Source organism: Ambystoma mexicanum, chromosome 14 (assembly GCF_040938575.1).
Source record: "Ambystoma mexicanum isolate Mex_15411 chromosome 14, UKY_AmexF1_1, whole genome shotgun sequence".
NCBI classification, from domain to species: Eukaryota; Metazoa; Chordata; class Amphibia; order Caudata; family Ambystomatidae; genus Ambystoma; species Ambystoma mexicanum.
Window position 1 is genome coordinate 238,784,996 of NC_090940.1, and position 72,089 is coordinate 238,857,084.

The window sequence follows — 72,089 nt, forward strand, 5'->3', positions numbered from 1 at the left end:
AGGAGTCTCAACAATGATGTGCGCCCCCTGGATGAATGGGAAGTAGTCCCTCAATGTCCACACCATTGCCAGGAATACCTTCTCGCAGTCATTTAATTTTTCCTCCACAGAGGTCAAAGTATTGCTTGCGCACAAGATGACTTTGTTGACTTTGTCATGATTTTGATACAACACCGTTGTTAGGCAAGTATCTGAGAACAACACCTTGTTCTTTATGAGGTAATCCAAACAAAGAGCCTGGGAAAGGCTTCTTTTCAGTTGTTTAACTGCCTTGGCTTCACTCCGGCCTTTAATAAATGGGCAAAGGGTTGAGGGACCTCTGCGTAGTCTTCAATTAACCTCTGACTATTATTAGTGAGTCCACAAAGGCTTCTTAATTCTCACAGATTGGCAGGCTCTTTTAATTTTATTAAGGCTTCCACCCTCTTTGCCTGGGGATTAAGACCCTCACAGGTGATCTTGTGCCCTAAGTAGTTCAATCAGGTCTCACACCACTGTGCCTTCTGAAAGGACAGTTATGCTCCAGCTTTCCGCAGCTGGGTTAGAACATAGCAGATCTCTGCTATATGTTCCCCCACAGTTGAGCTCTTCATAACAACATCATCTACATAGGCCAGGTTTCCCCTTTCACCAAAATCAGGCATGGCCTTATGTAGAATGGTGTTGAAATCAATGCTGGGGTTTATGTGTACAGAGGGGGTTTGGGTCTACATGTATTGTTGCCCCCTGAAGGTAAAATCAAGCTTGTACTGGTCTTCCCTACTCACAGTTACTGTCCATTAGCCATTGGTCAGGTCAATGGTGGTGTACACCTTTGACCCATGGATCTGTTCCAGCCCTTGATTGAAGTAGGCAAGTGGCTATCTTGACATGTGAACCCGTTTCTTCACCCCCCTCAGGTCAGCACGTAGTCTCCATTGGCCATTGGGTTCTGTTTCTACCCAGTACTGGGTTGCTGAAGGTACTGATTCAGCTTTTGGTCATTGCTCATCGGTCTCACAGGAATCAGCAAGATTGAGCCTTTCCTCAACCATCTGATTGAAACCTGGAAATACCTTGGGTTTAGCAATTTCAGATCTATCCTCCAGTTGAGTGGGGAGATCTCTTTTGATGGTGTTAACCTGGCCGGTTTATAGTCATTTGGTCGAAAACAAAAATGTAGAAAGTCAAAATGTCGAAAAAAAAATGTCGAATTTCTGTTTCAATACGTTTTTTTTTCGAAATGGGGGGGTTCCCCTCCCAACCCCCGTTTTTTCTATTTATTTTTATTTTACCCCTTTTTTTAGTTACCAAACCCAAAACATACATATAAATAAAAAAATAATACATTCGACTTTTTTTTCGATATTTTTTTTGACATTTTTTCATTCGACTTTTTTTTCCGACATTTTGACTGACCACCAACCTGGCCAGTAGGGTCCCCGGATTTGTAGTAGTGGCCCTTGACTCTGCACACTACCTCCGCCCTCCTGATGTTACATGTCACTTGTTCACCCTATAGGGGCAGGACGTGTACACCATGAAATTCTCCCCATGCCTAGTAAATATCTTTTCTGGAGGAATACCATCGTTAATGTCGAAACAGTCGTTTGAGATTGGTCCCATGATTTCATTACCTAAATTAATAGAATCATTTTGGGCATCAACTGCCATTCCAATAAAGGTGTGTTCGAAACCGGACTGTGTTCTCACGCCAATTCCCTCAGGATCTTCCATTCATGTGGGCAGGGAAGGGCCATCGCTTTTGGACCCCGACTCAGGGGCTGTACTGGACCAGAGAAGCCACAAAGCTGGGAGATGGAGAAAGAAGGATCCGTAGGTGTGCCACAATGCTGGCCCGGTGCTGGAGAATGTCTGCAGCATGGGTGTCTGAGGGTTAGGTTGTGAGACCCTGACATCAACCCAAAGCATCTCGGAGAGACCTCTCACCAGCACTATGCTACCCAGTGAGTTCTGCATGAGAGAGAGAGAAACTTGTGAGTGTGAAGGTGACTGGCACGGGCAAGGACGAAAAAGCAAGATTTATAAAGCTGCGATGAGAGGAAAGCAAGAAGGACAGTTTTACGAAACAGAAAGTACGAAAGAAGGAGAAAGCACGTTAGTGCCACAGAAGAAAGCAAAAAAAGGTACCTTAGTACCGGGCAGAAGTAAAAGTAAAGTACAAGTAAAAGGAAAGGGTACGAGTGACCCGGAAAGGAGGAAACACATGCAAGTGTGCACAGAAGAGTGAAATAAGTGTGCAAGAGGCAAAAAAGGAATAAAAGACAGTGCAAGTGTGCACGACAAAAAGAGGGAAACGTTCAAGAGGCAAAACAACGTGACATGAATAAAAGACAGTGCAAGTGTGCACGACAAAGAGAAAGGAATATAGGAAAGGCGTGCATGAAGCACCTGAGGATAAAAGGTATAAAGAAAAGTAAGAGTATGAAACAAAGAGAGGAGCACGAGATCAGAGTGGTCACGCTTAGGAATAGCAAAGAGCCTGGCACTCTAAAAAGCTTCTGATTTTACCCCATGACAAGATGGTATGTAAGAAAATCTGTATATATGGAAAAGGTACATCCTGACCAGATGAACTTGTGCTTGGAACTAGATGTGCCTAACCCTGGGTAGGGCATTCTGATAAATCTAAATGGAGTTGTGTTATATTTTGTTTTGTGTTTGAAAGCTGGAAGAGGCCTGAGCTTGGGGAAGGGAACCCTGAGAGGCCTTCCAAGGAATTTAAAGTGCATCCTAATAACATTGACATTGTGTTTGAAAGTTGGAAGGGGCCTGAGCTTGGGAAGGGAAACTTATTAGTTTTATTTATAGTGGGGAAGGGAACCCCAAGTAGCTTAAAAAGGAACTGTGTTACATTTTCTTTTGTGGTGATTGGAATTTGAATACGTCAAAACTTGGGCAAGGGAACCTCAAGGAACTCCAAGAAACTGAAGGTATCTGAAAGCAGTGCAAGGGCTCTGTGGAGAAGGTCTTAGGAACAACCCTGTTGATTGATTGAACTCATTTTTGGAACATTGACCAAACTGTACCTGGTGAGAAGACCCGCTGAAACCAACTTTTGTTTCCCACTTTTTGTTGAACCACAATTTTTCTTTTCAAAGAATTCCTAGCATTTTTTTGCAAAGAGTGAGGGCAAGCATAGGTTTAGAAACAGACAGACTTTTATTTTGGACTATTAGACAACGACAGCCATCAGAAACATTAGTTAAATTAATTAACCCTTTAGAGTTAGGGCCAGTCAGGCATTACACCAACACAGGACCCTTAGTAAATAAAGGTTTTAAAACAAACACTTTTGAGTCTGTGTCTCTCTTGATACCATACCTATCTCACGTATGTTTTTATAGTGGGATGCAACGCAACTGAAACAAGTTGGGGGACCCTGAGGTATGAGAAGTTATGTGATAGAGCTTCCAACCCCACAGTGGGGTCTTTGTAGTAGCTGAACAGAAATCATCCTGCCAAAAGAAAGATGTCTTATCCTACTGTTCTTGTTCTTATTTCACTTCCCAGAACATACATCATGTTGGCGCACAACTCAGGACTTGCTTTGGTGTTTGGCATTGATGTCCTGCCCAGGGTGATAGATCCTGATTTTAGGAGAGATATAAATGAACTACTCCATAACCATAGGGAGGAGGCCTTACAGATCCAGGCAGGAGACCAAATAGCCCAGGGAACACTTGAAAGAATGATGTCGCCTATCCCTAGAGAAAGGACCGAAAAAGATTTTCCTGAAAGAGGGGCTTTAGGCTTTGAGGAAACTGATGCTCGGGCTAGTTCTACCCAAACCCAGCCATCCATGGCGAAAGCTGTGACATGCTCCCCATCTTGGCCTTTGTTCAGCTGGATTATCCTTTCTTAACTGAAGCCTTCCTAGGGGTTGTACCTGAGTTTGAGGGTCGGACTATTGGAGGGCCATTTTACTTTTTAAAGAAAGCTCTCCTGTATAGAGGGGATATTACTTCTGAAGGGATGCCAAGAGTACAACTAGCGGTTCCCCGAAGTCACAAAAAGATAGTGCTTGAGATTGCACACTCACATCCCACAGGAGGACATTTAGGTCAAGCCAAGACTCAGGCTTTTTTGGCCAACAAGATCTATTGGCCAGGGATACATGTTGACAGAAAACATTTCATTCAAACTTGTGAATTATGTCAGCGTACCAGTACTCACTTACCACCACCAGCCCCCTTAAATCCATTATCTGTTATCGAAGTACCATTTTCAAGGACTGGAATGGACATCAGTGGCCCCCTCAAAAAATCTAAGCTAGGGAACAAGTATGTGTTGGTGATACTTGCCACCTGATACCCAGAAGCATTTCCCCAGCATAATTAAACCACCCAGCACATACTCCTGCATTTGCTTCCCTTCTTCTCTCGAATGGGCTTCTCTAAGGAAATTTTAATCGGCCAGGATACCACCTTTGTGAGTAAGCTCATGAGGGAAGTAAAAGTGCTACTTAATATAACCATCTTGAGAATGTCCATTTACCAGCCCCAAACAGACAGATACGTTGAAAGGTTTAATAAGACCCTTAAAACCATTCTTAAAAAGATTATTGACAAGGATGGAACCAATTGGGATCAGATGATTCTGTGGGCTCTGTTTGCCATAAGAAAAACAACTCAAGCCTCCACTGGTTTCTCACCCTTCGAACTATTGTATGTGCGAGAAGCCAGAGAAGTTTTAGATATGCTTCGAGAAACATGGGAGGAAAGGGAAGAAGCTTAAATACCATTGTCCCAGACAGCCTCTTGGTTAAAAGAACATATGGTAACCGTTCGATCTCTTGTTTAAGATCACCTTGGTAAAGACCAAAGTCAACAGAAAGTGTTCCATGATAAGAAGGTGTCACATAGGACTTTTTTTCATCAGGCAAAAAGTCCTTGTGTTTCTCCTTAACTCAGAAAACAAGCTTATTTCTAAATTGCATGTGCCATATGAGGTATTAGATAAGACAGGACCCTGTAATTATAAGATCGCTCAGCCAGATCATCACCAGAAGAAGCAGATTTACCATATAAAATGTTTAAAAGAGTGGAAGGAGAACACCTCTGAGTCTAATGACACATTGCTATCTTGTCTAATACCAGTAGAGGTAAACAACAATACTCTAATTGCCTCTGATATCACTGAGGCACAACAAAAAGATCTTCTTGAATTATTTGAGAAATTTGTCAATGTGTTCTGTGAAGAGCCTGACAGGGTGAAAGGAATATACCATCACATCCACACCCCTGCAGGCAAGGTAGTACATCTCAAACCATATCGATACCTGAGGCATGTAGAAATATTGTCATCAAAGAAGTAGAGCAAATGCTCCAGGTCAACATAATTGAGGCATCTACCAGTCCTTGGTCCTCCCCCATTGTGTTAGTGGAAACACCAGACAAAGGTTGGAGGTTCTGTATAGACCTACGAAAGGTGAATAACATCTCAGCCTTCAACGCCTACCCAAAACCTTGTATTGACAATCTTATTGACAAATCGGGTAGTGTCCTCTATTTGTCCATCCTAGACTTGAGCAAAGGGTACTGGCAAGTTCCCCTAGATGCACCAGATAAAGAAAAGACCACTTCTGCAACCCTGCTAGGCATATATCAGTGTAAGGTCTTAACCTCTGGGTTGTATGGTGCCCAAGCAACTTTCCAAAGGTTGATGGATAAGATTCTCCAACCTTATTTGGAATTTTGCAGGGCATACATCAATGACATTGTAATCCACAGTTCAACCTGGGAAGACCATTTATACCATCTATACACTATAATAAGAGCCTCACAAAAGCCGGGTTAACAGCCAACCCGAGAAAATGCAAGTTAGCTCAACCTGCTGTAAAATACTTAGGGTTCTTTGTCGGAAATGGCAGTATTCAACCTTAAGACGGAAAAGTTAGAGCCCTATTAGATTATTTTACGCCCAAGACTAAAAAGGATTGCAGATCTTTCCTAGGGTTTATTGGGTACTACGAAGGTTCATACTTAATTTTTACAATAAAACAGCCAGATTGACCGACAATCTATGAAACGCAGAACCCCAGAAAGATAGATGGCATAAGAACAAAATATGTTATTGTTTCCTCAAGCAAACATTACGTCAAAGCCCTATTCTCAAGACAGCAGACTTTTCTAAGGACTTCATATTGCAAACTGATGCTTCTTTGTCTGGTTTAGGTGCAGTATTATCCCAGATACATGATGGGCTAGAACATTCCATTCTATAAACTAGCTGAAAACGGTTCCCCAGGGAAAATAACTATTCAGTGATCAAACTAGAAGCCTTAGCAATCAGGTGGGCCATCACCCCTCTTAAATATTGCTTATTGGCCAGAAAGTCTAGGTTGGTCACTGATCACTCGTCTCTAATATGGATCAGTCAAAGGAAAGAGTCCAACCCAAGAGTTGTACAGTGGTTCTTGTTGCTTCTCAGTGTAACATCAATAGGGCAAAGAACAAGCAAATGTTGATTTCCTTTCGAGGTTCCCCTGTGAAGCAAATAGGGGAAGGGTTTGGGAGAACCCACTCACTCGGGATCTTCCATTCAGATGGCCAGGGAAGGGCCATTGATTTTGGATCCTGCCCCTGGGGGTGGACAAGCAAGAGAGGATCACCTGAGTGGAGGGTCACAGGGGATTGGAAGGAGGATGCCCAAAGGCAAAACATAGTATTCCCCCAGTCCCAATCATACACTAACCTACTCTCCCTCAGCTTTTGGGGTGTATCTCCAATCTCCCCCATCTCCCACTCCCCATTTCCAACACATACTGAGACAAGGAGGAGGCAAGTAAGATCAATAAAATGGACACTTACTAGTTTTCTTTATAGTGTTGAAAGGATTGATGTGTGGGGTAGGGAACCCCTGAAAAGCCTTAAAAGGAACTGTGTTACATTTTCTTTTGTAGTATTTGGAACTTGAATAAGTTGAAGCTTTGGGAATGGAATCCCAAGGAACTCAAAGACACTCTAGGTATTTAAAATCACTGCAAGGGCTCTGTGGAGAAGGTCTTAGGAACAGTCCTTTTGATTGAACTCATTTGTGTGTCATTGACCAAAGTGCACCTGGTGAGAAGACCATCTGAAACAAACTTTGGTTTCCCACTTTTTGTTGAACCACTATTTTTCTTTTCAACAACTTCCTATCACATGTTTTAAAAGAGTGAGGGCAAGAATTGGTTTAGACACAGACGAATATTTATTTTGGACTATTAAACAATGACGGCCATCAGAAATATCAGTTAAGGGAATTATCCCTTTAGAGTTAGGGCCAGTCAGGCCTTACACCAACCCAGGATCCTTAGTAAATAAAGGTTTTAAAAAGAGCACTTTCGTGTCGTTTCTCTCTTGATACCATGCACGTCTCACATGTGTCTGCACCAAAGTGATACTTCGAGGGTCAGTGTTATGCACCAATATTCAAACAGTGTTGTGTTCTAGGTCTACTAGAGGTGTTGCATTTAAATACAATTGTTTAACACAAACATAGGGCAAAAACCAGTGTATGGAAAAATGGGTTATAACTCATCAGGAAATCCAGAGGCCTATGTGGACCAGGACCAATGGACTAGCACCCAAAGAGAGGGTACATCTAATAAAAGGCTGTGATGGAAGGACAGAAAAGGATAGAATGAATATCTGACTATCCCTGCCTAAGTGCAAAGCGTCCTCTAGGTAACGGTGCTGTGCCGCTTACAAACAGTGGATAGAAAAAGAAATAAACTAACCACTTCTAGATATGTAAAACTTTCAGCCTTGTTGGACCTATGCCACTCTCTTCCACTATGTGTGAGTGGAAATAGGAAGAGAAGTGCTCAATGATCACTTACAAAATGTGCACCTATGGTCAATTGGAGAGGCATCTAGTGGGGTATCTGTCAGTTTATTAGCCACTAGATTGTCTTCCTGGCCATGGTGTACTCAGGTCTAAAACTGACACAGATACATTGATATACAATGTTCGACATAACACACAACAAAGAAGACACCAAGTCCCATAATCCGTCGTGAGATGATGTAGATATGACGGGTCATGGGTGGTTGGTAAAAAGAAATGCTCAAACTACAAGGTAGGCGTGATTTGTGCCTCTTGTAAGTAACATCCACTGTTGACCGGTTTCTGTGGCATGTATGCGAGTAAAGCCACTATCATCAGGACAGTCTTCTGCTCACAGCAATTGGTACAGTCTGGTATGGGTAATTAAAAGACTGACCATATTGAGGGAGGAATGGTTCAACATATAGGGATTGTCAATACTTTTCCCCCAAGTTGTAAGTGCCGTAAGGCTGGATCACATGGAGAGGGAACCTATGGGAAACAAAAGGAAGTGTATGTAGCCATATTCACCTCAGAGCTAATAACATCAATTCAATTGAATATGGATAACACATAATTGGTTGTCATCCACATAAGCAACACTGCTAGTACTAATATTACTATCCATTTAGAAAGAAGGGACACATAGTTTATCACCATCCTATTACAGGTTGTGGTTGGATCCCATATCTGTGTACTCCATACTTAAGTCAAAGGTATGAGGGAACATAGGTGGATCATATATGGCCTACTATCAGGTACTCCCAATGTCGAATACCTAATTGACATACGTCAAAAATTGAACAGTAGTGAAAAGGAAGTCAAAGGGAGCCCCAGCAAGTGATTGACAGAAGGGGGCTTGATAAGCAAAGTATAACAATACAACAAACATATAGTTTGGTGTTCAGCCATACCTTATATAGGTCCCTGCTCAGATAGTCATAGCTGGAAAAATGGGTGTACCCAAATGTTAGCGGCACACATGGATCCGAGTCCTCCGCTCTCTGTGGGGAAAATGAAACATGTGTGCTTAAACTGGGGCCACCCGCAGTTGAGATAGCAAAGGGTTAACAAAGCAGACACTAGTGTCTGCTGGTGTCACGGTATAGTGTCCGTCCAGAGGGCGTCAGCGGTTAATGAAGGAAAAAGCACACAGTGAGCTGCAGGGTCCAGCATGGTCCATTGGCACTTACTTGCACTCATTTTGAATTTTATAGGCCATTTAGTCTCGTTAGTCTCGGTCCAGAGAACCTTTTTTGCACAGTTGATAGGAGGTGAGAACCTCCTCAGGAGATTGTTCCCAGTAAACAAGATTTGCCCTGTGGAGTCACGACTATCACCCAATGTTTTAATCAGTGACTCACAATTTTAATTTCCAGATCCACAGTCCCTTCGACAGAAATGTCATTACCGTCAACATTTTTAAGTTGTCCAGGAAGTGGTGTGAGGGAAATTTGGTGGAGTTTAGTTGGTTTTTGGACAGGAGGGTGGCTTGGGATCCAGTATCCACCAGAGCTGGCTGATAATTCAGACTGACCCTGCACTCTTACCAGTGTGTAAAATCTGCCTTCTTTCTCCTCCAAGGTGCAGAGAAAGTGTGAGTTATTTGTCAGCCTGGTGGTCATTTTCTTAATATTGAACTCCGAAACTGTGATCTTGGGCAATTTTCTGTGTCAGAGATCAGGACTCGGTAAAGATAATTCTACTACTGGCAATGGGCAGATTTGTGAAATCCTCTTTCCCCCCTGATTCTGTGCTGTTCCCCTTTACCTGGAGGCAGCTCTCAGAACCTGTTTGGGGAAGGGACCCCTCCATTTCTAACTTGTCTAGCTCACATTTTGGGGGTTGAATCGTTTCTTGTTTTGGGTCATCTCCATACTTACACTGTCCCAGTCAGGGTCTGTTGGGACACTTTTATCTTTGGAAGGGATCCCTGCATTTCTGAAAGAGAAGGTATTTTTACCTGAGTCCTCCAGCGACTCACCTATTTAAACGTGGATGATCTTAAGCTCTTCCACAAAGTGGGTTCTTCTTTGGCATCTCCTACCTATCCTTTGCTCTTCGGGTTCTAATAGTTTCAAGGTAGAAGAGTCACTTTCAGGCCGAGAGGTTTTTAGGGGTTCTGTCTGGGTAAGAAAGAAAGCTTCTTCTAGTGCTTGCCATCACCCCTCCCGCCGGGCCCCCTCCACAGGAACCTGTGTTTTTTGGGATGTTTCCTCCCATCATTTCCTCCCGGGGGCATCAGCACTGGGTGTTGGGGCATTTGGGGAATCTGGGTTAGGTTGAGGGTTGGATTGAGCCCTCAGCATGTGCCCCAGGTCATCGGTCGGTTGCTAGACCTATCACTCCAGCTGTGAGACCTTTTCTGGGTCGTAGGGAGGACTCGAGTCATGCTACCGAATGAAGGTAACTGTCCCTTCTCCCAGAGTAGCTTGGGTACTGGAAATTTCCCCCATGTTTTACCATCCTAAATCTCCCTTCTCCCGGTTTTAGGGATCTATTGTCCTGAAACTGGGGAGAGAGAATATTATTTTGAAAGTTCTTGTTCAGGAGATATCTGTGGAAAATAATTCAGTTTGGGAAGTGGAGGGATACTTCTCTCCTGAGGGAAGTTTGTAGGGAAGTTTCCCGGGGCAGTGCTTACCTGATTGGTTCCTCCCATTGGGCCGGGGAGTGTATACATTCTCCTGGATTCGTTTGGTACCCTTGTACCTAGGGTTTATATAGGTGGCAGGGTCTGATGGATCATTACCTGTCTACGATTCGATTGGGCTGGGGTGGGGGGATCCATTCTGCCTTCCATTGTGCATGTTTTCAGGAGGGTTACTTTTGGGCCCCCCGGTCTACAGGTCCAAGGGATAGGTAGCTCTCATCTCTGCCACATTTGCGGCAGCAGGTGTGTTAGACAGCTTAGGGGTTTTGGTGATATTTTTATTCCTAGTGGGCTTTTGGACCACATAGATCTTGGTGGCTTGTTCATTTACCCAATCCAGGGTCCTGTGCTCATGAAAGTCACGCACCAGTTGAGTAAGTATGTATTTGGGGAGCATACGGAAATAGGTGGTCACAAACTCCCTACAATGTGTTTTCAATCACCAGGAAGTCTGAGCAAATGCCTGCTTTAACTCCTGCACAAACTCCTTAGGCACCTGATCCTCCCCACATTGCAAATGATATGTAGCTTTAGGGGCTTCCTGTGGGTTTCTGTGTGAGGAGAAATATTTTAAAATGGCTGTTTTATAGGTGGACTAGTCATAATGATCCTGGTCCTCCAGTCCTGCAAATAAACTGGAGTACTTAGGTGAGAAAATCCATTTAGCAAATGCTATGCAATTCACATCATTTCTGATCTGGAATGATGCCATCATCTGCTCATAATGTCTTGTGGTATGGAGTAAGGAAGCTCTTTATAGCCTTGATTTGTCTTGTTGGGTCTCTCATAAAAACCCTTGCTTTGTTTCCCTGTCTTTGTCTTCCTCTGCTCGTGAGTCCATTCATTTTCTGACTCAGAGCTACTCTGTGTACCCCTTCCCCTGTCCTCTAGGTGCTCTCTATCTCTATAAGACCGGGAATATCTCCCAGAGTCATAGCATTTGGACTCTTCTCGCCTGAACCGCTGTGTGCTCTCAGGGTCACTTTCCTGGTAGTTACTTTTAAGCCCAGGGTTACACTCAGTCGCTTCTTCCCTCCTTTCAGGTAGTCTAGGGAAATCCCCTCAGCCCCCTGAATGGATGGAGGTTTTTAATATGCTCTTCCTGGGTTGGATCTCTGACTTTTCTCTTCCAGCTAAACGGGCCAGGTGGTTTCTTTGTATGCCCATCTTCTGCAAGTCTTACTGCCTGATCTTGTCATCATAGGAGTTTTCTGGGTCAGAATTACTCATGAGATTCCTTTCGGCCTCCCAGGACACACTGGTACGGCCACCTTCCCTTCTGTGTGCTACAGATGAATACTCATCAATATCCTACAGGGAGTGGCCTTCTGGATCAGTTGGAATCTCCTCATGCATGTCACCCTGTTGTTGATAGATGGCATGAATGAGGTCAGTTCCCATTTGTACATGAGAGGTTGTAAATAACTGACATGAGGCCCCTTCTTGGAGGGGCACCTTACCTTTATCAGTGGACCTTGTCCCATAACCTGATTGGTCATGGTGCCTCAGGGCCTGTTTATAATTATTTTCAATTTCCTTGGTGAGACTCTCACACCTGTGTCTCTCTTTCCTTATTTCCTGTTGGTAGTCACAGAGCTGGCTTTTTTTTCTGACACTAAGGCCTAATCAGTGTCAAGCACCCTGCTCTGAGCTACCAACCAATCTTTTGTTTGCTGCACCTCATGCTGAAGTGATTCATTCTCCCTCTTTGAGCCTTGTATGCATGTTGTGTGCATATTCAATGTGCTTTTACTTGGGGAGAATAATCTCTTTCTCTTGCTCCGCTGCCTCTAACTAATAATTCAGCTTCTATTTGTCTCACACACTCTATAAGCTCATTCCTTTCTTCTTCTCTAATTCTGGTCAGTTCCTGAGGACCTAACTGTTCCTTCTCTGCATCCACTTTTAACCTGAATGCATCTTGGTCTTTGACCAGTTGTAAATTCCGTTGTTTCAGAATATTTACAATTGGCTTCATTTTATCAAACTCCTTTTTTTGGGTAACACTCTTTAATGATGGACTGACTATTGCCCCTTTCCAATTCACTAATTTGTTGTTTGAGGGCCACAATGTCATCTAGCAACCCTCTGTTATGAACAGTCTGATCATTCAATTGGGACTGCAGGTGACTTGCAGTGTCTGCAATCTCAGTGCATGCAGTATGCAGTGCAGCAAATTCTATCCCTCTCTCTGCACTGGCTTGCTGTTGTGTTTTCAGTTTGTCCTGTAGTTGAATGCAGGTGACATGCGTTGTCTGCACCCTCAGTGCATGCATTATGCAGTGCCGCAAATTCTGTCCCTCTCTCTGCCCTGTCTTGCGGTTGTGTTTTCCGTTTATCCTGTAGTTGCTCAATGAGCCTTTCATGTAACTCAAAATGTTGGCTGCTTTGCTGCACTTTATCTTCAAGCTCTGCAAGTTTCTTCTGTCCAGTGTGCTTCATCACATCAGCCTCACTCTTTTGCACTTTCTCTTCCACTAATTGGAAGTGGAAGTATAAATAAGCTGTCAGATGAACCATTTGACTAGTCACAAGTGGGTCATATAAAATGCCTCTAATGCTTTGTGCAATATCCCACCTTCACACCAAATGTTAGTGCTCACTGAGGTGACCTGTTTTACTATTCTAGTTTGCCAGCCAATGGCTTCACCCTCACGCCATTCTCCTTGAATGAATAGCCTATCCAGGAGCTGCTTCCTGGCATCACACACTTCTATAATAGTCATTCTAAAATGGTTTTTGTAACTTTTGTAAAACTTTCTTTACACAAGGGCAAAAATCACCCTGTTCTTGCTTGATTTCTACACACAATGCCAAATCAAAAATCAATTTTTACTCAATCTCCTTTTTGCCTTATCACTGTACACAGTCTTATTTCTCTACACCCATACAACTCCCTGGAACGCAGGGTTCAAGCGTTACAGTGGCCTTTTAACAATGCACGGCAACCTTCTATCTACCTCAATTCAATTACACCTAAATGAATATCCTATCACCAATGCACTAGTCTTGAGTCAACAACAATAGACAAGATCCTGTTGCACGAGCCCCCAAGTTGTTGCGTTATATTGAGACCACACTTAACCTGGGGAGTTCCTTCCCACCCCCAATCATAGAGCCCTGCAATACTTCCATACGTTTTTTAGCACTGGCCTTATTGAAGACTCATATAGAGTCTCACAAATCCCTCACCCCGTGTGCCCACAGCGAGCCAAGAACCAGGCCATGGTGTAGGAAATATATTTATATTTATTTGAATTAGAAGTAATCAAGATCACACAAAAACATCAAACGCCACATTCTTCGTGGCTCACAATTAATCTTCTGGTTACACAAATAAATCACACAAGTTAGTTGGGAAAAACACAAATCACAATATTTTACTTTATCCAGATTTCACTTCAAGAAATAATGAAACTGGTCAGTGAACATAAGCAATTTACATATGTCACTTTTGCAAGCACTTCTCCTCCCAGCCCCCAAACCAAAACATCAATTACTTGCAGACCCTACTATTCAAAGGCCATGTCTGGGGAGAGTGGACATTTTCTGAAGTTTGTTTTCAGACCCCCCTCACTTAAAGGTCTGTGTTGGGGAAGTCAGACAGAAAAACTGGGATGATTTAGGACTTTTGGATTTTCAGAACATGCTATACTGAGCATCCCACTTGCTCTGTGTACCTGTTCGCCAAGAATCTTGCCTGGATCTTGAAGCCAGACTGCCAATGAAGGTTTTGAGGAGTTGATGCGGAGCAGGGAACCAACCCAACAACCCCCGTAGCTCTGGGACAGGGTCAGTGCTGAGTCAGCTTACAACGCCACTGGACGGCACCTCCCTGATTTAGGTAGCATCGGAATAGTGCAAGCACTGACAGGGAAGGCCTTTGTGAATCCAGATGGTTCAAGGAGGGGCACAGGAACATGGTCCCCTGATAAGTGCAGGATGAAGTCGATGGAACCCTACCAGAGGGACTCCATAGAACACACAGGCTGGCAGACAAGGCAGGCTGGAGAAAAGGGCCCAAGACAGACAGGCAGACTGACAAGGAAGGCAGGATGGGGCCCCCCAAGGCAGACAGGTAGACTGACAAGGAAGGCTAGGGGGGCACGCCCCAAGGCAGACAGGCTGACAAGGCAGGAGAAGGAGAGCCCAAAAGAAGGCAGGCAAGTCGGAGGAGAGACAGGGGAGGGAGCAGGTCGGTAGAGTTCAGAAGGGGCAAGGAAGGTTCAAGCAGCGGGAGGAGCTGGCCGGCAGGATGCAAGAAACGAGGCAAGGCAAGAAACAAAGAGAACAAGTTGCATTACCAACAGGGAACGGACTAGCCTGAAACTACATCGAAATGTGCTGAATCGTCCGGCTCGGCTGCTGATATAGTGCAAAGGGGTGAAAGGGAGGCTTGAAGGACAAGCAGAAACATCCGTGCATCTCTCAGGACTGCGCATCCTCGTAATGACAAACACGACCATCCATGCATGCGCAGTGCCGAAACTATGCCAATACCCTGATTAATAGAATCCTGCATATAAATGTTGCATGGATACCACCATCTACAATAGATGCACTAGGATGCGACCCTGCAAGCCCCTGGCCTCCAAACAGAACTGCTGGGAAGTGACATGATAGACCACCTCCAGTTAAAGGCCTATGAGCTTAAGGCCCTTTTTGGGTAGCGTATCATGCAGTAGATGGGATGCAGAGTAACTCTTTACACCAAATAATCAAACCAATTCAGGAATATGCAACGTTTGTTTACTGTATTAATATCAATTGTCTAAAACAGGGAGCTACAACGGACATCAAAGGATGTCGCACATCATTTTCTCTTTAAGCATTTCATAAAAAACAATACCTTCATAGTAAAAATTAACCATATGTGACTCATACTACATGGCAAATAAGCAAAAACATACGGGGGTTGTGGTTGGCTCAAGGGGAACATCTAAGTATACTTTCTATAATGGATTGGGTTATGATTGGGTTTTTACAGTCAGGTGGATAACTCTTGCCCACCCCTAGTGCAAGTCATCATCAACAGTTATTAGCTACACGGCACATCATTGGCTATCAAACTATAAGACACTTCATTGTATGGCCCTCTAAAATTGCCTGGCATGCTCATGCCCTTCTGTAACATTCGGCTCACTAGCAGCACATAAGTTTATACCCCAGGTGTCACGAGGTGGACAGGACCACGTCTCCCCACCCAATTAGCCCATCATCTCTCATCACCCATGCCTTCTGCTATGAAGATTGTCTTTGAATTTGGCCTTGAAAAGTCTTCTTGCTCCTGAGAATATACGGGATTGTGAGCATGCGCTTATCATAGTTCTGGACTGCATGCCCAACTTCTATTTCATCCTTGGCTCATGTGACAGGAGACCACAATTCAGACCATTTTGCATCATTTAATTGTATTAAATGAATTAACTTGGCACTCGTGGTGTTCTTTCTTTGCACCTTAACAAGGGATGATTCAGCGTATCACTCTCATTGTTCTTCAAGGATAGATAACCACTTCTTGGCAGCTCCCAGCCTTGACACCAGGCCAGACATCCCTTTTTGATTCTTCCACAATCCCAGTTAATTATCTGCTGTGACACAGCTTCAGCCTTCTTATTCATGGGCTTGAATTTACTAAAATTGTGGCACCGATGTCCAGCTTCTATATAATGGCGGGACAGCCACCAGTCTATTCACTAAGTATAGCTAGCTTCTATGATTACTTAGTCTACTTGCTTTGCTGCATCTGTGCAGTTATTAAACGACTTGTATTTTCTGCAGTGCTCTTCACACGTGCAATCGTTGTCTCGCATATGAAAGTTTACTCCATTCTTTACTTCGTCATCAATTTCTATAAGGTCCATACATTCGCTTCTTCAGCCAGTCTTCTCAGTGCATCACGCTGGTTTCGTGTGATGTCACCCATTTCTCTTTCTCTCATTTTCATATTCCTTCGGGGATCTCCTCCAAGATATTGTCATCTCTTCGGGAATCCATCTGATAGGGTTTTCTTAGTGGATACCTTTTCTCAAAGATTCGACGTAGAATAGTTACAGTCACTGGTGTCAAACACGGCACGATTTCTGGCTTCCAGTATATAGGTGGGTGAGGGATGAGACTTCCTGCAGAGGCACTTGGCTGCTCCTCTAATGCCCTCCTCTGGTTGATTCATCGACCACACCTCAACTAATCTCCACGTTTTGATTTCTTCTCTTGAAAAAGTGCTTCTTCGGAGTCCAGATCTTCATTACTCCCTTCAGATATCTTGCTGATTTTACATGTTCATCCACGCTCCAAGTCATTGTAGCTACAATGTCCATTCGTATTACAATAGACCCTTCATCCCACGTATTTTTTATGATTCTTCGGATACAGGAAATTTGTTCCCTCAATTCTGGCCTCTATATATTTTCTGATATCTACATTTGTCAACTCCTTGGGTCCAAACCCTGATTTGACATTGATCATGATCTTTATTCCTCCTGCCTTCATCGCTGTCTTCTTGCACTGTGTAATTATTATCCTGATCACACAGAATCCAAACATCAACATCACCAACACTGCTCCAAGAAATTTGAAAATATTTGCCATCCACTGTGGGACCCATGAAAAGATAAACGCAAACCATCCATCATCTGCAATATCTTCTGTCTCGTCTTCCATCTTGTTGTGCAGGTTTGTTAGCAACGTTATGGCCTCTGTCAAGGTCCCATTCTTGTCATCGTGAGAAGGTTGAATGTGCAACACGATGGCCCAATATGGCGCACACTCTTCCTTTCATCGCTGTGCTCATATCAAGGACATATCTGTTCTGTAGGATCAGCCTTATGGCTCTCAGTTTTTCCCTGATAGCATTGAATCCCTTTATGGTGGGTTGATAGTCTGCAGAAGTTCCCATCTGGTAATCTGTAACCATTTGACATTGGCCATCGTCTGGATCCCCAGCATAGAGATAGTCGTGAATATTGCTGCAGTCTGGCTAAACAACCTGTGCTCATATGGAATAGTATCAAAAGCTTCTATTGATTTTGCTGAGAAATAATTCTCCCTCTTTGTGCGATTGAGAAATTTGAGTTATCATCTCCTTCTTAAAGTGACATCTGCTTTTGGAAATTCACCAATGTTCAGGTCACTCTGAGGAATCCCTAACGCTGGAACATGGATGAGCACCAAGGAACACATCTCTACTCAGTCATTGGTTATCTTCATGTAGACTCTGGACCCACAAGCCCAGTAATGATCCATCAGGACTGCTGTTCCTTCCTTCATGCCTGGTACATCAAAAATTCGGCCACACTGGTGATTCACTTCAACTTTCCTCATACCCTTATTTCGAAATATAAGGACGCATTCTTCAGGGGTAGTATCTTCAATGGTCCTCACTTATCGTCAACCTATGTCAACAATCTTGTAACCTTTGGCCATTGATCTTTGCATTCTTTTTCTGCATTTGCCACAACTTCTTCCCACTGTCCGGTTAATCCTGCTGCTTTGCACACAACCACTCCATCAACCCATCCTTCATGAGTAAGCACTGTTCCGTTGATTTTTAGTGAACTCTTTCCCAGCTTTCTCGTATTTCCTTCCCATTCGTATGTTTGCATTGCAGGATATTGTTTTCTTCAATCTTGATTCCTGTTCTATTTACTCCAGGCTGTTCAAATTGTATTTGATGCTTTCTTCCTATCTTCTATCTTGTCTTTAAATCTTGCACATAATTGTCTTCTCTTTGAAATGTCACTTTTTTTCATCCACACTATGGATGCTGTTCTGCTTTGGAACTGTCCGCTTATAAGGCAAAGTGTGAGATGTGTCAGGCAATGTGCTTTTTTCACTCATACTTCTGTGGCTATGAATATTTTAGAGGTTTCCAAAGCATAAGGTATTATAGAACACACGTAGCAACTCTACTTAGATGTTCTCTTCCCACCTTTCTCATGTGCTAGTACCACATGTTATTACCCAAGTGTGCTGTATTATCTAGATAAGTGTTTATTCTTTCATTATCTTCCTCTGCACTTCTCTTGTGCCTCCCAAATGTAAAGGTTGTTTAACACTCATGAAGCAAGTCAAAAGCAGTTCTCCTAGTGGGGGGAATCGTAGCGGCCTCTTTCTCATAAAAATAAGCAAATCAGAAGTAGTTCCCGTAGTAGGGAGAACCAAAGGGACCTCTGCCTCATTAGAACCAATTTAATAGAGAGTTTGAAACAGGAGAAACAGAAAGACAAAAAGAGTAATTGTACAAGCGTATAGTATGCACAATACCATTGACATTCACTTCTCTCTCCATCCTGGGATTGGTCCGGCTTTCTCATTCCGAAAATTATACTACTTTCAACATTCCTCATTTTTACTATGATCATTTCGGATGAAACACTGTTATTCCTGCAACTGCAGTATCTCTTTCATAATTGCTATGAGCAGTCTCCTAATTACATGGCCATTCTTAGGATCCTGTAAAAAAGTGCGAACATCAATGTCTCTTCTGACCAGAGCAGGATAAGCTTGAAGGATAAATGCAAAAACAGCAAATATATGCCTGTGTACATCCCCATCGGTTCGGACCATGTAGCTAACCAAATAGATACTCATTGAGAAATGAATCTGGATATTGCTCTTGTTTCCAATCTTCGAATTTGAAATCATGTTCAGGCATGTCTGTGATACATCAATATTTTTCTAAAGTTAATTTCCAAGAGATTCCTATGGCTCACAGCAAGGGTTTGCACTCCTACTATAATATCGATAAGGAGTGTCCGACTGAACCTTAGTCCATATGCAAAATCTGTATTAACAGCTGGTTGGTTTGTCGTCCGTCTTCATCATCGATCCAGTCTGCACCCGCTGAAATTCTTCTTTTCCTGCTTCTGAATCAGCAACAGTAGGAGGGGTGGTCTCGCCGTTATACAATTTCATGTCATTCAAGTGAAGACAAGCTCGTCTGTCTTGGACTTTTACTGCTGAGGGGGTTATATTTTCAACGCAAAAGGGGCCATTGAATCGTGGCTCGTGCCACTTTTGGGTGACATTTTTAATAAGTACTAGATCACCAACATACAACTTGGGTGCCGATAAAAGTTCAAATGATCCGGTTGCTTAGTGGTCTTCATATGTGTTCTGAGACTGACCCCCCCAGACGCCAGAGTTGATCTGAAATGAGAGAGATGCTAGAGGTCAAACATGTCAAATAATTATGCAGCTCGTCACTTAGCAGTTTAGCTGTACTCTGGGCATCACTTCTGCTCCTCGATGGAGGTGTAAGAGGCATTCTCATTTGCCTCCCTGTACTAGTTCATGGGGGGTGAGGTGGTGGTCCGACCCAGGCTGATTCCGCAGGGTACATAAAGTTACGGGCAGGCAATATAGCCATCCCTTTTTCAAAGTTAGATTGATCTTGGCAATCTTTCCTTAAGGAGGTCATTGAGTCTCTCACCTATCCCGTTCCCTTGCAGGTGATCAGTAGAAGAAACTTATGTTTAATACTCAATGATAGTCCTATCTGTTCAAATATTTCATTGACAAAATGTGGCCCATTGTCGGATCGCAGCACTTCACACACACCCCATCTTGGAAAGGCTTAACATACTAAAAACCTTGCTGCGCAAGTGGCATCTCGGTGTGTACACAGACCTGCCCTGATCCACCTAGAAAATGGACACACCATCACTATCAGATACCTATATCCATTACACACCTGCAGCATAACAACATAATCAATATGTAAATGCTGATAAGGACCATTTGGTCAAGGTATTACTGCACTAATTGTTCTCAGTGTATGCCCAGCAGTAAACATTTGACACACTATGCAATTCACTACAAAGAGTGCAACATGTTCTAACAGATTTGGAATAAACCACGATCGTTGCAGCAATGCTCTCCATAGTTACATGCGCTGGGTAATGCTGATGTTCAAACACTATTTTTAACAATGCTACTGCTATCACTGGCTTTCCAGTGCTATCCTGTTGCCATAATGCTTCTTGGGGGATAAAGAACACCCCCTTCATTTCCATAATTACTGCTCTTCCTGCGGTGCACTGCCTTGAATCTTCATTAATTGTGTCTTCGGCAAATGATTAAACCCTTCTTGCATTACCATAATCGAGACTACATTCTCTTTGACATTTGATTTGATTTGATTTGATTTTGAGGATTTCTAACTCACACCAGGCAGACTGAACTGCATTCGGGCCCAGATGATTACTAAGTTTGTATCGATCAGGGTGACCAGAATATTCACAGTGTAGCGGCTGGTGTATAGACCTCTTAGGTTTACTTAAAGAGGAAGGCTTTTAATGCTTTTCTAAAGCTTTCCAGTGATGAGCATGAACGGATGGTAAGTGGTAGATGATTCCATACCTTTGGGCCAAAGGCCGAGAACCTCCTATCCCCCTTTGGGACCTGCTTAGTATGGTATGGACATTAGCATTTTATCTCCCGATCTAAGATCTCTGGATGGCTCAAGATGGTAAATCTTAGCACTGAGATATTTTGGTGCATTATCATAATAGCACTTGTGCATCAGACAGGCTATCTTAAACTTTACCTGATCCTCCACCATCAGCCAATGAAGAGATCTCCGTGAGGCCAACCCATTATCTCTTTTTCCCAAATGGGCTATCAGCCTAACTGCTGCATTCTGTGCCCTTTGAAGTCTCATCATCTGTTTGGTGAGAATCCCTGTCAATAAGCTATTACAGTAGTCGAGATGGGAGTTAGTCAACGCCCCAATGACCACTGCACAGTCTTCTGCTGCTACAAACGGAAGCACATTCCTAAGCATACGTAGTGAATAATATACAGCCTTCACTTTGGCACCTACCTGGGCTTCGCTGCCCAGGTTTTCCTGCAATATACATCCCAGATCCTTTACTTTCTTTGAGAACTGGATATCTTCTCCTAGGATCCGTGGGGTTGTCTCTTGTTTTTCGGCCCTCAGCTTACTTCCTGCACTGAATAGGATTACCTCTGTTTTGGCCGTATTAAGCTGTAGCTGATTGCATGCCATCCATTTTTTTTTATTTCCTACATGCACTGATCCATTTTTTCAAAGGCCTCCTCTATATTCTCTGTTTCCACATAAATCTGGGTGTCATCAGCATAAGAATGGAATCTCAATCCATACTTCCGTAAGATGTCAAATAGTGGCCGGGTGTATAGATTGAAGATCAATGGTGACAGTGCTGACCCCTGTGGGACTCCGCATTCTAACCATAACACTTCTGATAGAAACCCTCCCAGTGTTACCCGCTGGGTCCTATCCCTCAGAAATCAGCAGGACCATTTTACCACTACTTCGGAAGCTCTTCCCACCATCCCAATCTGCTGGAGAATGATTTTATGATTGATCGTATCGAATGCCGAGATTGGAGTGTCAAAACTTGAGATATCTGGGGAATGTGCAAACCTTTTGGCTTCTGCATCTGAAGCATCATTCCCGCAAGAAATCAAATCTGTTTGCTTAGTGTGAGCGGTGCATTTAAATATCGCTATGGTTACTGGGAGTTGTTGTGCTTTAATAAGCTTGTCCAATAAAGATACGTGCTGCACTGGTGTGCCGTCTGCTCGGAGGAAGCCCCTCCTTTTCCAACATACTAGCCCCACGTGTACAGTTGATGTCACATAGGTGGAGTCACTGTACACAGTCACTCCCTGTCTTTCATGTTTCTCGAGTGCGACAATGCGCGCTACTAATTCAGCTGCTTGCACTGAAAAATGAGTCGATAGCCTGGCACTTGCTACAACTTCAAATTCCCAATTTGATCTATCCCTCATTAGAGCTGTGCTAGAATGCCTTTCCCCACTTGTTTGATTAATTTTCAAAGAACCATCAATAAAGAGAATTGCCCCTCATGACAAAGCATTTTCTTTCACACAAGGTATATCATCATAGAATTCAACATAATTAGCACAGTCATTCACATGATCGCCTTCTGTTACTGGCTCAGCTACAAATGTGGCAGGATTCACTATTTTACATCTGACAATTTTGATCATTGGGTTCATAATCATTACCTCGTAGGCAGAAGCTCTCTGAGATGTCAATGTACCTTTGGGTTTCTCTAAAATGGCAAACAAGGCATGCTCCACAAAGAGAGTCATAGAGCAGCCCATGACAATACTTGTAGACTTCTCAATTGCAAACACGGCGGCTGCCAATGCCTGTTCACAAGGAAAGTCTTCTTTCATAACTGCGTCTAAAATCCCACTGTAATATGCTAGAGGCTTATCCCCCAATGTAGTCCTCTGTGTAAACTCTGCTGTCATGACTGTCCCATTGGTCTGTGAAAACAAATACAATTTCTCAGCATAATTGGGGATTCCCAAACAGGATCTGTACAAATCACTTTTTACAACTCCTCAAACCCTCCCTCCGTCTCCTCAGTCCATTCTATTTTAACCTCATTCACCAGTGCTTTCTTTAAAGCCTACAAAAGGGGTCTTGCATATGAACTGTAATCAAATACCCAGGCTCTAACATAATTGCATAGTCCCAAAAATGATTGCATCTGTTTCACTGTGTGCTGTTTAGCAGTTTTCATAATCGCCTCAGCTCTTTAAGGTGTCACCTTTTTTTCCCTCATGTGAAATCAACTGTCCTATGTATAACACCTCTTCTTGGCAGTACTGTAGTTTTTCCTTGTGTACCTTGTATGTTTTATCTGCTAAGATAGTCATCAACTGAATCAAGTCTTGCCTGCATTCATTCTCTGTAGTGTTACAAATTAAAATGTCATCTATGTACTGTACCACCATGCTTTTCAAATCAATATTGCCTAAGTCCATCTGGAGGACCGTGTTAAAGATTGATGGAGACTCGCAATACCCTTGAGGCAGCCTAGTATGTTTCAGACGAGCCTGGTGAAACGTAAATTAAGTCAAGTCTTTTGAGTCTTTATGCAGTGGGATTGAGAAAAACACATTTTTCAAATCAATCACTGTGAAATATCAGGCTTCCACTGGAATACTGCATTGTATCTTTGCCGGGTTAGAAACTAAAGGAAACTCAGCCTCTACAATCTGGTTAATCAGTCTCATGTCTTATATGAATCTCCACAACACTCCTTTAGATTTTTGATAGGATACACTGTGGTGTTGCATGATGATTCTGATGGCACCAGAATACCTTGTTTCATCAGTGCTGAAATGGTCTTGAACATGCTCTCATTGGCCTCTCGAGGCATGGGATACGGTCTTGCTCGAGGTAAAATCGCCCCTGGCTTCAGCTTTATTTTGACTTCCCCTATTCCCTTCAACAGTCCTACATCATAAGGGTCTGTTGTCCGTAGAACCCTTGGCACCTTTTCCAAGTCTTCCTCATAAAATGCTGGACGCTGCAGCATTATTGCCATTCGCTGTGGGATTTCCTTTTTCTCTATTCTCATCCAATATTTAATGCTCATAAAGACCACTACTTTGTTGGGTCTTCTCTAAACATATCATCAGTAATGTCAGTCAACCTGTACCCTTCTTCGAGAGCTATTACTGTCCTCCATGGTCTACCCTCATCATACGTTCCTTCGAGCATTGCCATTTTTCTTTGTACTATGGCTAATTTTAATTCTAGAGGGATAGTCTTTCCCCCCTCTTTGTCCATAGGCATCTGTGGTCTGAACAAGAATTTGTCAATTACCCTCACAGTCTTTCCCACTAAGCCAGGTAGCCACATCAGTAGAATGCTCACCCATAAAGAAAAACCTCTGGCTCTACTGGAACGCCTCGCAAAGCCATTTGCCCTGTGAAAGCAAGTATACATTTGCCCACATTCAAGTAGTGTATTCCGGGAGTGGAACACACTATTCCTTTGTCAGCAAATTAAATCTTCATGTTAAGCTTTGTCATCAAATTTCTTCCCAAAATGTTAACTGATGTCTGTCGTGAATACAACAATGGAACACACATGTCACACTCCCCTATAGAGACTGGTAATCCATCAGTAAAAGGAACTTACCTCCTAGCTCCAGAGACCCTTGATCATTCATGCCAATTCCCGAAATTAGATATTTTCCCTCTCGCATACACAAACGAGTAGCCCCAGTGTCTACTAGAAAAGAAAAAGATGTGCCTCCTATCGTCACATCAACCCTTGGTTCCTCTTGGGGGTCTTGTGCCACTGATAGTACTGTACACATCAAGTTGCCCTCTGAGATGTCCTATTGTGGCTACATGCATACCCCTGTACCTGTGAAAGGAGTTCCTCCTACCACGTGCGCCTCCTATTCTGGGTGTCAATAATTGTCTCATGTTTGCATACTGTTGTGTCTGCATGGGGGCGTGTTGCGATTGCTCTTGTGGTGGGTTCATTTGCACTTGCTCTGGTTGCTGTGTCTGTTGCATTAGCAGCGCTTGTGTCTGATACACTGTCTGATCTTGGGCAAACCCATCCCTAGTTTGTGTGCTATATGGTGGAGGATAAGCTATTCCCCCTCTTGTACATTCCTTTGGCTCCCACATACATGTGCAATGTGCCCTGTCATCCCACAAGACCAACACACAGGGGCAGACTGCCTGACTAGTCCCTCTTAGTTGAATCCTTCTTGTGCATTCTGATTCTCATTCTGCGCATTTTGAAACCCACATTGATTGTTCTGGAATCCACCCCTTCCCCTATACGCTGGCTAAGCATCCACTCCTTAGGTGGCGGATCTTCCCTTTCTTCCTGGTACATCTTCCAAATCTCTAGGATCGCTAATCTTTTCTCCAATGTCTTCCTCATACATGCGGCATGCAAGTATGTGGTCATGTGTTGCAATACTACTTTTGACAGTGATACCCCTTGTGGCCATGGTATGAACTTCCTATCTGCCATGCCTTTCACCCCTTCCATACGATACTGTTTGTGTTTGGGCATGTGCTTTGGCAATGTCTTACATAAATGCATCAGAGGAGTGTCTCCCATTGTGCCGAGTCTCAATTGAATGCCAATACTTACCAGAGTTCATAAAATACTTTCACCACTTTTTAATACTTTTAAAACAATATATATACTTCCCTAGATAGTCCCTTTTGCTCCTTAACTTCATTTCAATTTCTTCACAACATGTATCAATTTTCAGCACCTTAACTCAACACATGACACAAAAAGGCTAGTCGACTTTACACATTTTACTAAAAATACTCTGTGATCACCCTTTTTTCCTCCTTGCCCCTATTCAAATATCCTGTCACAGGATCTAAATTGTCTCCTTATGTGAACCTGTTCACATGTAGCCTAGTGACTCCTGCTGGAGTGTGAGATGACTTATTCTGAACCTTCTTGGGTCAGGCTTCTGGACGCTTCTATATCTATCTCTATCTCCACAAAATATTTCCTGTTACTTTTAAATGACCACATCCCCGTTCCCTCAATTTGCCATTCCCCTCAGTCTTTTCACCATTCAGTCGTTTTGACTCGTCTCCTCCTCCAACCGACCACTTGCGCCTTCTGTCCACAGAGCGCCTGTGGAAACCAGGCAGGGATTTCGTCAAAGAGGGACCCTCCCCAGCATCTTGGTTCGCCTTGCAAGTTTTCCATTCGGCCGCTCTCCACAGGAAACCCTGCGATCTTCCGACTAGATGGCGGAGGATGTTCGATTGTCCGAAACTCTGGAGATTAACTTAATCGATTGGTCAGAACCATCCTACCACTGCTACCATGTGAGCTTAAGGCCCTTTTTTGGTTAGCATATCGTGCAGTAGATGGGATACAGAGTAAGTCTTTAAACCAAATAATCTAACCAACTCAGGAAGATGGCAAAGTTCATTGAATGTTTTAATATCAATTTTCTAAAACATGGAGTTACAACAGACATCAACGGACGTCACACAGCATTTTCTCTTGAAGCATTTAATAAAAAAAACAATACTTTTGTACATTCATCAAACGTGATGTCATACTACGTGGCATACTACGCGGGGGTTGTGGTTGGCTCAAGGGGAACATCTAAGTATACTTTCTATAAGGGATTAGGTTGTGATTGTGTCTCTAGAGTCAGGTGGACAACTCATGCCCACCCCTAGTGCAAGTCATCTTCAACAGTTATTAGCTACACAGCACATCATTGGCTATGAAACTACAAGGCTCTTCGTTATATGGCCCTCTACAATTGGTTGGCCGCTCGTGCCCTTCTGGAGCATTTGGCTCACTAGAAGCACGTAAGCTCATACCCCAGGTGTCAGGAGGTGGACTTGACTGTGTCTCCCCACCCAATTAGCCCATAGTCTCTCATCACCCATGCCTTCTGCCATTAAGATTGTCTTTGAACTCTTGGCCTTGCAAAGTATCCTTGCTCCTGAGAACATATGGGAGTGTGATCATACACTTATCATAGTTTTGGACTGCATGCCCAACTTCTATTTCCATCCTTGGCTCACATGACAGGAGACTGCAATCCGGCCCATTTTGCAGCAATTAATTATATTAAATTAATAAACTTGGCACTCATGGTGTTCTTCCTTTGCACCTTAATAAGGGATGATTCTGCATCTCATGCTCACTGTTCTTCAAGGATAGATAACCCGTTCTTGGCAGCTCCCAGCCTTAACACCAGGTCAGACATCCCTTCTTGATTCTTCCATGCTCCCAGCTAATTCTCTGCTGCGACACAGCTTCATCCTTCTTCTTCATGGGCTTGAACTTACTAAAATTGTGACACTGATGTCCAGCTTCTATATAATGATGGCACCGCCTGCAGTGTATTCACTACGTGTAGCTAGCTTCTCTGATTATTTAGACTACTTGCGTTGCTGCTTCTGTACAGTTATTACGCTGCTTGCATTTCCTGCAGTGCTCTTCACACGTGCACTATTTGTCTGAATATGGAAGTTTACTCAATTCTTTACTTTATCATCAGTTTCTACAAGGTCCTTACATTCTCTTCTTCAGCCAGTCTTCTCAACGTTTCACACTCGTTTCTTGTGATGACACCAATTTCTCTTTCTATCATTTTCATATTCCTTCGGGGATCTCCTCCAAGAGATTGTCATCTCTTGGGGAATACATCTGATATGGTTTTCTTAGTGGATATCTTGTCTTGAAGATTCAATGCGGAATAGTCACAGTCACTGGTGTCAAACAAGGCACCATTTCTGGCTTCCAGCATATAGGTACGAGGGAGGTGGGACTTCCTGCAGGGGCACTTAGCTGCTCCTCTACACCTTTGTTAGGGGAAATTGGACTGTCAAGTTTTGGGATGCTTTAAGAATTTTTGATTTTCAAACCCACCTCACTTAAAGGCCTATGTAAGGGGAATATGGACAGTACAAATTGGGATGATTTGTGAATTTTGGATTTGCAGACCCCCTCCACTTGAAGGCCTGTGTTTGGGAAACTGGAACCATAAGACTACCCAATTAAATTCCAGTCTATAGTTTTCAGCGCACATTGGGAATGAGCTTTGTTAATTTCGCTTATAAAAAATAAAATAAATCACCCATTGTGTTCTGATAAAGGGAATTCATTAAATGAATCTTTTTAGTTAAATAGGCTAAGGATATACACAGTCTTGACACTCCACCCACTATGAGGGGAAAAGATTTAAGGCAAGCAGATTCCCCCACATTTGTTTTCAGTTGGCCCATTTCTACTCACATTGATAGCCTCTTTTTAAAGTTAAGGAAAGCCAGCTGCATTTCTGGACCCTCTTGGAAAACAGGGCAAGGGTCTGGTCACTCCACTCTCAAGGATGGTCCCCAGCTCTTCACCATACAACCCAGTCAGCTTTTAGGACTCCCCAGCAATAGACAGCTCCACACAGATAGAATCTCAGCAATCTCTTCTGGTGTTTCCTTGTGGCTGTCAAATGGTAATTGTCAGCAGCTCTCCCCTTTCCTCATAGTGCATCCACATTATATACCAGTAATGACACCATCAAGATTGCAGTACTGGGCGATGCACTGCAAGAATACTCACAATCAGGATTGGACTATTACCATTTGCTCTACCCCCAAATCCAGCCTCTCTCTAGGGATTACTTTAGGAGTCTGGAGCAGACATGTGGCCATTTCCATGTGCAATCCCCTTTGGTTTTCATGTCAACTTTTGGCAAAAATCGAGTTATGGGTCAATAACATTGTATTATATATATATTCATTAAACAAACATTTTGTTAAGGACGTTATGGTTAAGTTGCACTACTAAAAACCTGTGCAATTCTCTAAAAACCCTTTACAAACGTGCCATTATAGTTCAAAGTAAAACCGAAAAACCCCTGAAATTTGCCAGTTATAGTAGGCTAAGCATCCATACCTGCCCGCATCACTGTGCACTGCTAGCACTAACACCCAGGACATGAAAGATGGCATCACAAATGTCATTGATGACATCACTGACAATATCCCTTTGTTTTTGATCACTGCCAAATATATATATGTATATTCAGTAAAAAAAACTTTGTTAAAAGGGGCTTTATGGTTACAAGTAAAATCGAAAAACCAATGACATTTGCCAGTTATGGTAAGCTAAGGAATCATAACTTGTGAGACCACCGTGCACTGCTAAGACTAACACCCAGGACATCAAAGATAACATCACAAAAATCATTGATGACATCACTGATGACATCACATGTGCATTTACTTTTCATACAAGGGGTTGTGAATGTAATGTTGGTAAAAAAGTATCAGGGATTATCGGGAGATGTGTACTAATAATTCAGTTATAATAATTCAGTTATGAATGGAGAATGAATGGAGAAATATCAAAAATTGTCATTTCGTGACTTGAAAGAAGAACAAAAGAACGTGCAAAGTGATACACAAAGGTATGTGAGCAGTGCAGAAAGATAATACATGAGTTATATTGCACAATTAGATTGTCGGTAATTTAAAATTAAAGGGCAGGTTGCTGTAAAGTGGGCAAAAGTAATAAACTTACATAATATTTACTGCCTCCATTCTTGGTGAGCAAGTCAGACACCAATGTATTCGCAACAAAGAATCTTGATGGACTGATTTTGCATGTCCCTTACAAACCTTTTAAAACATAACCTTATCAATTGCTATTTTTTTCGACCCTTTCATTCCTTGATTTTCTTTTTAGAGGTCCGTGTCGCTCAAGGTCAAAACACAATTGCCCCTTTTACATTCAGTGGGATGCGCGGGTGTATGGCGCGTCCAAGCAAAAAAGCAACTCATGTGACCTTCACTCAGAAGACAAATACACTCTTACTTTGTAACAGCATAATGAAATCCTTTTTGAGAAGTGATACTCCCATACACCTTCAGAATTGTTGCTTTCAGCAAACAGTGCAGATGGTGGCTGTAGTTTTCAAAACTTAGAACGCCAGTTTGGCGGCAATATTATTCCAAAAACATTTTAACCCAAATGCAGTAATTGATACTGGTACAGTGAGCATTATCTTCCATTTAGACGTATGACTTTGGTAACAAGAAAACTCTACTTTTTCAGTTTGTGCTCCCACATCCCATCACACCCCAACAAAGCGTACATCAAAACATGAATAAAAGATAGCGGGGCACCGAAAAAAGCTGACGTACTCCATGCTGATGCACAACCTGTCAGGGAAAGCGCCACATGTTTGCGGCCAGGAATTTTTTCCCCATTCAGTCTAAGGGGAAAATAGATGTTTTGAGAACCCCTCCTCCCTTATAACTCCCCCCCCCCAAGACCAAACATCACCAAACTTCCAAAACGAATTCAGAGTGTCTGATATATGTTTTTTCCAAACTTTGGTGAGGATTCGTCCAAGTGGAGTACAGTTATAAAGCACTCAAAACGCGCTCTTCCTATGTAAACAGCAACTTCACCATAAGTATACAATCACTAATGTGCTTCTCGAATATGCTGCAGTGGGTGTGGGCAGGACCTAGAGATTTGGATATATGTTCATAGACATTTGAATGTGTGGGTGTACATTGGGTTACAACTGCACTGCTTATAAGGTTGTACTTGGGTGCATGGCCTTCGGCCATGTACCCGAGACTGTACACCCTCCCCATAACCATCTGACTGCTAAGCAATAGTACGGGTGTATGCAATGCTGTAATATGATGTGGTGATTCTAGCCAGGGTCTAAAGTTTCAGGAGTGTGGCGTATGGCCTACGGCTACAGCCATGCACTCAAAACTCTGCATCCTGCCCACAACCACTTGAGTGGTGGGTGGTAGTATGGTTGTATCGATAGCTGTGGAATGCTTCACTTGTTTTTGCCAGATGCTAGACTCCTAGCTGTATATTCATAGATATTGCAATGTTTGGGTGTGCAGTGGGTAATGCCTGCAGTGCTTATCATTTTGTTCTGGGTGCATCGCCATGTGCCTTTGGCCATGCACCCAAGACTGTACACACTCCCCACAACCATGTGATCGATAATGAATACTACAGGTGTATCCATTGCTGTGACATGCTGCGGTGGTTGTGGCCAGGGCCTACAGTCTTGGAAGTATGGCCTTCGGCCTACGGCCTACGGCCATGCATCCAACACTCTAGTCCCTGGCCGCAACCACCAGAGCATGTCACACCCATGACAGCATATGAATCATTAGGACACCCATAGTAGAAAATAATGTAATAACGACATGTCCTCAATTTCAATGTTCACTAACAGCACGCATGTTCTTAGTACAGGTTCAAAGTGCCTGTACACAGCAAGGACTGAAATACTAACCTTATTAGACCCTTCACTTTCTGAATGCAAAAACATCCCGAACTAGGCGTGCACAGAGAAAACATCATTACCACCTGCTGCCCAAACAAGTACAGCATTTCACCCATCTCTTACTCTCTGAACCTCCCCAAGCACGGTAGGAGATCAAAATAGGTTCCGAAACAGCATTTCGCATGGCGAATATATCATTAACACCTGCCGCCCAAACAAGTACAGTATGTAACCCATCTCTTACTCTATGAACATCCCGACGCATTGCAGGAGATCAAAACTGTTTCTGAAATAGCATTTCGCCTCTGGTGGCGACTGCGCTGTCTTCGAATCCAAGATGTCGGATGCACCTACACAATCTTACGCACATCACGGCTTAACCAAACAGCAACTTAACCATAACTATTACACGGGCACAGTAGTGGCCGTGTAGTTATGGTTAAGTTGCTGTTGCCATAGGAAGAGCACTTTTTGGGCGGCCTATAACTCCGCTCCCCCTGGACGAATTGTCACCAAACTTTGCAAAAGATGTATATGGGTCACTCGGAATTCCTTTGCAGTTTGGTGATGTTTGGTCCAGGGGGGGTAAAGTTATAGGGGGGTTCCAAAACGTCTTTTTTTCCCATAGACTGAATGGGGGAAAAATTTTGCGCACGCCTACAGGTCAAACCGCTGGACAGATTTTCACCAAATTTGCGGCTGGGGCAGGGGTTTGGTCCCGAAAGCATGCTTTTGTAAATTTGGTGAGAATCCATCCATAGTTTTCTTTAAAAAAAACAAAAAGTAGGTCTAAAAAAATCAGTGATATCTATGTCCGCTCTGCAGTCACACTTCCCTGTTCGCTCCGCGGACAAGATAACGATTGGCTAAAGGGCTGGCACCATGACCGCGGACACACGACGTCCCCGCCGATTGGCTGGAGTGAGGCGTAATGTGCGTCAGATTTTTTGGATGCGCCAAAGGCCATGCACCTAAGAACAAAGTTATACGCACTGGAGTTATAAGCCACTATGGGTTTTATATACTGCACACCCATACACTCAAATGTCTATGGCCTTACATCCAAGACTCTAGGCTCTGGCCACAACCACTGCAGCATATCACAGCTATAGATACATGCGTAGTATCGAACATCAATCAGGTGGTTGTGGGGAGGGCCTAGATTCTGATATTCGCAAACCATGCGCCTGTTCGCGGACGGACTCGGACAACATCAACACTAATGTGGTAGGAGCACAGGCAGCAATGAATGCTGTGTGAGGTATGGAAGCATTTTACATCATCAGCATTTGGTGTAGGATGTCGGGTGATACAGAGCTCCCAGCCATTCAACTGACCAGATTAATTCCCACAGGTTGGGGCTGCTCTCCAACTTCCCAGGACTCCAGGCTGAGCAAATGCAAGTCATAAGATGATATGCGATACATCACCATAGTATCGATATTCAATGTCTTGCTATCAGGAAGCCGAGCATTTGAGAAGTCCACAGCATAAGTGTGAACTGCCCCTATCTTCATTTCCAGATGTAGGTGAATTATCTTTTTAGTCACCCTGGTGGGGTCCTGCACCCAGCTCCTAGTTACGGGCGGATTACTGTGGTGTTCGGGATGACTTGCGAGTCTCCCGGACTTCAGATAAGTGTTCCCAGAGTTCGTTAGGAACTCGCTTCTTCTTTTTGCAATTACAGATAATGGTGGACTTATTTCACAGCATTTCATGTGTTGAGGTCTAAGTGCGGGTTGGATTTATACCCGTCTAGAACACGGAATTACTCTGATGGAGGTGTAGGGAACTCTCTGTATTCCAAAATGTTATCAAGTCCACATTGCATGTCATGTTGTAAGTTCATTTCTTATACGTGCCTGATGGCCATGTGTTTTCCTCTATCATTGTGATCAATGTGAGTTCAACCAGTTACATGTTACTATGAGACTAATACTGTCAGTCTGGCATCCTAGAAGCAGATATACAGAATGAGGTGTATATAGTCTTATGTTGCTAGTACCCAGTGGTTTTGACACGTATTAAGGTTGTCAAGCCTTAGGGAGAGATATGCATCATTTGATATGAATGCTACAAGTACAGAGGGCCTCATTACACGGTAGGCGGTAAGCACCATGGTTGCCGCCGGTATTTTTCTGTGTCCGCCTTGGTGGATGGCGGAATTACCGCCCTAGTCCAAGGTGAGCGGGGGCGGTAATTCCCCATTCACTAAGGCACTTCCCGATTCCCATTTATGCCCCCATAGGGCTCAATGGGAATGGGGAAGGAGGTAATTTCAGTACCGCAAATTGCAGTACCGTAATTAGCACCAAGGTCCCTTAGCGGCCCATTCCTTAATGGCTGGTAAAACCAGCCGTTAAGGTTGGGTCCCGCAAAGGGACCTCGTAGTAAGGCATTAAGGGTTTACCAGTACCTGTGCCCTTACCGGTACCAGTAAACCCTTACCGCCTACCGTGTAATGGGGCCCAGAGTGTTATGCTTAGTGTGATATGACTACTATAAGTACGGAGTGTTACAAGTAGAGACAGGTAGGGTGTCTTCCCTGGTGTTTCCCCTTGTCCTATCCACCTTAGGTGTTCCCTAGACCTCTTTCCAGTGTTCCAAAACTCCTCTCCCCTTCCACAACAGCTCCCTAACTCCTCTTCCACCCACTGGCTGCCACGTGGTGTCCTGTTTATACTATCAGACGCCTGTTCCAACCACGGGTGGATGGTCGCCTTACATTTGGCTTCTGTGGTTCGGGAAAGGGTGTCGAATACCCTTCCCTTTGCATTGACATAATAAGCCACCCCCATATTGGGACACTTATAACCACCCAAGCCAAAGGAAGTGACACCTCCGCCTTTAGCTGATGTGCTAAAGGCATTGCAGGATATTCAGGTAGAGTTGGCACATGCTTGACAAGAGTCGGATAATCTAAAGACACAAGTTCAGAGTTTGGTAGCCCAGAGAACACCATTAGAGAGTAATCAGGCAACAGGAGCTTCTACCAGTCAAAACAACACAGTAATTGTTCAACCTCGAAGTAGTGTTCCGCTGGCAGCACCAGAGCGTTTTGTGGGAGATCCCCGAAAATATATGATGTTTCTGACTCAATGTAGACTGCATTATTTATGTAAACCTACCGCGTTTGAGACGATACAGGCAAGAACCGCTTTTGTAATCTCCTATTTAACTGGGGACCCCACTGCTTGGGCTATGCCATTGTTACAAAAGGATGATCCGTTGTTATATAATTGGGATGGTATTTTAGTGGAATTTGGCAGACTATTTGACAGACAGGAGGTATCGTTAGCTCAGGACAAGGAACCTTTGGGATTAAAACAAGGAACTAGGGACTTGGTCACCTATGTAACACAGTTTAACCAACTGGTAATTGAAACAGAGTGGCCGGTGGCCAAGCAGACAGTGTTGTTTTATCAGGGGTTACGTGAGGAGCTTAAAGTTGCCATTGCCCAAGTTGAGCCGCAACCCAGTACATGTACGGCAATGATCAATTTGGCTTTACGCTTGGATCATAGGATGAATGAGAGAAAAGGGGACAAGAAAAGGCCAGAGGTAGTTCCCTTTGCACGATTGCATCGTGGGCGGGGAGGCAGGATGAGTGAAGTAGAGCCCATCCAGATTGGCAGTATCAGAGGGCCATTATCAGCAAGTGAAAAAGAACAACGTAAAATGAACAAATGATGTCTTTATTGTGGGCAGGCGGGACATTTTATACAGACTTGTCCCAACACTCCGCAGAAGAAGGTGGGAGGGGAAAAGAGTACCAATGAAGCGGGAAAAGAGATGGGCCAACCTTAGGGGGAACACAGGTGTCAGGCCCGAAAGATATTTGGTTCCCCAGATGGGTGGCAAATACAGTGGGGGATAAAACTTCTCATTTTTACATTTTGGTAACATTATGTTTTGCGTGCACTAACCAAGAGGTGATGGCCATGGTTGACTCTGGGGCGACAGGTAATTTTGTAGATATCTCTTTTGCTGAACAGTTAGGATTGCCAGTAGTGGAGAAACTAAAGGTGGAAGGAGTGCAATCAGTGGATGGGTCACCGCTAGTGTCTGGGCCCATACGGAAACAGGCTCAAGGTTTGGAGATGATATGTGAATCAGGTCATAGGGAGGAAATCACATTTGATTTAATTGCAGCCCCGCAGTTCAGATTGGAGAAGACAATTGTGGTTTGAGTAGGAACATTGTCACAAACATACCTTATCAGAAGCAGGACCAGTTGAAATGTTAACGGAGAAGAGAGTAGAGAACCAGATGGTGGGGGCTATGAATGGAGAGATTCCTCCACAGTATCAAGAGTTTGTTAAAGTGTTTGACAAAAGGGTGGCAGGACAATTACCTCCCCATAGATCTTATGATTGTGTTATCGAATTAGAAGAAGGAGCAAAATTGCCTTGCAGTAGGATTTACGCTCTTACAGAAAAAGAAAACCAGTATTTACGTGACTATTTGGATGAGATGTTGGCTAAAGGGTTTATACGGCATTCCACGTTCCCAGTCTCCTCACCATTGTTTTTCGTTCCTAAGAAGGAAGGTACGTTAAGAACATGCATAGATTAACGTGCCTTAAATAAAGTAACAATCAAGAACAGATTTCCCTTGCCAATGATTGCGGTTCTCTTGGATCAAGATGTATACTAAGTTGGATTTGAGAGGAGCATATCATCTGATACGAGTTAAAGAGGGCGATGAGTGGAAAACCGCTTTCAGGACAAAGGGCCTCATTACACGGATGACGGAGAACCATGGCGCTATTAGCGCCATGGTTCATGCAGGTAAAATACTGGCACCGCCTTGGCGGAAAGGGGAATTACCGCCCCATTCCAAGGTTGGCGGAGCGGTAATTCCCCCTTCCACCATTGCCCTTCCCCATTTCCATTTTTGGCCCATAGGGCTCAATGGGAATGGGGAAGGCGCTTATTACGGTGCCGCAAATTGCGGTACCGTAATTAGCTCCCTGGGTCAACTTTCCGGGTTGGTTTTTAACGCCTGCAAAAAGCAGGCGTTAAATCCCCCAACCCGCAAAGGGACCTCGTAGTAAGGCGGTAAGGATTTACCGATACCGGTATTTTACCGGTACCGGTAAATCCTTACCGCCATCCGTGTAATGAGGCCCAAAGTTTGGGTTGTTTGAGTACTTGGTTATGCCCTTTGGTTTATGTAATGCTCCAGCGGCCTTTCAGTTCTTTATGCAAGAGGTATTGCATGATTTCATTGATGTTTTTGTTATTGTTTATATTGACGATATTTTAATTTATTCAGACTCGCCGGAACAACATGTACAAAAGGTATTGCAACGTTTGCAAGAGCTTCAATTATGTGTTAAACTGGAGAAATGCGCTTTTCATGTGACTCAAGTACAGTTCTTGGGTTTTATTTTGACTGCAACAGGAATTGTGATGGATCCCAAGAAAGTGCAGGCAGTGAGGGATTGGCCATCACCACAATGCATAAAACACATTGGGCCTCATTACAAGTACTCCGGTCCGGAATTAACACTGACGGTAAAACCATACCGGCACCGTTTCCATGTCCGCCCAATCATGACCCGCGGCCCCGGTAATAGCACCACCCTCAACCGCCACTGCGGAAATAGGGGTCCCGTTAAGTCCGTCTGCACGGAAACACCTCCGTTACCGTCAACACGAAACACCGTGAGCATCACAACTTGCATGGACATGGAAATACCGGGAAAAAAAGGCGTAAATACCGTGATCACGGTGGCGGAACCACCGCCACCGCGAAGATGCCGTTATACACTTCCTGCTGAACGGAATCAGGGCACAGGTGCACCAAATCAGCCCAGCTGGACCTAGCAGGCCACTGGGAGCCCACAAAAGGGCCACACCCAGCCCAATACAACATAGAACCATGCAGGCAGCAGGTGTAGTAGCACTGGGACTGGGCCTACTCAACCAACAGGCAGCACTGCACATGGTGGCAGTAATGGCGCAGAGGAGGAGGCGTAGGTGGAGGACGCGCAGGCGGCAACCAGCCAACCCTGCAGCTATGGCAAACCCCATTGCCCAGCCAGCCCGACCCCGCCGCCAGCCACCAATACCACGCATCAGGGCCTCACCCTGGAACCTCACCCCAGGACACATCCACACACTATACCGGCTGGACCATGCAACAATCCTGCACATCACCGCCATGATTGAGGACAACATCAGCAGCCAAATTGACACCCCCACCGCCACCCCCCCTCCTGAAAGTTGTCTCAGTACTGCATTTCCTTGGCACTGGCACCTATCAACACACGGTTGGTGAGCTGCACGGCATATCACAACCATGTTTCTCAAAAATCCTGGTACAGATACTGGATGCCCTGTTGCGCCATGTGTCGGAACACATAGCCCTACCCCGCACCCTCCCCGAGGTCATTGCCACCAAGTTGGCCTTCCATGCCATAGCAGGCATGCCAAATTGCATAGGCGCAGTTGACTGCACCCACGTTGAGCTGACAGTACCACGTGCAATTGAGGCGGTGCTCCGCAATAGGAAACAGTATCACTCTTTGAATGTCCAGATGGTTTGTGATGCCATGCAACTGATTACACACTGCTGCGCACGTTTCCCCGGATCATCACATGACTCAATGGCTCTGAGGAATTCCACGTTGCCACGGTACATGGAACGCTATGCCGGACAAAGCACATGGCTATTGGGTGAGTACAGCTGACGATGCTACAACCCTGTCGAAGTGGTTTGTGTGTGTCCAGGCCAATGAGCATTGTGAGTGTGCCGCTGTGACCACACATGCATCACCCCCCTTCCATCTACCAAATACACAGCGGATGCCAAACATCATGAAGGAAGACATGACAGGGCACCACAATGTGCCCGTGCACACGCTGGCACAGCCAATCCCGTCACTGTCCCATGAACCTTGTGCCACTGCAGACACCCACCCTCAATTGAAACACTGCCTCAAAAGGCACGAGAAGCGTGTAAATGAGACGACATGTATTTACTACTTCCGTACAGTGTAGTCACTCTGCCATGTGTGGACAGCACTGCACCGTGACATGCACACAAACAAATGTTACCCGCAGGGCACAGTAAACATGCAAGTTAATGTGTAGGCCCATATCCAGTTAGTGACATACATCGTGATGCCCAAAACATGCCTCCATACACTGCATGGTACATATGCATGAATGAATGATGACACAAGAATGCACAGCAGCAGATGAGGACATGATGCCACAAACACTGACATGTTCCCCCATCTACATCCCATGTAGGTGATGCGGGATATGCACTCACGCCATGGATGATGACACCTGTACAGAGACCAAGGAACAGGCATGAAGAGGCATACAATAGGGCACATATCCGCACACGTGGAATGATTGAGAGGACATTTGGACTGCTGAAGGCCCGTTTCCGCTGTCTGAGCAGATCTGGCGGATCACTGCTGTACAGCCCAGTGAAGACGGGTAAAATCACGCTCGTCTGTGCCATGCTGTACAATATATGCCTGCGCAGGAACATCCCAATGCCACCAGACGCAGATGAGGAAGATGGGGATGGGGATGGGGATGGAGATGGGGATGGGGATGGAGATGGGGATGGGGATGGAGATGGGGATGGCACCGCCTCCCCCTGGGGGTCCACATGATGGCCAGAGAGCACGGGATGCCCTGATTCGCATTTACTTTTGAGTCACAGCACATTCACAGAAATGCACGAACACGGTGACGACAATGAATTAATAGTTGCACTGCAAAATAAATGATCAATGTCCACACATGTATGTCTTGATTGTAAATGGTGATGTATTGATGTAATAACAACAGGGAAGGAGGTGCATTGGTTCGGGAAGATGTACACCCGGGGCCACCCACGACCCAAACGTGCCCATCCCCACCCAGTACCCATTGTTCAAACCCCAAAACTACCTACCCCACCACCCAAACGTGCCCACCCCCACCCAGGACCCATTGTTCAAACCCCCAAAACTACCTACCCCACCACCCAAACGTGCCCACCCCTCTCACACCCTTGTAGTCCACATGTGTCCTGCACTGCCCCACACACATGCCATCACTTCCGTGTGCGCTTCTGTGCCTGTGCAACCTTGCCTGAGGGACACGTTAGCCTACTCGAGCGCCTCCTTGGACTGGCAGTAGTGGAGCTGGATGGGGTGGTTGTGTTTGATTGCGCAGAATCTGGGATTGAGGGCAATATATTCACACAGTTGCCCAGTACTTATCTCATGACCGGGAGGCTTGAGAGCCGTCCCGGACGCAACAATCACTGTGTTCGCTGTCCACTCGTGGTCACTGCAACTGCATCCGAACTCCCTCATTAAGCGTTCTGACGCCGTTCCATCTTCCAAGTCCTGACACGCCCGTCTCCTACTTCACCTGCTGTTGAACCAAAATAAGCCACACCTGCCTAATACCGCTTGCCCATTTATTGCTTTTGCTAATTGTTCCCAGCTGTTCCAACGGGCGCTTTTGCTACACCCTTCCCAAGTGCTGCTGGGAGTTGTAGTTTTTACTCCAGCTTTCCATTTTCTATGTGTTTTTACACACAGTTTTCTTGCTCCAGCCCTTAATCCTAACACACTTGTATGCCAAAACCGGAAAAATATAACTTTTCACCATAAGAATGGAAAAATGATGCCCAACTGTTGACATAGGTGGAGGATGAATAACGGCTAGCACACATAACAACATTAAAAAAAAAACATTGCTGTGTTTCAGAAATAATGGCACAGTGCAGATAGGGAAGAATGCTTGATGCAAACGCATCATGGACATACCAGGCATGAAAGTAGGCATAGCAGTACTAATGAACCACTATTGGACCTGTGGTTCACAAGCTTATATGCAGCTCTCACCAAATTGGAGTGGCATCCACTCACAAGCAGTATTTCATGCACCAGCACTAGTGGTGCCCCAGGGTGATGTGGTACAGATAGTAGATTACCCTATGGCGAAAAGTAAAAAGACTGCTATGACCTCTCCATGTGCCAGATTCATGGACGCGTTTTATAATGGCACAATCCCATAGGAAAATGTTCCATGAATTAGGCCCCATGTATTTTGGCAATGCATAAAAGTACTGAGGCCAATGAGCTAATGACTGGCCAATCACATTATGTTCCTCTTATCGACGAGTGTAGTGAAATGCCAACCAATAGTACATTAGATGGAAATGTATAATTTGTAGAAGGTTGAACCTAGGAGGAGTTATTAGTTGTAGAAGAACCAATCACAAAAGGGTTACCTATAGATAACTATACATTCTATACTCTACCAACGAGCCACTGCTGAACATCATTACTCACACATTTTAATATCAATGCCAATGGGGCTTCTACCGTGCACTGTTGACACTTGCATTGTCTATTAGCACTCTGGCGAGTCTGCAATTGAAGGAGTGTTGGGGTGATCTGTAAGAAGGATTGAGAGGGAGAAGAGCAAGATAGCGTTGATGTGCTGTTGGCAGCTTCAGTTCGGAGAAACCGGTCACTGAATGGGGCATTTTTGTTTGGTAGCTTCCATGTGGTGTTGAGGCATGATTGTGTATGGTTTGTTTTTATGTCGAGTGAATTGAAGTGCGTGTGATTAGTGGTGTGAGAGAGGTATGGTTGTGTTTAGTTCAGAGACTGAGGGTGCGTATGTAGAATGGTGAGTTTTCAGTACAGATAGTTAGTGGCAATACCCAGGAATTAATCCAAGTGCGATGCATTTCCTGCCCCCAAAGGTCTATCTAAGTGCGATGCATTTCCCTCCCAAACAATACGTCTCATGGAGCATACCCCAGCACAATACAGATCTTACATAATGCCTGTCTTAGGGCACAGTAGGGAGCATAAGGCTTTGGCATACTATTAGAACCTGTGCAGAATGTGGCTAACCTAAACATACAGGCTAAGTATAAAATATGGCTAATTTGCACAATTCGGCAACATGCAAGATAAGGCCAACCTTGTTTCCTTACCCCATGCAGGTGACTCAGGATACCTGCTACTTCCATGGCTGATGACCCCTCTGAGGGATCCCCAGACGCAGGAGGAAATGGAATACAACAGGGCACATGTGAGCACCAAGGTGACCACCAACAATTGAGCAGAACTTCGGGCTCATGAAGGGACATTTCAGATGCCTACACTGATCTGGGGGTGCGCTCATGTACAGGCCAGAGCAGGTGAGGCCTGTGTAATGTTGGATAATATCTGCATCAGACGTAATATACCCCTGCCCGCAGATATGGACATTCCTCTGCCAGAGACTGATGATAATGATGTGCAGTGCCAGCTGGGCCTATGAACGTGCACATGGATGCCAGGGATGGGCGCATGGCCCATTCAGAACTCATTGATAACTTCTTCTGAGTACCCCTTTCACTCTGCGATTCTCTTGCACCTTACTGCATATGATGTGCACACACAATAAATACTTGCACTAAAATAAGGTGTGTCCACTCATTGCTTCAAGTGACCACTGTGTATTGAAATATGAAAGGCAAAATCAAACATTCTGTTACCCTTCCCCAAACATCCCCTCCCCTGCCCACACACCTCCCTCCCAGCAGACCCCCTCCCCACACTCCCCATCCCCACACACCTCCATCCCCAGTCCCCCATTGCCTGCTCAACACCCCCAATTCCAGAACACCCCCTCCTCCTCCCTACACACCCCATCCCGAAACCCCCTCCCCAAACACCCCCGTCCCCACTCCTCTCCACACACACCCCTGTCTCCACACCCACCTCCCCCTCCCCAAACACCCCACAGTCCCTAAGTGAACCAAAGTGTCACACCAACAGTCATCTTCGCTGCCTCTTTGTCACAGGGCTCATGTCTGGCGCGGGTGTGTAGGAAATCCACTGGGAGCAGTGCCTTGGACTGCCTTGTGAGCTGCCATGATGTTGAATGGTGGGTCAGACCCCTCTGCCCCCAAGTGCTCTATGGTGACTTGCAGGGTGTGCAAGAGGGACTCCGCCATGGAGGAGATTCCCACATTCCCCTCATGGACCCTTTGTACAAACACAAGCAGGGCAGCAGTGGTGCAGCCTTTTGACTGTGCACTCCTGTGGCTGTTGGCTTGTATGGACTTAAGCAGCAGCTACAGCTCATTGAGCTGCTGCTGGACAAGTGCCGTCATCGCCCTGTGCTGGTCCTCCATTGCACAGAGCCGCACATCCATGTCCCGGACGTTGGGCATGGGTGCAGGAGGGGGATCTGTGATTTCTTCCCGAGCTGAACGATAGATAGGGGTCGTGGTCATCCTTCTCCTCCTCTTTCTCCTCCTCCTCCTCTGTGCTGTACCTGCCATGATATGGCAGTGGCTGGTGTGGCAATGGTGTTGTGTAAGGCAAAGGAGGGATGGAAGGGCCAGTGACAACTGGTATGGTGTTGCCAGCAGGAGGTGATGGTGGTGCTCGTTGGACAGCTTTCACAGCAGGATGTGGTGGTGGTGCTGGTTGCGCAGCTATCACAGCAGGAGGTGATGGTGGTGCTGGTTGTGTAGCCGTCACAGCAGGAGGTGGTGGCAGTGCTGGTTGCGCAGCTGTCTCAGAAGGATATGGTGGTGGTAATGGTTAAACAGCTGGCACAGAGGGAGGTGGTGGTGCTTTCCCTGCAGGAGGTGGTGCTGCCATCATATCTGCACATGCTCCTCCTGATGATGGTGCAGCTATGTCACTGTCAGAGAATGTAAAAGGGCAAGGGTGGGCACCACTCTTATAGCAACAACAATGATCTTGTGAATAAATACTTCTAGGCATCCCTCAGAACCCTGATAATACTCAAACAGGAGGATAACCAAAGAATAACTTTCTGATGGATAAATAACCTCAACTGGGGATGCAGTAATGCAATAAAAACGACAGCAAATTAAAGCATTTTAAATGTTGAACTCAAAAATCATGACTGAAACAAAATTCATTTACATCCGTTAATCGGTGTAATCCTTGTAAAATTCATTAGAGAGTAAAAGAGACCATTGCCTAGGCATTTTGGACCAAGTGTTCCATCTTCAGGGCTGGCTCTGTCTCTCTAAACTTCAAACTTTCTCCAACTTCAAAAATATTAATGCTCTTAATGCAGGGTGGCCAGGCACACCCTGCGTGAAAATATGTCAGCGATCTTTGGTAAAAGTGATGGGAACCTGGGTGGCATGTGTTTGTATTCCAAAAATTGAGTTCTTTAATCTTAGAAGCCACATCCTGCGACTGGCGCGAATGTGCCTGATGGGGTGTGATGAGCATGCAGTTAGTCTTCTGGGAATCACATCTGGGGGCTTGTTTTACACTCATGCTACATTGTGGGTTTCCTGCTCTTGGCATGCTGTTTATTTGGTCTGTTTGCTCCGATGTGTGTTTCTACATGTGGGTGATAGGAGTGTGCATTGAATGTTGGTCTGCCAAGGTGGCTTCTTGCTGTGTGTGCAGTGGCCTACGATTCCTGCCCTTTTCTCCCTTGGCGCACATGGGTGCATGTCATGTGTCTGTGTGTGAGGCAGTGCATTTTGGCTATGGTGCTTGTGCATGGCTACATCTGGCTGCAACCCTTCGCATAGTTGTGTGTTTGGCCCTTTCGCTGTGGCTGACCTGTTCCTTTGCCCATTTTGTGTATCTCGGCCTTGGGATGCATGTATTTGGATTCACATTTTGCATCTACATGGGGCTTGTTGTACATAACATCATAGACTTGGGCCCCAGCTCTGACCTCTGCTGCCCAAACTCCCTCGATACCCTCGATGTGCAAGATGGAGCTGCACATCTCCTCCCAGGACATGAAGGTTGGGGGTGCCATGGTCCCTTCTCCTGTGGTGGCATATTCCCTCCTATGGGTTGCCAGGATGTTCCAGGCCCTCAGCCATAAGTCATGCAAGTGCTTGTGGCAGTCCCGTGGCATGCATTGGCCAGTCCCCACAGCTATGACCTTGTCGGCCAACTCTTGCCAGATGGCCATTTTCTTCCTCTCGCTGGTCCTGCGAATACCAGCCCAGAAGAGGGTCTCTGCATTGCCAACCACATTGTCCACAAGGGCAGTCAGCTCCAGCTCTGTAAACCTTGGCTTACGAAGCTGAAACTTTGGGACTCTAGATTTCCCACTTTCTGTCAAGTCTGCAGTCTCCGATTGGGTGGATGGCAGGAAGTGGGGGATTTAAAGTGGATTGGGATTTTAAAATGGCCGCCGGTGAGCTTCCGTTCCTGTGATGATGCTATTTCTGGTGCCGGTAATTCCAGTGCTGGGAATTCTGGTGTTGGAAATACTGGCACCTGTAATTCCAGCAGTTTGAGTGCCTGTATCCGTGTTTCCAGCAATTTTGTGTTAATACTGGTATTTCTGGCATACTGGTACAACCATGTCCAGCAGAGGGTTATGGCACACCCACAGACCTATTATGTGCCGGTAATTCTGGCGGTCGGCCTGCTGGAAACGGTACTACCGGCATGCCGGAATTACCAGCGTTTTTCCAGGAAATATGTAATGAGGGCCAATGCTACCAAAACAAAACAAACGTATTTTTATTCTGCCATCAGCGGGGTCGGGGGGGGGGGGGGAGATATAGCCTGAAAAGGCTAACATCTATTAATCTACAGGGGTATAAATATCTACACTAACAACAAACATCCTAAAAGGGACAAACATCCCAATGCTATTAACAACATGTTCATGCTATTTAAATACATTATTAAATATCTAGTAAATACCATTTTTACAATACAGAAATGTGGAGAATAATCCAAGAGCAAAGTTTGGATGATTTTCAAAACAACAAAATTGTTGTTTTCAACAACAGAGCTTGAAAAACAGCATAGCTTCAACCTGATGACACACATTTCTCACATGTCTAATTCATTATGCTCACCACACTTACACAACAGAAACAGACAGAACAGTTAAATAAATTGCCAATGAATGATATAAAAAGGCTATTACATTTTTTAAAAAACATATGAGCCTAACCAATACTTTTTTGTGATGCCATATGTCAGTATCGGCAGTGTGGCTATGAAAGGTTCCACAGGAAGAGTAAATATTACGAGGCAGTTAACTTTATTACATTCAACAAATCTTCACAAGACTTTCAAAAACAAATAATCTGGGAAGGCAAAATTGTATTGGGTACCCAACACACATGTTTTCCAAGGACAAAATGTTGCTCTCGCCTACAGCCTATTCCACTGAATAGACCTTCACCGAACCTCTGTACGGACCTTGTGTCGGGTCTGACGCACAGTTCTTTTGTGGTTTCGAGTAAATACATCCAGCACTTTTAAAACAATAAAAAATGCCCTAATGAGGAACACTCAAATTTCCTATATCTCTATTTGCCAGGCACAATCCGCTGACCTACATTGCTATTTTTAGCTAATAAATTGGCTGTGGGAGGGCAGGGTGTGCGGACACAGAAAGGGAACACAGATTAGCAACAGAAAGCGACCAAATCTGCCTCTTTGCATCAGTGACATCACTGTTTTGGGGGCCACCTTTTTGGCCCACAGGGTTTTTGAAGGGTCTGGACAGATCCTGAGTTCAATATATCTTAGAAAAGGGCATTGTGGAGTCCTTTTGTGGTCTGCCTACTGTAGCCCCTGTTTACCATCCCATGTACATGCAAGGACGTACACCTCACATCACGAACCAGGGACAGTCCCCATGGAAACCCGCTCCTCCATTCCCCAGTCTGCTAGCTAGGGAGGGGCATGGCACCTGCAAAATAAAATCACTATTAACAGGAGATGGGCCACACCCTGTGTTTCTTGATCACTAATAGACATCAGAGTGAATTTTATCGGGATCCCAACGGGGACCTCTCTTTAATGAAACACTCATTCTTTTTTTCCCTTTTCCCTGGGATTTCTCTGACGTGTGCCCCAACTGACTGGGGAACCTGCTATGTCAACTCACAGTTCCTTGGAGGGGTCCTGAGGACCCTTATGGTGAGTTTGGCGCAACAGATCTCATGTCTAACCTCAGCTACCAACCACACGGAGTGTGAGTCCAGAGGGTGGCTTCTGTGTGTGGTGCCATCCTGCTAGGCAGCCTCAGTCAGGCCGCCACACCATCTTGCGATGCCAAGCCAGGGTAGCTCCGCTCTACCCCCTTCTTAAACAAATGGCAAATATCCTACCTCTACTCAACATTTACTCTGTTTAACCTACCCCTAACATTTGCCTAACTCTATTCTTCCCCTACTTCATATTATTTAAATAGATATATACACTAAATAGATATATACACACAACTACTCATACGTATATACTTTGACTTACACCCTATAGACAACGTAAAACACTATGTCAGAAAGTCACACTTTGTCACAATTGGGTGACTGCTGCAGTCACCCATGCTCAGTACCTTGAGGTCTGTCCTTGTAGCGCTGACTATGGGGGAGTGAGGGAGTGGGTCCAGGACTGCTCCTGATGACAAGCTTGTGATGGGGCCTGTCCCTGATGATGCTGTATAGGGCCTTGCCCATCTTCTTTGTTCAGGGTGGCACCATCTGTGACATGGGGCCACCCACTCTCACTGCATTTTCTTGTGCTCCTTTCATGTCGGTGTCCCCTTGTGTGAATGCGGGTCTGTCCATACTTCACTGCTGCACCTGTGGCTTGTCTTTGACTTTCAGGGTCCACCCCATTGACTGGGGTGCCCACCCACACTCACTGATGCTCCTGCCTTATTGATAACACTGTGTGGGCCCACCTGACATCACAGCTGCACTCAGACGGCATTTTGTGTTTGGCAGCGTTCCCATGGCAATAGGGGATGCTGCCGTCCTCACCACTGCACCCCACGGCCCAACAGATCTTCAGGTCCGCCTCAGCAATGCATCATTAGACGCAGGGCACAGGCCACTTGCCTTCCTCCGTGCTGCTCCGCTGGGCTGCCTGAGGCTTTCTTCACCCGGGTCGCTCAACAGAGCAGTCCGGGACTGCCTCTACCCCCTCTTCACCACAGTTGACTGTCGAGGCTAACCTAAAACTTGTATCTTCACTGCTTCCAGCTTCATTACTTCACCTACTGGCATATGCAGCCTGGGAGGACTTAATTTAAGGGCCTGCATCACTGGCTATGGGGCAGGCCTTTGGGGGCATGGCTGTGCAGCCCGCTCTGGGCCGCCCCCACACACGGTCTGGGCTGGCCTGTTCTGAGTGGGCCCAGGCAGCCCCTGACTCACTGTCTTGGCAACAAATGTCATTGGGCCTGCCCAGTATGGCCCCTGGGCGAACCGGCAGGCACCACAACCCGTGTCAGCCAAGCTGTCCTGGTATAGCAGCTCGGCACCCTGGACTCAGTCTCCAGAGGGCTCCCCACACACTGCCTGGCACCAAATATGGCTTTAGGCCCCAGAGGGGCACTCGAGGCAGCGACCCCCCACAGGTAAGGGCCTTACTCTCTTCTTTTCTCTCTTTTTAACTGTCCTTCTCCAACTGTCTCCTTGTTTCGAATCCTCTTTTGATTCTCTTCTCCCCTGCCCAGCCCATTCTTGGGAAGGGGAGTTCTTGTCTATCGTTCCTTTTTTTCCCCTTTCTTTTAACATGGTAGGCTGCATGGTTTCTCCCAAGACATACACACACAAACACATACAGAACACAAATAAATAAACACCCTACACATGTATTACACCTTTATTACCCTTATGTGTGCATCTTTCTTTCTATGGATTCCCTCAGAAGACAAAAATATAACTGCACTAGCCGGGCCCCGTGGATCCACTCGCTACACTACAACTAGTGTGGGTAATGGGAGGACCCTAAAGGAACATCACAAATACAAATAAACAACAGTTCTGCCACAGTAGCTGGCAAGGCACAAGATGATTACCCCATTGGTGGTCCTCCATATTAGCGTGGTTGATGGGGGTGTAATGGAGGTGCTGATTCAACGCCAGACAGGAGGGCGCACCTACCAATTGAGGGAATATGCGGAATGGGCTGGGACACCTTCTAGGGGGAAACAAGGTGACGTTGGTAACTGTAGTCTGCCATTGAATCAGGTCTGGGAAGGAATTAGGAGCTGGAGATACCGTGTATATGACATTGGCACAAGGACCGTGTGTGCACAAGTACGCGAAAGGGGAAATCCCAGGTAAACACACTCAGTGGGGATGCTACAGGTTGAGCATCACCCTGAAGACTCGCTTCGAAATCATGACCTGTGCACCTCAGTTTAGGGAGGGCTAAGGCTGAACTGAAGCTGCTTTCCTCCAGCAGACCATAGTCGCTGAGACAGCACTTGGTGATGTAATCAAGGTCTGTGAGACAGTTTCATGGGTGCTAATGGGAGCTGGGAAGTCGACCGGATGTAGAGGAACACTCAGACAGTCTAAATTGCCCTTTGGCCAGCGGTTACGGGAACAGGGAGTTTTTATCCTTGAAGAATCAATCAGACGGTAAGGTTTGGTGACCCTGAGAAGTAACCAGCCCTTGGAGTGTCCCTTGCATTGTTTGTGAAGGTTGCTATCTCGCAGGTGCCATATGAATGCCTACCTTCCCATTAGCTCAGGGTGTCTCGTGTTCCTTCTGCTGTGGTGCTGACCAATGGCAGATGAATAAAAGACCAGAGGTCAGCACAAAGTTTCTTCTACTAATTGCAAACTGTTTGTGGGAGGAGTGGGAAGCAATATGGCACCATATGGCGGGGAGATGAGCAGGGAGAGGGGCAGATATATTTGCTCCAATCATGTTCGACTAACGTAAGTCTACCTATAGGAGTATGACATATTTTAACCAAGAACCTCTGTGGGAACCACAAAGATGTGAAGTTTGAAGTGCAACTGTTTCCAAAACCATGAACATTGTATTAGCAGTATAAATATATTGTTTGGTGTGTGCCAGTTTGTCAGCTCTCATCAACCAGTTCTGTTCCTCTGCTCTGTTTGATTTGTGCTCGCCCAGCTGTAATAAACAGCGTTACTTCTTGCTGTGTGCTTGCTCCTTTTTGGATTACTTGTGGTAACTACTTATTACAAGCTTTTGGAGGACTCCTGATACATTTTTGGAGGCCCCAGCGAGATCCTCAGTTCTCTCAGTCAACTGAGGGTATTACAGCTGCCCTCCCTGGGGCATTGGGTCCACCGACTGCAGACCTGATCTGTGCACATCACCGATGAGGCCATGATATGATAGTTTGATATGATATGATAGTTTATTTATATAGACCCTATACACAATGTGTTTCAAAGCACTTCAAGGCAAGGCAGGCAACATGAGAAAATACAATGACATTCTTATAGGTCATGAACAGTAAGGATGTGAAATGAACTATCGTACTCCCCCTGGCGACATTTCAGATTGTTCAAGAGCTAAGGCATAGATAAGGGAGGGGGAGAGTGGGAAGGAAATGGAAACAGACAGGTGACTATCATACTCGGCCTGATGACATTTCTGGTAGAGCTGGAGAAAACAAAAGGCGAGGGAGAGGGGTGCAGAAAGGGAGGGGAGGAACAAAACAAGCGACTATAGTACTAGGCCTGATGAAATTTCAGATAGTGCTGGGGGAGAACAAGTAAGGGAATGGGGGAGGAGACATACAAGGTTGCTATCATACTAGGTCCGGGGAAAATTCTGATAGAGTAAGTGCATAGAAGAAATTAATGGGAGGAGGGGAGGAGATAGGAAAAGGGAGATAGGGAGAGGAGGAGAGAACAGAGAGTAAGCAGTCAAAACAAGTGGAGAAGCAAGAGGGGAGAGCGAATACAATTGCAGAAGTCAGTAGTAACACATAATGTTGCAAGCCTGGATACAATATGAAGATGGGAACAGCATGATTCAGGGCCACCATGAGAAAGGGTGACGTACCGTGAATCAATAAAGTCCATAAAAGTCAAATCCAGCATTGGCCAGAAGACAGTGATGGTGAAACCAGAATGTATCAGGACAGACTCTTGCAGAAGTAGGTTGGAGGGTGGCAGGGGGAGCAGGGTAGAGGATGCCAAGTTCAGGATGATCTTCCTGGTCCTGGGTGCCACCCATGCTCAGGGTGAGAGGTGAGTCTGCAAGTGAGGCTCGGTGCCGAGGGGACCAGAGGATCTCTAGGATGTGAGTGTAAAATGCAGGAAAATGCTGCATTGTGGGTGCATGCACTCAGCGGAGGAGGGACAGAATTTGATTGTGTAGGATGCACCTTCTAGGTGGGAGGACGATTGGCTGTGGTGGTATTAGATTTTAGCACGTACCGCTCTATAGGGAGTGGAGTGGGAGTGGGCATGCCTGCGTTAGAGCAGGAAGGGTGCGCAGTAAGAGGCAGATCCCATTAGATGGGAGTCGTGTAGCACTGACGATTGTATAGTTGTGTCATTTGGGGAAGACAAGTGTAATTTTATTGTTGTTTCGGGGTTATAGAGAAGGACGCGTGTGTGCTATGGAGTGTTGCTCGTATTGTCACATGGTGTTGACTCATGGTGGATGGATCAACACCAAGAGATAACGTGTGTATAATAGTGCACTTGCCATTTTAGCAGGAAGCAAGTGAAAGAAGAGGAGGGGACTCAGCACTCGCTTTTACTAATATAGGGAGAAGGCAATCCCACATTGAGGGCTGTTGGTTACTAACACGGAGGGAGTGGGCAAGCCTAAAGAGAAGGCCAGTGTGATGACTGAGAGTGCGTGGATGGGTCTGTGATGAGGGCCAGAGTGAACAAAGGGGGGGTGGCGAGTGCTGAGGAGTGAGTGTGGGTTTTCCAGGGAAAAGGGACAACAAAGAGAAGTGAGAAGGGTACCTGGGTAAATTGGGGCACGGAGGAAGGCAAGTCAGGGGGTTGGAGATAGCGGACTATCTAGATAGCCCCTGCAGTCACATGTGCGTAAAATTCCCCCTGTATTGCGATGACCTTTTAAAAATAACATTTTCAGTGGGTCTAGGAGACTGCAGGAAAGTGCTTCCATGTGTGGCCCAGAGAAGGAACGTTTGAATGTAAAATAATAGAAAACGTTTTCTCATTTTTGTTAACAAAATACAAGGGCTCCAAATTGAAAAGTAGGCAATATATGTTGGGGCTCTGGAAATGGTACGAAGAAACAAAAGGGGAACAAGTAAAGAAAGAGGGAGAGGGACAACGGAAGGGAGCATACCAAACTCTTTGCTCCCACCCAATGGTATCTACCCGACATTGCGGCCCACGGCGGGATATACAAACCCACAGCGGGAAAACGTAGGAGGGGACAAAGAGACAACAGAGGAAAAGAGGGACAGAGATGAACGAAGGGAGGAGGTACACAAAAGGGGGAGAGGAAATACTTAGCAGACATTGAAAAGAATACACAACATCAGGTGGATATATTATGTAATGAAGCAGAGAGGGTGATATTGAATCAGTCTCAAATTTGCAGTTATTAACACCAATTTAGTAAGTTGTCAGCATTTAACCCATTATGTCTCATCAATGGACAAGCCCAACTCCTGTTCTCACCTCTAGAAACACTTGTGTACAGGCACGTTATAAATGCCATATCATATCATATAGATTTTATGGGATTACGAGAGGGGGTATGAATTTGTATAATTTTATACAATCTGGAGGTTCCACAGCTAACCCCCTTAGGTAGCATGACGGCCAGGATAAATGGATGTGTTATTAGCTCATCCAGAAAGAAATGCCATTTATGTCGAAATGCAGCTCTCATCCTATGATATTGAAGAGCCCTAGAGGGTCCGTGGCCAAGTTTGGACAAGAAGTCAGCAAGCAATACGAACTTCCCATCCGGGAACTTATCTCCAAATGTTAATGGCACATGAGGGTCCCAAGAGACGGGCCATAAGTGGGAGCTATCCCACGAAAACACCATAAGGAGAAATACTGCTGTACGGGTAATCAATGCCAAGCCTCTAATATATTCTGGACCATGCATTTACAATAGTTCTAATTGGGTCAAAATGTTTTGAGTCCAAGTAGCGTTCAGTAAATAAGACTGAATGGAGACCATTGAGGGAAGCGGAATATCTCTCCACATGGAGGTGAGCAAGGTAATCAGAATCGGAGAACCAATGCCCCGCATATTGGGCCTAAGCAGACATATAGTAGAGCTCAAAGTCCGGTGCTGAGAGGCCACCACTATCATACTGTTCAGTCATTTTCACCCAACTCATTCTAACCGCCCCATTGTACCAGACAAATTAGGAAGTCATGGATTGTAATTAAGAGAAAAAGTCCCTGCCGGGCCATATTGGTAGATTGGTGAAAAGGTATAACGGTTTAGGCAAGACAATCATTTTTAACAATGATATTCGTCTATATATTTAAATTGGAAGGTTGTTCCAGATTTTAAGTTTGGCTTCCAGCTGATGCAGATATGGTTCGTAATTAGCGGCATGCAGTGATTGGTGCTCAATAGATACAACCACAACTAGATAACTCACAGAGGGAGGAGACCAGCGGAAGCCCATCAAGTTACTTAGCTACGTCGTGCGGGTGTAAGTATTATCAGCTCAGATTTGGTATTATTTATCCTCTAGCCAGAATATATGGAAAATTCAGGTACATCACTCATTATAGGGGCCAGATTAGCTTTGGGATACTGAATATATACAACACAGTGTTGTCGGCATACAAGGGGATCAATTGGGGAGATCCATTAATCCTAACCCCTTTATTCACATGTTTTAACTAAATTAGTGCAGCTAAAAATTCAATTGTAAGTGCAAATAATAAAGGGGAGAGGGGACAACCCTATCGAGTTCCCATGCACAAGGGGAACTTAGTTGAGAGGGTATGATTAGTCTGACCAGGGCAATGGGATCAGTGTAGAGGAGTTGAATATATCCCAAAAAGTGTGGACCAAACCCAAAACACTTAAGAACAGGAAACATGTATTGCCATGAAACTGTGTCAAACACTTTTGCGGCATCCAATGATGCTGCAACGACTCTGGCTTTGGGATCTAATTGAGCAATAATGGCGAACAGTCTACGTAGGTTCAAGGAGGTAGATCTAGTGGGTATAAATCCTGATTGATCGGATTGTAACAGGTGGGTCATAAATGGTAGTAAATGGTTTGGAATGACTTTAGCAAATATTTTTGCATCCAAATTAATTAAGGAGATCGGGCGATATGAGGAAACTTCATGAGTGGGCCTTTTGGGCTTGAGTAAAACAGACATGACTTCTTCTCGCAGTGATGGGGGAAGCGTCCCTAACGTAAGAGCCTCATTCCACACTGCAAGGAGTTTGGGGGCGAGGTCCAGTGAGCAAAAGTCCATACCCAAGCCATCCAGCCCAGGAGCTTTCCCAGAGGCTAGGTCTTTTATTGCAAGTGTGATCTTGTCAGTAGTCAAAGGGGCTTCCAGAACAATAGTCGACTCAGCGGGCAACAAAGGACGTGGGACCGCAGGTAAGTAGTTGGAAAGATCGCATTCAGAAACAGCGTCAATATTGGCATGCAATGAAAAATAGAACTCCACAAACACTCTGTTAATTGCAGTTTCACCCACACAAACCTCATAATTTTGGTCTTGGTCACAAACACTGGTGTCAACTTTTATCAATCTGGCTAGAGAATGTATTGGTCTTATCCCCCTCAACATATCTTCTCACCCAGCTAGGTTTAGTTACATACAGAATCCCACGCTCAGCAAGTTCATAAAATGTATCCAATTGTGTATGTATTTGAGACAGTGTTGACTCCCTGGGTGATAGAACGTAGCTATTTTCCAGTGCACGGAGTCGAGATTCCATCATCTCGAGATCATGGAGGATGGTTCAAAAGGAACCCTGAGTCTTAGATGTAATTTTACCACATAGCCAAACCTTCAAGGTCTCCCACACTACAGACAGAGAACCCACTGTGCCCTCGTTGCATTAAAAAAAGTCCATTAACTACACATGATTAGTCCACCACCATGGCGTCGCACAGAAAGGCTGGAGGCATTCTCCACAGCAAGGGACTCTTGTTAAATTTTGCCGGTTGAATAGCAAGGAGTACAGGAGAGTGATCCGAAATTGTGTGGGAAAAATAGAGCATTCAGTAGTAAATGGGATCCAGTTAGGTGTAACTAACCAAACGTCAATGCGTGATCCTGAGTTATGGACGGAGTAGTAGAAAGTAAATTCCTCTCCACGGGGTGTAATCCCTCCATATGTCTACTAGCGGTAGATATGGATTGAATTATGGTGTGAGCCGATCTGGTCAGGGTCCTGGGGTTTCTGGAAATTCCCGCCCCACAGTACAGAGGTTTTGTCTATGGGGGACATCAAGTCTACCATCTTAAGGTAAAAATCAGGGTTGTGAACCTTCGGACCATATGAATTGATAAGAAGAGTGGGGTGACAATAGATGTTGCCCCATACAACCACGTGTTTGCCGAGTGGGTCAACAATAGTTTTGGAAACCTGGAAAACCAACCTGTGATGAATGAGAATGATAACCCCCCTAGACTGTGAGGAATAATTGGTACACCATTTTTGGGGCCGCAGCTGTGGGCGAAAGACTCAACCACCCTAGTCAAAGCATAGGTCTTCTGCAACAGCAAAAGTTGTATTTTATGTCTCTTAGCATACAACTGTATTTTCCTAGACTTAATAGGATTATTTAACCCATGGACATTCCATGCAAATAACCTAATTGACTGATTACCACTACCCATCATTCACACCAAAGAGATCCATTTCCAGCGTGACCATGCAACAGCTGACTAAAAAATATACTCCAAGGGTGACCATCAAATTTTGTGTTTTCAACCATCTAACAACCCTACCCTCACCCTCACTGAACATCAAACTTGACAGTGTTCCTCCATAAACAAAAAAAAAACATAATTAAGCAGGGGGAGGTGCCCTGTGAATATCAACAAGGACATTGGAACTTTTCCTGGCATGCTTTGCATTCCTGTATGAGAAAGTTCCCAAGGTATAATCTTAAATCATAATGTTGAGACAAGAGTAACGCGTAAGTGTTTCATCTTAACAATGGTAGGGGTATAGGCAACCACGCTCAACAGAGAATAGCCACTCATAGCCAGGTAGCAGACTGCCAAGTCGGCTCAGTCAATCATTGGCCGGAGGCATCAGAATGGTTCACTCAATATAGGATGAAGCTTCTTCCGGATACTCGAAAAAATGTGATCTGCCTGCATGATGTATTCTCAGTTTGTCAGGGAAAATCCTGGCATATGGAATTTTCCTGTCGCATAGAGCACATTTGACTTGGTTGAAGTTTCGTTGGGCTGTTTGGACACCAGATGTGAAATCACTATAGATGTGAATTCTGGTTGAGTCAAACTGTAAGGTTCTCTTTCACGTGAGAGTCGGAGAATCAAGTCGCGGTAATTAAGCAAGTGGGCAATGATAGTGCGCGGAGGGGCTCCCGGTTTAGGGCATGGAACCAGAGAACGGTGCACCCTCTCCAGCAAGAATTGAGCAGAAAACCATGCCTTTAGAAACAAGGAGAGCAACATGTCCTCAATGAAAGATTCCATGGGGACATTTAGGGGCTTCTCCGTCATGCTCACCACCCTAATTTTGCTGCTGCACGACCGCAATTCTAGGTCATCACACTTCACATGAACTGCTTTAAGTTCTTTCTTAATATGTTCGATGTCTTTACCGTGTGTAGTAACAGTGCTTTTTAGGTCACATACACGATTCTCAGCCTGTGTGATGCAGCCACTTTCTTCCTCGAGTGTTTCTTTAGTGAGTCTACTGTAGATCCAATGTCATCAAGCGTAACATTTACTGATGCAAAAACAGCCTGCATCATACATATATAGGGATCCATGGCCGTGCCTGGAGAAGCGTTGGTGCCCGGAACCAGGTGCTGCGGTTCGGGTCGAGGCATGTTTGTAAAAGCATCCATGGGGCCCCTCTTACCCTCTTTGGCTCCTCTCAGGTCATATCTTGTAGGATCTTGCATGGCCTCTACAAAGGGCAAGCACTGGGCGAGGATATATAAGGAGCAATACAGGTGGGGTTTAGATATACTGCCTGCAAATGGGGCTAATATGAATCCCCAGCCCCAGCAGGGAACGTGGCTCCCAGAGTTATTAACAAATATTTGTTGATTTCAGGCTCGGTTACGGCAATATATGGCACGCCCAGTATGTTGCGTTTCCAGTAGTTCTGCGCAGTTATCTACATGCAATAACGAGACGGAAGAACCCACCACCACTCCGACACCGTAGAAACTGTCATCAGCCTGGGGCCGCATACTGCAATGGTGCTCTGATGGTTGAAGGAGGCTGACCGAGCATTGGAGCGGGCCGAGGTGCAGATGGGTATGCTATCGCTGAGACCCTCAAGTATACTGCTGCGGGGCAAGCGGATCCAGCGGGGGGCGCTCTGAGGTCGTAGACAAGCCCAGGTACGGACGCTTCACCGACTGATGTCCTAGGTGCAGCTCAGTGGCATCAGCAGCATGCAAGCGGCGTGGATGTAGGGCCCGCCCATGGACCGGCCAGGAAGGCTGCAAGAAGGATCAACACAGCTCTCACCATGAAAAAGGAGACATGTAATGCCCGGAGTATCTCCGCTAGTGCCCTATGTGTTCCAGAGACCAGTAGTGCAGATGTCTCATTTATTCAGGTCCTTAGAAAGCAGGATAATATCAAACAGGATATGTTTCTTAATCCAAATACCCCTCAATTGAAGTCAAACAAGTCAGCACTGAGTGCATCAGATAAGGACCAAAACAGAGAGAGCTTCAAAGAAAATCTCCTCCTGAACCCCCTGATTCCAGTAGACCAGGATGGCCCATATGTCCAGTGTGTTGTACAGTGTGAGGTAGGGGGGCAAAGAATCTCCTGTCTTCTAGACAAGGGGATCAGCAGATTAGCAATCTGTTCTGAATGTTTTCCTGTCATGCCTTTATCCTCAATGACTATCAATGCATTAGGCATATCTAATACTTCAATGATGCACACAGTCACTGAACAGTTTTCTGTCACCCTATGTAAGACACATTACCGACAACCACACATTCTTATTAAGTCACGTTATTTGGAAGAAAGTCTGTATGTACATTAAATTGTAGTATTTGTTGTTTCCCAGACGGGGTGTTCTTAGATATCCCTGATAAAAACACTGACGCAGTGTTAGTCTTGTTGCACGATACACCATCATCCAGGTCAGACTCTGAAGTTGCTGAGTATATCCCCAGTTATACAATCACTTCTGAAATAAGGAACAATGATCCCAACCAGTAGCCCTGGTGATACTCTGGCATGCTGTGAAGATGCAGATCCAGCATTCTGAATGGGTTGCACCTACAAGCTACAGGAATGACGTGGTGACGCAAGTGTCACAGGGTTTGGTGGCGCCACAGCAGATTAAGGGTACACATAGTTGTGCCACATGGCAGGGAACTGGTACTGCTTAGAAAAACATGTGCAAACAGACAGGTTTTACAGTGTATTTGCTTTAGCACATAGTAGTTGCTTTAGCACATATATATTGGTGGGAGGAGGGAACACAGGAGGGGTTTGTTTTTATCATAGAGGGTGTGCACAAGGTGGCTGTTTTGTGAGCAAGAGGGCGGCCATGGCTGGTGCGCAGAAAAGCACAAGTGTAACAGAGAAATATTGCACATGCAGCAAAGCATTTCCTCTGTACGTCCTCCCTCTTAACTTTCTTCTATAGGGCACTCTTATATTACACGTGCAGCAAAGCACCTCCTCTTCATTCTCTGTTACAGTGCACTTTTATATTACACATGTAGCAAAACTTTCCTTTTTAGGTTCTGTCAACACGCACATTTCTTCTATTTAGCACGCCCATGTAACACACTTATAATATTGCGTAGATGTAGGTAGGGTTAGGGTTATTAGGTAGATAGAGCTGTATTAAGTGTATGCAGCAGTGAGCAAGAGATCTGCCATGTTTTTAAAGGCTCATGTTAAAAGCTGCAGAGCTGGCATCTTTAGCTAAAGGCTGTAGCATGCATTTGTATTTGTATTTGTATTTAATTATACTTTATATAGCGTCTTTAACCAAAGCGCTTTACAGAGAGCAATTAACTGTACATTAAATTAGCAATAGAAATCGGTGTTCAGAGTCAACCAGTATCAATCAAACAGACTGAAGTAAGTGAGTTTTTAAAGCAGAGCGAAAAAGAGAGCAAGAGGTAATAGATCGGAGAGATAGAGGAAGAAGATTCCAGTGGAGGGGAGCAAGCAGTTGGAAGGATCGAAAACGGGATTGTGCACAGGGGTCACGAGGAACATTAAGTCAAAAAAAGACCAGCAGAGCGAGAGAGAACGAGGAGGAGAATAGAATGAGAGGTGAGATGTAAGATCATTGGGGGCAAGACCGTTGGGAGAATTGAAGACTAAGCAAAGGAAATTGCACTTGAGCTGGGAATAAGAAGAAAGCCATCCAAGTATCCAAGTGAGGCAAGAGACGAAGAAATTGAGTCCCGATGAGAGAAAAGACAGAGTGAGCAATTCGAAGAATGGTAGATTGATTTAAGAGGATTTAAGCATGCATTTAATTGAATCTTATTTTCTGCTGATGAACCGAGAAGCGCTGAGCACCCAAGGTCAGAATACAAGGAAGATGCCAGGTATTGTCCAATTAATTGTTGCAAGGGGACATTTTCTCATGAGACCGAAACTAGCCCCCAGGCTGTGTGTAGAGGGGTAGGTGTTTTTGTGAGCAAGAGGGCAGACAGCAGGTGCAGTCCCACAAGAGACAGGGCAATGCACAATGGGCACGAAGGACACAGTACTAGGGGTGAGGGGGCCCAGGTTGCAGGCTGCCAGAAGATGTAACCAGGATGGGAGCAACAGCAACCCCCAAAGACTACAGGTCCTTTTTACCAGGGAATAAAAGTACTATGGTAGAACACATAAATAGGAGCAATTGATTTCCAGCAGCCGAAAGTGTTTTCAAGTTAAGTTCTATCAATCTATCTATCTATATTAATTTTTGTATAGTGCTAAATCGCTCTTAGGCCTCGAAGCGCTCACAGGGACAGCAAACACAAACATAAGCACAAAGAAGGAGATAAGCAGATAGTCAAAGAACCAGAAATGACTGGGCTGAAAGGGCGGGGGCCTTCATCGAAAAGCCAGGTTTTTAACTGCCTTTTTTAAGAGGTTGAGAGATACACAGTTCTTAAGTCGCAGAGGAAGGGAGTTCCAAAGTGTTGGTGCCCAGAAGTTAATATTGGTGTTACCAATTCTTTTTAGGAGTTGACAGGGTTGAAGCAGGTCTTGGTTGTTGTTAGAATGCAGGTTTCTACTAATGGGGGCTTTTATTAGTTTCCGAACAAGATATTTTGGAGCAGCACCCGGAAGACATTTAAAGATTATCACTGTGCTCTTGAATTTAATTCTTTGATCAACTGGGAGCCAATGGAGGTTCCTCCTAGCAGTAGAGGTTCTGGAATGTCGGCTAAGCCCATTTACTGCTCTAACCGCACCATTTTGAATGGTTTGCATTTTTCTTAGGTTAGATTTTGCAGTGCCCATTAAAAGACTGTTGCAATAATCCAATTTGGAATTTATTATAGCCCCAGCAATTACAGCGAGATTGGGCTTGGATAAATAGGGGCGTATTTGCCACAGAGGGCTAGTAAAGAAAGCTCAAGTAGATTTAAGATATGAGGCGTGCGTTTTAAAGGATAGATGTGAGTCCAAGAATTTACCCAGCATTTTTACCCAATCAAACACTGTGATAGTGCTATTATTAATTTTAAAGCTTTGATATAAATCCTCTAGTTTTTTTAGTCTCTGAGGAGTGCCCATAATCATGAGTTCTGCCTTTGTTTCATTGAGGGCCAGGGAGTTTGAGGCCATCCACTTTTGTGTGGCTAAAAACACCTCTCTGACTCTTTGAGCGTCTTTTTCATAATCTCCTGACAGTGAGAAAACCAACTGAGCGTCATCAGCGTAGTTTGTAAACTTGACACCCATGGTTCGTAACATGTCACATAATAGCTTGGAGAAGATGTTAAAGAAAAGGGGTGATAAACAAGACCCCTGTGGGCCACTGCATAATAGAGGATTTTTTTAGGAGGTAAAGACCCCCTTGACAACAGCTGACATTCTAGGGCCTAGAAAGGATTTAAACCAGCCTGCTGCGGCAGGGGAGCATCTACCAACGTGTGCTGCACAACAGCACATGACGACTACGGACCGTAAAACACCTCAAGCCCAGCCAACGGACCCACCGGGCTGAGGCGGCCAACAGCACATCACTGCTCTCTTGCACTTTTCCAGCTTATTCCCACTAACCCACCCCCTCTCCTCTCCTTTTTCAGAGCCTCCAGAGCGCCAGGGGACCACTTTGGTGGTGACAGTGCACGGTACAAATGTCCATTAACATTAACATTAACATTAACATTAACATCAGTCTTTCGGCAAGCAGATGGTGATCAATCAGATCGAACGCCGAGGAGAGATCTAACAGAAGGAGTAGTGCTGGGTTACCATTTTCGATGAAAGATGCAATGTTTACCTGTAAATCCAGAAGAGCTGTCTCAGTGCCATGATTGCCACAGAATCCTGATTGTTCTTCGGCAAGGATGTCATATTTTCTTCTATAAATTATTGATATTGTTGATAGGCAATCTTATCTATTATCTTCAACAAGAAAGGCACATTCGTGATGGGTCTGAAATTACCTGGAACTGAAGGATCAAGATTGTCCTTTTTGATCAGTGGTGTGATCCATGCCTCTTTGATATTGTTTGGCACATAGGACTCAGCGAAAGACTGGTTTACAAAGTGGGCAACCCAGGGGGCTATGGTCTCAGCGAAATCCTTAAATAGTTTACCCGGAAATAAATCTCCTTTACAAGAAGAGGGTCTAAGTTTGTGAATAATTTCAAGAACCTCTGCCTCTGAGATTCTTTTAAAGGTAACATTTTCAGGATTGGACAGAGTAGAATGGCACATGAGCTCAGGTATTTTGACATCGTTAGAGAAAATCCTTATTTGTTCCTTAATAGCCAGTTGATGTTTTTCAGTTTTGCTGGTGAAGGCTTCATGGATTGCTTGACAGCAAACATTACTTTCTTGTTTCTGACTATTAACTGGGGCATTGTGTTTCTCCTATAGGATAGTGAAGATTTCCTTAGAATGGGATTTTGCTTGATGGATTCTTGTATAGACATTTTTTGCTTTGGCATTAAAAATGTATTCTTTGTAGTGTTTAACAGCTTATTTATAACAGAGCATTTTTCCAGCTGAGGGGGCTTTTCTTCAGCATCATTCCATTTTTCGTTTAGTCTGTCTGGCAGCCAAAATGTCCTCTGAAAAGCAAGTTGGCTGCATGACGTTAGAAGGGAACTGGGGAGGTAACGGCCTAGCAGGTGAAGAAGGGCAAAAGACCAGGGAACCATTCAGGGGAAGGGGATTGGGTCTTCCAGGGGATGCAGACATGTCTATGACTTTGCTGATGTCCATGCACAGTTTCATTGGATAGGCTTGGTGAGCTACTATTGCCTGCGCTGTCTCCAAAGCAATTATCCAATCAGCGTCCGAGGGTTTCAACAAAATGTACTATGAGAAGTGCCAACCAATGGGAAGCACACAGTTTATGTCGGTCAGGAAAATGTGATGTCATTGAGGGTTGTATTTTTTTGGGTTCCAACAAGTGAAACATCCAATGGGACTTTTAATGTGTAGGTTTCTTTAGGGACTTGCTGAAGAGAAACCAATCAACGTGCCTGTACACAAGAAACACTTGTGTACAGGCGCGTTATAAATGCCATATCATATCATGTTAAAATTACCCTAAAAGTGTTGCATTGATAGGATTATGTTAATGAGTTTCTCTCCTTAAATAGGGAGGGTTGGAAGTGGCAAATTGAGATCGTCTTCAGTTACGACTGTTTCTGGCAGTTTGAATCAATAAAACTGTGTTTTTACTTGCACTGTGTTCACACCATTTTTTGAGACTCGATTAATGCCTCTATCCCCAGTGGTGCCTGTGGTACCGGGAGGCAGGCAGGCAGCAATCAGATGCAGAAGCTGCCCCTGATGCGGCTGCAGGACAACTGCAGTTTGTGCCGTGGGTGCCACCATGACAGTGGGACTGTGCATGTGTGAAAGGACCCGGCACCTTGGTCTCGCGCATGTACAGTTCCAATGGGAGTCCTCAGTTCAACGGTAATGCTGCTGGAGGTTGCCTGCTCTAAGCATCTGACACAGAGAAATTTAAACCCTGCCAACACACACATGGATGCGTCATAACACACTCCATGTGTTGTGTGCTTTCCTCATCTCTTTCTCGCTCCGAGTCTTGATTCCAATCCAGCTTCCTCTCCATGCTATCACTCCCTTGCCTTCTGGTCCTCTCCTTCTGTAGTCTCTACTAGCTCTCTTGTCTTCTGGCCTTGCCTGCTCTCCTTGGTACATTGCATGCCCTGCTGCGCTAGCAACAATTTGTCTAGCTAGCCTGCTCTTCCTGTTCCTTCAGCCTTCCAGCTCGGGAACCCTTGGTATCATCCATCTCTCCAGCTATAACATCCGGCTGTGCTTGTCACTGTCCTGGCTCCATGGAAATATGGAGAGTCGTATCGTGGTGTAGGGAGTTGGTTTCCAGGAGTCCATTCTGTGTTCTCATCCTGGGGATTCTCTGGGCCAGTTCCCACTCTGCACCTGCCACCCTCAGGAGGCCTGGACCGCCCTGAGAAGACCAAAACTGGTTCTAGTTGCCCCGAACCCCAACCTAGATCCAGAGCCTAGCAACAACGTGATTAGGTACTTGACAGGTTAAGATGCCCATCTACCCCTAACGCAATGGATCCTGAGCAGGAACTCTGAGAGGAATTACAAGCTTTAAGGCTCAAGTTAGCCACCCTGAAACAAAAATAAATTCCATTCTCAGGGTGGCCATGGGATGGGATCCTGCAATTGCTCTCACAGAGAACACTGTGGCCTACACCTCAGCCCTTAGCCCTGAAATGTGATGGATAGCCCCTTCGCCTTATGGAATTCTGCAACCATTGCAAGACCCACTTTTGTTTCAGGCCTCAGCACTTCCAACATGACAAAGCTACAATTGGCTTTATCCTTAGTAACGTGACGGGTAATGCACTGGCATGAGTGGTCCCATACGTTTCTACTAATAGCCCTATCTTGGATGATTTCAGGGAATTCGAGAAGGCCTTCCTCGCTGTCTTCCAATCACCCGACCTGCTGGCCTTTTGGTTTTGCTCTTTGCAAGACGTATTGGGCTTTTCAACGCGCTCATCAGACTGTGAGGACTGCTGACCTTAAATGGCCAGCTGCCGTGGATGTCAGATTTATGGTGACAACTCCACTATATGCTGTATAGCATGGAGACATCTAATGTGCTGTTTGCACTGGTGACCTCTTTGGTCTGGGAACTCCACGTGCGTTTTGCATGATGCCATTTCTTCAGTTAACTGAGAATGACAGGGCAAGCCAAGACAGAAATCTATAAATATGTATCGTTTATTGTGCTAAATATAAAGAAGCACGTTTGCTATAATGTTGGAGTCACAAATGAGTGAAAATGGCCACGCTCCCATTAAGCAATGTGGCTGTGATGAGACTGGAGTGCTTCGTCCTGAAGAAGACGGGCATCAGCTGTGGCCCAGTTAGACACATTATGCTGTCGAAACTACTTTTTGTCACCGTGTATATTCATGTTTATTGTCCCCCGTAATTTGTAGTTGACTACTTGCACCCTACTTGTTGACAGATTAGTTATTTGCCACGTGTCTTGTCTTTCTTTTCCCTTTTGTTTTGCATCATTGGAGTTCCATTGATGCAGATTTTTTGATAGCATGTGTATTTGGTATGCATCTTTGGCTACATATGAAATTATTAATATTATACTGCACACCATTCATGTTTATTTATGAAGTTTAGTGTGGGATGGGATTATGAGTGCCAGCCTCTCGCCACGTGATCCCCTTCACTTGGTGCAAGTTCTGTCCTCTTGGCTCCCACTTTTCAGTACTGACCATATATTGGGTCTATATGGAGTATATAATAGCACTTTATTCAGCACTTTAGCCATTAGTGCTCTATCTCAATTATCAAAGTTTAAGATGTTTTTATGAAATGAATGTATATATTAAATGTTTTTTATCTATTTGATATCAATAAAATTATTTATATTGTAACATGTGTTTTCAGCTATGCCTCTATTATAATTGCTTATAGCCATTAATTTGAAGTCCCGTTCAATCTATGCACTGTGGAGTTCCGTTTGACACAACCTCCTTTGGCATTTCCTATTTCGTTTCCCCGGTGTCAGCGACGAAGGGGATACCCATCCGTTCTGTTTCTTGGCCACGGTTCAAAGCCAACTACTTGATCTCAAGCAAGACCCTCTGTCCTTGCGACCTACATCAGTCGCTTTCGCCAACTAGCTGCAGACTAACAAAGGCAGGAGTTGACCCATGCACGCTGTTCCGAGGAGGACCTCGCGAAGAATGCAAAGGCGAACAAGCACATTCACCAGAACCTGAAAGGCTTGCTAGATCAGGTCCTTTGCATCGATCATTGATTAACCAAATGATGGTGGGAGCGAGGTGGGGATGGGTGAGGGAGTATTTAGACCACTGAAACCCCTGGATCTGTCATAGAAGGAATCCACCAAAGAACCAATGCAGCTTGGAGCCTTACATGGATAACTGTCTAAGGCTGAACGCAAAAGACGGTATCTCCATTGTGTAGAAGAGCAGATGGACACGCCATCCCTGGCTCCCACCCCCTCAACCTCCATCATACTGGAACAGTAGGTGAAGAGTGTTATGCAGGACACCAGGTATTATCCCAATGCTGCATTTAGTGTATGAGAGACAATATGCACTCAGGCAACCGTACCAAATGTACCCTCGCACTGAAAGGGTGAAAGATATCAGCACACACCATTAGACATCATGGACCTATCAGTGAAATCTGACGAGGGCAATGTGACTTCATGAAGGAAAGATACTAAAACAAAAAGGAAATGATAAAAAATACCTAAAACTAAAGATGTAACTGAAGTAACAAGGGAAACATGTAACTAAAGATGAAGAATTCATGAATGCAAAAAAGATAAACTGCTGACTAATAAATGTATATACACAGAAACGCAAGGTAGACAAGACGTATAGAGGCTTGCTGCAGAGGAAAACATAAAGTGGCTAGAGTGGCCATGATGGAAATATGGATGTCGTACTCATATTAAAAACAATCAAGCTACCTCAGAGACATATATTGGCCTGGGATCAAGGATGTTATTTCAAGGAATAATTGCAAGGCACAAGGGGAGTCAAAAGGCTAAGCCATGTACATAAGACATATTTTTCATGAATTAAGTAAAGGGGAAAACATCTGAAAGAGCCAAGTTTTTGGCAATTAAAGATGGCAAAGCTGATACAATCTCCAGGGGACAAGAGGAGTTATGACACCCAATACAATTGAATCAAATAACAGTAAATAAAAGCTCACAATGGACAAATTTGCGGTCTCCTCACATGAGATTTCTAAGTTGAAATCAAGGCCTATTCATTAAGCTTTGGATGAAGATAATGATGTACCTACACTCCGTTAAATGTTCTAGAACAGAGAACTGGTTGCAAGGTCAACAACAAATGATAAGCCTTGTCTTGGGGCTGGATCGATCACAGAGAATGGATTAATTGGGAAAGTGGGGAGTAGTCTGACATTACTCTAGGCACCTGGGGTCTATTCTGCTTACATGCTGCTAACAATCTGAAAGTCCAACATCTGGAAAGCATGCCAACCAATCAGAGGGCCTGTGAAGCAACATGCTATACATTGTTGCAAAGGCCAACCCGTTGCCTTTTTCCACTATAATCAGTATTATACATATTTATAGGTGGTCTGAGGTGTGCCTAACAGATAAGGGGCAGCCAATGGTGTCATTATCACTTATGCATACTAAAGGTACATATGTCCCCTTAACCAATCCCTCCCTTCAATAGGTTTTAGAGTTTGCCACGTAGGATGACATCATAAATGATGCATATCGAGGTACAAGACCTATGTGTAATCAATTTTGGGCGTGAGTATGGGGTCTACAGCTTATTGTTCGCCAGATTGCCCTACTTTATTTTATGCTGATATTAAAGTAGTATTTTGCCATATTGTTTGAGTCTGTCTGGTTATTTGGGTCCATGATCTTCCTTGGTAATTCCATCTAGCACATGAGAAGCTTCAAGGTGCCAGAGCACATTTTGGTAGCAGTGCGGGTGGTTCTGGTCTAATCGACCTAGGCCCAGATCTAGACTCTCTGAATCTTGACTGCTTTTACATTAGCATAAAATACATGTGTAAGCAGATTCAGTTGGCAGGTCCCTCATTGATGAAAATCCTGTCTGGTCCCCTCAGGTGCCCCACGGACTGAAGGCAAACTGGTTGATTGGGGAAGAGTTGATGCTGAGGGATTCGAGCTGAGCCACAAATGTAAATAGAGCATCGAAGGTGTCAAAATTTGGGGGATGGACGGCATTGTAAATATATTTATAGACGTAACAGGATTTTGGGGATTAGAAAGAAGGGAAATAGATACCTCGATTCCTGGTACCAAGAAGAGTGGAAGGGTATGCACTAAAACTCCAAGTAGGGGTATTATTTAAGGATTCCTGAGGCAAAGCCAAGAAGAAGAGTGGGTATCAAACTCCAAAATAGGGTAAAAAATTAGATGAGATACATTCACTAGAGATAGTAAAGGAAGGCGTACTCAGAAAATTAAAAGCGCACATGTATATGAAATTATAAAAATGTCAGCGAAAAACTTTTATTTTGTTTAGACTACAACATATAAAACAATAGTAAAAAAATGAAGGTAATTATACGATTTTTAAATCAAGATATTGGGCTACATTAGAAGCATGCCGGATCGGAAATAGCGGTGCCAGTCGCACTGTACCGGCAACCTATTCCAGACCAGCATACTACGAGTCCTATGATGCTGCAAAACCTCTCACCGCAAGTGACATCCACAGTGCTACCATATCCAGCAGCACCGTGAATGGAATCTGTGGACTGACAGATAGACCGTGCCTGAAACACCAGCACAGTGGCAGTATGGGCACATTCCGAGTACCGACTTCACGGAAACACCACCATAAAAGTGGCGGTGGCACAGTGATCACTGTGCCAGAAACACCAGCATTGCGGACCAGTCGTTAAACAGTGTCAGGTGTGCAGGAACATGCCACAGGTGGCTAAAATCAGCCCAGATGCACACCCTGAGCACTGTGAATGCACAAAAGGACCACTCCCACACAACACTTCCAACACAACCATGCCGGCATCTGCAGTAGCAGTAATGGAGCTGGAGGCCCTGCATGTACGGATACAACTGGAAGAGGCAGAGAGGAAGAGAAGGGGGCGGAGGCGCAGGAGGAGAAGGAGGATCTTCATGGCCATCCATAATAACAATGGCCAGCAGGTAGCACCTCGCAGGCAGCCACCCATACTCTGCATAAAGGCCACACCCTTCATCCTCACCCAAACACAGACACACACCGTCTACCGGCTAGACAGGGACACCATCAACAGCATAGTCGACCGGATCCATGCCAACCTCGTCAGCCTCATCCAAATTCATACTGACATCTCCCCCTTGCTCAAGGTAGTGTCTGTGCTACATTTCCTGGCAACCAGCACCTACCAACACACTGTGGATGAGCTGCATGGGCTACGGCAACCTGTTTTTTGAGGGTCCTTTTTTTAGCTCCTGGGTGTCCTTGCAGCACGTGTCCAACCACATTGCCCTACACAGAACACTTGACCAGGTTAATGCCACCTAAGTTGCATTCCATGCCCTGGGAGGCAATGTGATTGGTGTGTTGGACTGCACACATGTGGGGCTGGTGGCCAAATATGCCATTGAGGCAATCCACAGGAATAGGAAATGGTACCACTCTCTCAATGTGCAGATGGTGTGTGATGCACACCACCTCATCACCGATTACTGTGCAAGATTGCCAGGACCGACACACAGTTTTATGGTGCTGAGGTACTCCACGCTGCCAGGGTACATGGCACATCACAACAGAGAGTGGACCTGGCTGTTGGGTGAGTTGAATTAACAATGCATGTGCACTGTGGAATGCGGTGGATACTAGGGTCATCTGTGCCATTTGCTAGGTCTTGTGCCAATCCCATGTGACAATGACCAACATACAGACTTTTTTTTTTCTTTTTTTTCCCTCAAACCATTAAACAAACACAAACATACAGACTTTATTAACATTACACTGGCACCACAATGATTCCACCCCCTTTCTGTCCCTCCCATGCAGGTAATGCGGGATACCCATTGATGCCATGGCTAATGACCCCCGTCAGGCACCCACAGAACCAGCACAAGCAGGGCTACAACCGTGCTCACATCAGGACACAGTGCACAATCGAGCGGACATTTGGGTTGTTAAAGGCAAGGTTCTGCTGCCTGAGCAGATCGGGAGGTGTACTCATGTGAAAGTGGGCAGGATAGTCTTGGGCTGTTCCATGTTGCACAACATGTCTATCAGGCACAACATACCACTTCCCCCGGACATGGATATGCACCCAGCAGAGGGAGGATGAGAATGACAGTGAGGACGAACTGCCATTGCCACATCACAGGGATGCCATGGATGGCCATGAAGCACGACATGCACTGATTAACCACTATTTCTGAGCAAATCACTCAAGCACATGGCAAAGGCCAGCAAACACAATCTGCACTGTACAGGCAATAAAACACTCACTAACACTAAAAATGAATGTCCAGTCATGATTTCTGTGCAACACCAAGTGCAATGTAATGAATATAATGCACTAACAGATGGACAAACACCCCCTCCCCAACTACACCTCTCCTCTCCCCTCCCCAACTATTCCTCCTCACTCCCTCTCCCCAAATATACCTCCCCACTACCCCTCCCCAACTTGTGTCACATTGTCCATGTAGTCCCTGCCAAAGACACATCCAGGGCACATGTTTCTTGTTGGCCTATTTATGGGCCTGCTTGCCACCAGGGGTTCCACTGTGTGGAATGGCTGACAGGTACATCGACCTACGCCTCGGGATGCTATGAACAGAACTTGCAGGTGTGGATCTCGTGGATGGCGTGTGTGTTGGCTCACTGGCTCATCTATCCAGAGATGCCTTTGAGGTTGAGGCCCATCCAATGGCACGTTCAGTGTGACGGCCAGTGGCCTGCACAGTGTTCCTCATCATCTGGGCCTCTTCCAGGTGCTGCTGCACTAGGGCAGTTAAGCCTCCCTGCTGTTCTTCAATACAGCGTAGACGGCCATCCATTTCCCTGACACTGGGGAAGGGCGTTTGTTGTCGGCTCGTGAGGTTAATTGGGCTGAAATCAGCACGCTCATAGCTCGTGTGGTCAGTGGTATTCCCGGTGGTGTCTCCAGCATTGTCGGCTGTGTCCTATGCACTGGAATCCTACCCACATGCATATGGCTGCTGTGATGGGTGTAGTGTCCTTCCTCCTGTTGCTTGGCTTGTGGGAAATAGCAGCACTGCAGGTAGTGCTGCCTGAAAGGGTTTTGCAGCAGTGGTAACCACAGCAGGTTGTGCTGCCTGGATGGGTGCTGCAGCATTGTTGACTACAGCATGTCGTGCTGCCTGGATGGGTGCTGCAGCAATGGTCACCACAGCAGGTTGTGCTGCCTGGATGGGTTGCTGCAGCAATGGTGACCATAGCAGGTTGTGCTGCCTGAATGGGTGGGTCAGGTGGGTCAGTGGTCATTGCAGTGTCCTAGGTGGTGGTGGTGATATGTGCAGCATTGTGGCGGTGTCATCTGGTGTCCCTTGAGGTGCTTGTTTGACCTACTTCACTGTCAGAGTATGTGCCTGTGGGAGTCAGAAAGGCATGCGGTTTGGGACCAGTATGGATTTAAGAAGCACTGATACATGCATTATGTTGATTGTGGCCGTGCTGTATTGGGGACATGGCGTGGTACATGGCATGGTGCACACGTGCTTCTTTTGTGCATACTGGCTGCAGGATGTGGGATGTTTGTACATGGTAGTCTGCTGTACTGGGGCTATAGGCGTGGTGTCCTGGCACTTCTGAGGTATGGTGTTAGGGCGGTGGCCTGTCGAGCTGTCGAGTGTTGGGGTGGGTAGGGGGTGGTATGGATTGGGCAAGCATGGGCTTGATGGCTGACCCAGTTGCAGGGCCAGTATGTGCATCTGGGATCTCGAATCGAGCTGGCTGGGACGTGGGGGACACATGCCATTGCCATTGCGTGCAAGGTTGGTCATGTGTGGGTGGAGATGAGGGTTAGCATTGCTGTGTTTTGGTGGCAATGGCAGCACGGCAGGCACACATCCTCTACGCTGTGGCAGGGTGATGTGTGTCTGTGTGAGTTCAGATTGTTGTAGACTTAGCAGTACAGGGTACTGGTGCAGTGTTTAACATGTATTTCAGGCATGGGTCATTGTTAGGGGGCCAGGGTGTCTGTCCATGAATGCAACCTGAATGTTGGTTAATGTGTGGGGGTGTGTGCATGCAGGGTGTTTTGGGGGGGTTCTGGACGGTGCAATTCCCATTTCAGTGATATGCTGGTACAGTGGTGGGAGCAGGGTGGGAAGGGCTGATGTTCATTACATTGGGGTTATGTTTACTCACTGGTCTCTTCTGGTGTCCCGGCTCCGGCGTCCGCAGTGCCAACCCCTTCTATCGACTCCATTTGCAGCACACTGCTGCACCTTTCCTCCCAGTGCATCAGACGTATTGGTGAGGAGGTACACCACCTGTGGCCATGCCCTGTCTCCGCTGTGCAGAGAGGAGGTTCCGGACCCTCAGGTGGAGGTCGTCCCAGTGATTGTGGAAATCTCTACTCCTCTTGCGTAGCTGGGTTTGGTGGCGCTGATCATTGGAGAATAACTCCTGTGCATGCAGGACAATGGTGTCCACTAGCAATGTTCAGCTGTGTCTGCGAAAAGCGCGGCTTTCGCTTGCGGGTCTCACAGATGCGAGATGATATGGTCCTTGTGCTATTTCTTCAGTCAGGAGAGGTGGATGTCGCCTGGGAATTGCAGATTACAATGGATTGTGTTTTTGTAATGGCCGCCGACCTGTTTTCTGTTCCAGTGATCACTTTGTTTCTGCTCACAGTAATTGTGGCGCTGCAGTTTCCGGCACAGCTGGGTCCGGCATTGCAATGCCAGATCCGGGCGCACCGGCACCAAGGTCATAGGGGTTGTCAGTGTTGCCTGCTTTTCACAGTGTTTCCGTGATTCCAGTGCCAATGTTTCGGGCATGCCGGAATGCGAGTGCCTTACAAACCGTAATCATCCATTGGCATCACGGAAACTAGGTAAACTTACCGCCAATGTCGTTATGAGGCCCATTGACCTCAATCAGGAGGATAAGGGCGTTGATGGGGTTCGAGAAAGAGAAGAAAGAGAAGAGCGGGAAAAGAAAGAAAGAGAACACGAGAGAGGAAGGAAAATGAGAGGAAGCAATAGGAAGAACGAAGAAGGTACAAGGCAAGGAAGGAAAAGGAGAGACTAGAAGAGAAAAAACAAGACGAGATAGAAATACAAAGATTGAAAGCACATAGTTGAAAAGAAGGCAAGAGGAAGAAGAGATGAGAGAAATGAGGAAAAGAGAAGAAGAAATTAACAGAAGTAGGGAACTAAAGGATGGCGAGATAGACTATCTTTTTCATAAGAATATATTGCTGATCGAAGAACAAGAAAGATCTGAGGAGGAGAGAGGGTCACAACAGCCCCGCAGTGAGCTGCAAGGAATACTGAGACTACAAACATGGGCTAATGAGCATGAAGCAGAAAACATAGGGAAATGATTCGGGATTAATATAGGCAAATAAGGGATAAAAACGGGTATAAAACTCAAGAGAATGTCGAAGGATCTTTATTGAGGGAAACTGGAGATAGACCAGATAGCGTCATAACAGATGAGTACAGAACGCTGTCTTTAAGTAGATTAGATATTGATGATGTGGAAAGAGACAACAGTCATACAAACTGGGGAATATTGATGTGAGATGAAGAAAGGGAAGAAAGCGAGAGAGCGCGAAGAGAGGGCACATGCAGATTTTCAAAAGATTGGAGTCTAGAAAAAGGGGTAAAATGGTCAAACCTAGAGGACTCTAAAGAAAAAACACCAGAACCGACACCATATA